The following is a 71108-nucleotide window of genomic DNA, read 5'->3' on the forward strand; positions in this document are numbered from 1 at the left end:
AGGTTGCAGTGAGCCAAGATTGTGCCACTGCACTCCAGCCTGGGTGACAGTGAGATTCCGTCTCAAAATAAGTAAATAAGTAAATAAATAAATAAAGTAGATTTAATCTAAATCATAAGGTACAAGCTACAGGATTCCCTTCAGTGTTGCAGAGACTGCCTGCATGTGGCTTCCACATTGTTTCTTGGAGCTTTGATGGTGGTGGCAGGAAGGGCAGGTGTTATGTTTCTTGATTTCTCACCTTCAAGTCTCCTTACCCATATTTCCTTTGTGGGAGTCATTGGCCTTGATGGAGGGAGCACTGGGTTACTGTGAGTTAGGAACCAAACTTGACTCTCCTGTGGTTTATATCCGCCTAGCTTAGTTTGTTATATACAGCCTTCACAAATAACCATATATCCAGCCCAAGGCAGTTCCCACTGAGTAGTCTCCAGTACTCTCCAGTTCCCAGTCATCCATCCCCCGCACCCCCACCAAACACACACACACTAAACACTGCCCACCTGGGAGACCCATTTTCCTTTTATCTTCATCCGTGAGTGACTGGAAGGCTGAACATTTGATCTTTTCAAACATTTTGCTCTCATCTGGCCTGTTAGAGCTCTTGAGCCTTTGAAAATGCCATTTCCTCTACATACTATTCTTCCTCAGAGCAGCCTTCCGTTTTTCCCAACCACCCTTTTCTCACAAAGTTCCGATCAAAATTCTTGTTTGTGTAAAGAGAAGTGGTATGCCATAGGGGTTACAAACAGGGCTTCAAGGTTAGCCCTGGGTTCAAATCCTGGTTTTGCAACTTAAGTTTCTTAAGTTGCTTCACCTCTAATTGCCTCAGTTTCTTATCTGTAAAATGGGCTGTAGAATGAGGGGCTCATTTATGCACGGGCTTAGTACCAGTTGGGTGCAAGTCAGTGCATGGCAGGCAACCCTATTAGGATGAGGCTTCTGTTGATGATCAGACTTGAACCCTGTGCTCATCCCCCCATCACTTTGTGGAACTAGATGTCCTACATTGCACATGGCTTGATTCATGGTTTGGAGTTGTTTTCTGGTTGTTTCCTGTGTGTAGGTGTAATCTCAACCTGTGATCCCTTGAAAGCTGCGATTGTATCCCTCCCCCCTCCTCCCTCACACCCAAGGCCAAGTTTAATGCAGTGCATTCTGAAATCTTGCAATGTTGTTGATGATGCAAAATAAATATTCTTTCCCATGTTTCTGAAGCATACTCAGAATCTCACTACTCTACTCTCTGTTAAAGAAAAAAATTATTCACTGACACTTGTCTAAAGCATGTAAAGGAAGACTTATTCATAACCACTGTGTTAGGTTTAGGGACTGAAGCAATGAGACTTTTGCAGTGGGGGAGGGAGATTGTGCTCAACTCTGACTACAGGATGGACCAGTGGGTATTTATAGCCAAGGAGTAGAGCGGAGATCAGTGGACTGAAAATCACTCAGAGGAAATGTTAGGGATCCTCTAACTGACCTAACAGGATTCTTGCTGAAGACTGGCCAGGATGATGAGACATCACCCGTGGGATGGCGGAGGACAAGGAACTTGATTAGATAGCAAGAGTGATCTGACGTTGACGTGGAGGAGTTCTTGCCAAACTAACTTAGCAGGGTTCTTTGCTAAAACAATTTTACAAGGACATACACAGATGAACCTAGGAGGAGGTTCGGGAGCCTGACTAAAGTTTGGTCAAGCAGAGAATCTTTGTCTCCTCTTGGAGCAGGTTATCTCTTTCCGAGGGTTAAAATGTGAGGGATTTGCAATGCCTGCAGGCCTGCCCGGTTACCAAGCAGCTTGGATGCTGAAAGGACACTAAAACACTCTGGTACCTTGCTGCACATGGACAGGATGCTTACACATGTGCTCCAGGGACAAAAACTTTGCGATACTCTGCCCTGCCATTTCCTCCCAAGGATCGCCCATGCCCACAAATCCCCTTGCAAACAGCAAGGTTCCTGGGCCTCCTTTGTCATTAGCAGACAGCCCCCTCCAGAGGGCGCAGTCGAGCAGCAACAGTCAGCTCCCTGCCATAGGAGCCAATATGAAGAGCCATTTCCAGTCCTGTACTGGGGTTGAGATGGACAAAGCAGTGAAGGTAGTGGTTGCTTAGTGATGATGCTGCCCCCAGGGAACCCTGAGTAGGGGTAGTCTCTGTCCCAGCATCACAGGACTGTGGCTGGGGAGTGGAAGGACGACTGTTAGCAGGAATAGCTGTTGCTAGATCTGGGCATACTATTCAGGTTATGCTCACAGGTGCTCTCAAAGTGTATGTGTGTGCACACGTGCCCACGTGCACGTGCAACACACGCATTCATGTGTTACATGTTTCTGTGCCTTTCTGCCATAAGAGGAGGGTATCTGGATGAAAAATAAGGAGCTGTATAAAAAATAAGGACAGGAAGTATTTTAAGTATTTCACTCTAAAATAAATGGTCATTGGCCATTTATTTGCTAAACAGAAGGACCCTCTTTGGGGACTTTATCTGAGACACTGTCCCAGATGATCCAATAGCAGCAGGGAGGTGGAGAGGTGGGGGACACACAGACATCCCAGGTACAGTGGCAGTAGGAGCTGCTTATCCTGAAAGCCAGTGTAAGAGTTAGCTGAGAAAACTCTGCAGGAAGCCCTAACTGGAAACTCGGGCTTCAGCCTTGGGTTGTGGAGGAGGGGCTGTGGGGTAGATTCAGAACAATAGTAAACCTTTCTGTTTACTGAGCACTTACTATATGCTAGGTACTTTATATATACTGCTAATACCTCCAAACCCTATGAAGTAAATACCAATGACTCCCATTTTACAGATCAGTAAACTGAGGCTTAGAGGTGGAGTCACTTACCCAGGTGTTGCCTAGCTAGAGATAAGCAGAGCTGGTGTTTGCTTGCAGGAGGCTGACTCCGGAGCCTGTGCCCTTAACCTCTGCCCTGCTCACCCTCCCCACTGCCAGCACTACCTGGCCTCCTGCCCTTGCTGCCTTCCTCTTCTGCTTTCCCTCCTGGACTGGGAGCTCTCTCAAAGTTACATTTGACTTTGTTTTCCTGGTGCTTGGCACACTGCCTTGTGTATAGTAGTGATGAATGACTGAGCGAATGGAAGGAAGGAAAGATGGATGGATAGATGGATGATGTAAAAACCCAGGCCCCTTCCAGGGAGCTCATCATGAGGCCACTATCACAGCTGTTTCCCCACTTCGCTGTCTAGAAGAGGTACCTGCTTCTCTGGAGCCACAGGGATGCCCACCTGGTACTCTCTCTGGCTCTGTTGTTGCTATGGCAACTGCAGGTCTAGGCTCTGGCCATCCTGCAGAGGGATGACAGCAGAGGGGTCAGAAGGGCAGAGGCAAGAGACCCTCTCTGTTCCCCTAAGCAGGGGGCAATGCCCCAGTCCCCTCCAGTGAGGTGCACAAACATTTCCTGAGTACGTGGCCTGTGTCTAGCCCTATGGGAGGTGTGTGAGGGAACCCCCAGGGCAGACAGACTCCCGTGTGGGAGGAAGCACTCCCATGTGGAGGGACTGCTCACACTGCGGAGGGAACCAGGCAGTAGGAGTTGGGCTGTAAGGAGCCCTCCTCACAGCAAGGGGAAGAATCTCCGCAGTTTTTGTTGTTGAGTTTGTCAGGCCCAAAGCTTAAGTGCATCACACAGGCCCTTTCACTTAGCCTTCTCAATGGTTCTATGAAATGGGCAGTATTGCCGGGCACGGTGGCTCAAGCCTGTAATCCCAGCACTTTGGGAGGCCAAGGCGGGTGGATCACGAGGTCAAGAGATCGAGACCATCCTGGTCAACATGGTGAAACCCCGTCTCTACTAAAAATACAAAACATTAGCTGGGCATGGTGGTGCGTGCCTGTAGTCCCAGCTACTCAGGAGGCTGAGGCAGGAGAATTGCCTGAACCCAGGAGGCGGAGGTTGCGGTGAGCCGAGAGATCGGGCCATTGCACTCCAGCCTGGGTAACAAGAGCGAAACTCCATCTCAAAAAAAAAAAGAAAAAAAAAAAAGAAATGGGCAGGCAGTATTATTCCTACTTTACAGTTGAAGAAACTGAGGCACACCCAAGGCTCTTAGAAATGGTGAGACTTGCTGAGCTAGGACATGGTACAGTGGAGATTTGAACACGGAGCTCATTCTGTTAGCCCCTGTGCTATTTATAATGAGGCTCTCAGTCTCCTTGGCCTTAGCACCAGCTTTGTCATGAAGGCTGGTGCCTCGTGGGCAGGATCTTGCATAGGTCCCCACCATATCGAGAGGCTACATGGAGAGAGGGCAGGTGGCTGCTCTTGCTTCTCTTTGGATTTAAACGTTCAGGCTGAGCAACCCTGCAGCCTAATGGGACATCTTGCGTTGCTCTGGATGCGTGATGCTTGTGCAGCTTCCCTGCCTGGCCAGAAGCCCTCTCCACAGAGTTGTTTCCTCTTTGTGGCATTTTGTCCCTATGGAGAGGGCTTCTTAGAAACTGCAGTGGGCAAAGCTGTGCATATCCGGAGGGCTGAACACCGCTGACTTCTCCCTGGCTCTGAATCTGGCCCTACGTACAGCACCTGCTGTAGTCTTGCTTGGTCCTGACTCCTGGGGTGGGAGTACATGGGGTATGTATGGGCTGACTCACTGTCTTTGGCTAGGAGAACCGGGGGCTGACCTACAGCTTCCAGACCCCTGGGGGCTGATTCAGCACTAGCCATGCCTTTTGGAAGAGATGCAAGGGCATCGTCAGTCCCTGGGGGTCCAGCCACCGTCCCAGGAAACCTTTAGTCTAACATAGCTCAGTTCATTCTTCAGGAAGGAAGCCTCCTTCATGGCAGTAAGGCTGTGGGGGCTGTGGGCGTTATCTCTGGCCAGTTGGGAAGACAGGCAAGGGCAGCTAATGAGAAGAAACAGGGCGTGGGTCTTTGCTATTTCTCCTTTAAATAAAGCTGCTCCAAGAGAAACCTAAAATATCACTGACCTGTGGGTTTGAAAGAAACAGATGGGACAAAACTCTTCCAAACTCCCTACCCCACCCCTGTGCTACGGCTCTCACTTCACACCTTTAAGACCCGCCTTTTCCCAGCAAGAAGAAATGTCTTTGAACATCTCTGAGGTTTCTGTGGTTCCCTCTTTCTGAGAGATAATTTGTTGTTGACACTTTTATTTTCTGGCTTCCTTGTGGGCTGTAGAGAAACATCAAAGGGTGGAAAATGCCATTTTCCCTGGTAAAGTAGGGCCCCACATTGTGCGGGAGGAAATAAACCAGACTCAGATGAATGGAGTGAATACAAGCATTTGAGAGCACTATTATGTAGATTTGATTTTCTTTGGGGAGGCTCTTCACATTTTTCTGTCGGTAAGGGAGCTAAAGACGTTACAGCTGAAACTCAAAGCAGGTCTGTTTCACATTCCTCTCAGGCAGGCCTCAGAGCCACACAATTTCACTTTCAATTACTTACCGCACTTCATTGATCTCTGACTTACTTTGCAGCCATTGGTAGTCTTCCTATTAGACCCAGTTCCTTGGGGACAGAGCCCCTGTCTTCCACTTTTGTTCCCCACATAGAGCCAGACCCAGGCAGACACATGCTGTTGCTCAGTACTTGGTCAAACGCCTTTTCCTCACTGTTGAGTCAAGATGATTGAATAAATCCCAGGCAATGGTTCTTTTTATAATGAGATGCTTGGTGGCGAATCCATATTACCAGGAGAGGAAGGATCATTTCAGAACAGGATTTGTGCACAGAGACGTTCACTAGAGTGTTGTTTATAATAGCAAAAAAAGTGGAGACAACTTCCCTCAATAGGGAAAGTTGGGTAAGTTTTGGTACCTACATACAGACAATGAGAGAGTAAGCAGCTATTTTAAGACAGGGTCTTACTCTTTCACCCGGGCTGGAGAGCAGTGGAGTGATCATGGCTCATTGCAGCCTCTGCATCCCAGGCTCAAGCAATCCTTCCGCCCCAGCCTCCCGAGTACCTGGGACTACAGGCGCACACCACTGTGCCTGGCTAATTTATGTATTTTTTTGTAGAGACGAGGTTTGCCATGTTGCCCAGACTTGTCTCAAACTCCTGAGCTCAAGCGATCTTCCTGCCTTGGCCTCCCAAAGTGCTGGGATTACAGGCGTGAGCTACTGTGTTTGGCCAGTAAGCAGCTATTTTAAAGAATAAGGTAGAGCCAAATGTTCAAAAAAAGGTAACCAAGAAGTGTTAGTTGGTATGATGCCATTTATGCAAAAAAGGACTAAAAAGATGCTTACACACACGCACGTGACACATACACAGAAAACTTCGTGTTGGTTATCTCTGGGTAGTAGACTAAGAAGTCAGAAATGGGACCTTTAGTCTGTTACTTAACTTTCCAGTTAGTACTTGAATTTTAAAGTTATGACTGTATTACTGTTTTTATTTTATTGTTTTAAATAACAAACTAGTTAAGCAAGCTATTTTTGGATGGCAATGAGAAAAGTTAACTCTAAGAAATGCCCCTCCCAGGGGCAGGGGTGGGGCAAGGCGGAATGGGGTGGAGAGGGAGGACCCAGCTGAAGGCACACATTGCCCTTCCCTTCACTCTGTGGCTTCTTGGCTCCCTCTGCTTTCGGTCACTGGCCAAACCAAACAGACTTCCAGCTTTGTCCCATGACGTGGAGACGAGATGGACCATGAGAATATTCTGAATCACAGCCTCGGAGTGAGTTAGGACTTTCTGGACATTCACTAACCACGTCAGCTGCCACCAACCCTGCTCTGGAAGCTGGCCACGTACCCCACAGCACCGGACGAGGATGGCGCTGATCACAAAGATATGGACTCCGTCGTTTGGGGATGAATCAAGTTACTGTCTTACTCAAAACCCACCAATGGCTCACCTCTGCTTGTTGTATGAAGTCCAAATTTACCTTGTGTTAGCATTCAAAGCTGTCCATGTTCAGCCCCGCTCTTATCTTTTCAACCTCATCTGCCAAGACTTCTCAGTATATGCCAACACCAGGACTGCCTGGGTTGGAATCTGGGCTGTGCTACTTACCACGCTGACCGCAGACAAGTCACCTGCTCCTTCAGTGCCTGTTTCCTTATCTGGAAAGTAGGGAGGATAAGAACAGCACCTGTATCCTAGGACTGACATGGAGTTGTGCACATTAACAAATGTGTGTGCGGAATGGTCTGGCATACAGTAGGTGCTGTCTCACCTGCCTCTATTAGGCCTTCCCACCCTCACTCCATGGTTCTGGCCGGAATCCCTTTCCTGGCCATAGTCCTGGTTATTTTTCAGAGGCTCTATCAGGGAGCGCTGCACCATGAGGCCTTCCCTAATCACCCCAGGTGTCCAGTGGTTCTTGGACATCCAAAATCACATGGGGAAGTTGGTGAAGTGCAGATTCCTTTTTGGATCCCACTGAAGTCTGCGACACGGCCCAGGAAGCTGCACCCAGGTGATACCCATAGGTGTAGTGTGGGGTGACACTCGGAGGAATAGGTCAGTACTTGGAAGGTCACCTTCTGCTGTTCTCTTCTAGGGAACAGGCTTGGTCCTACTCATTTTCCTATCTTCTGCCATGTCTTATGCACATTAGGCTCCTGATAAATGCTTGTGGACAATTAATGACCTGCTAAGAAGTGCTCACCATCTAGGGCGTCCCACCCTCTCTCTGATGCTGATGGTGCTAGTGTGAATGTGGGTGCCCTCATGAGAAGCTTGTGGTGTAGCTTAGACCATGCCACTTAGACCGCAGATTCCCAGCAGGCTCACTGGCTTTTCCCAGGTCTATCTATCTTCCAATAGGTCTGTAGGGAAAGTAGTCCACTTGGATTTTCTTTAACTTTCCATTAGGAAAGAAAGTGAGATGGCTTCCTCAACTAGGGGTGCCATCAGTCACTTGGGAGAAATCCTTAAAAATCAAGCCTAATCCAACCACTCGACTGGTTTCTGAGTACCATGTAGGTTCAAGGCGGGGTCTGGGTAATGGACCAGGTTCTCCAGGTGATTCGGATGACACCCTTGTTGAGGAACCAGAGAACCATCCCAGGTTCTCAATGGGGGCCGTGCTTCAGCAAGGCATGCAGAGGAGCTGGAGCTTCTGAGGACGTAAGGCCTTTCCCCAACCTAACCAACCTCTTGGCCTTGGGGCCAGCCCTATTCATTTCAACCTTGTTATTGTGCAAAGCAAGTGAGCAGATGCTGGGGAGAGTCAAGCATCCTTGGGAAGGAAAAGAGACTCTGGAGAAAGAGGGCGGGGTCATCCTTAGTGGAAAGGCCAAAGGGCCCTAAGAGGACTCAAAATCCTCCATTTAAAATACAATTTCCTTAAAAACCAAAAGCTTCCTGTTACTTGCAGCTCCTATATTTCTTAGCACACATCAGCTCTGCGAAATAAGGTCTTAGGCTGGAATCCACCCTACGGCCAGCTTTCAAAAGCCCTTTCTGGAACTCTGCAGGCAGCACACAAGTTGCCTCAAAGACAGGCTAGAAAGGTTCTGTTTTGTTATTTTTTTTAAAGTTTCCTGAAAGTCTAAGAATAAAAAGGGAGTGAAAGCTTCTGCTCTGTCAATAGGAAATCCACCCCCCTGTCCCCAGCTCTGCCCCGGGAGCCTCACAGATTTCCTAAAGTTAAAAACAAACACTGTGACCACTTCGACTCCTTGCAAGATTTAATTCTTCCTTTAATATAAATAAGGCAGCATGAAATACCAAGAGTCCCACTGCTTTCTGCTTTAGTAGCAGCTTTGGTACAGAAAAGATTCCCGTTTCCCCACCGAGGTCTGTTGTCTCCGTATAAACAAGAAGCCAGAAGGTATTTTTTCTGTGAACTTTCTCCTGGAAGCAAAGGAGAAGCTGTGGGAGATCCAGGCATGGTTTTGGCTTCTGGAGGCCGTTTTCCGGTTATTGGGGTCTCTTCAAAGCAAAACGGGATCAGGATGAAGAGGGGGAAAGGCATGGGCCATAAATAAATAAGGAAATTTGCCCCGATTCTGCAGATACATCTGATGGAATGAGGAAGGTCGGGTTGTGAGGGGTTGGGGGTAGTCTGGGCTGCTGTTAGGGACACACTTGAGCTGGTTCCTTTCCTGGTGTGCCCCGCAGCTGGGTCTAGGGAGAGGCAGGCCCAAGTGCGTGTTCAGTCTAACTCCAGCTCACACTGGAAGGCTTCCTATAGGTTTGGTTTTCCCTGATCACAGCTGAGCTGCTCCACCAGGAATTCACCCTAGTGGGCAAAGGGTCCCTCTTCTCGAGCTTTCTGAGGTTGGTTGAGAGCACTTCTGGGGAGTGGGGAAGGATCGTCTTCCTTCAGTTTATGGGGAAACCATGTCAAGTTGGTTATGCTCTCTGGAAGGCATGGCCGGCTTAAACCCTGGAGGGAGAGCACAGGTACATTCTCAACTCCCTGGCCCTCTGCAAGGGTAACTGAAGTGATGGTGAAATAGGAAATCTCAAAGGGCCAGTGAAGCCACAGGTGGAGAAGAGGCTTCCTGATCCGCCTGAACCACAGACCTGGAGATGAAGCCCAGCTCCAACCACAGAGACTCTGCCCGGCTCTTTGGGTCTGGGTCCTCTGTGTGGTCAGGCATGCCCACACAGGAGGGGTGGGTTCTTTGCAGTGAGGGAGCCCCGCTGGAGTGAGGAACTAGGGGCTCAGAGGCTGCAGACCGGAGCTGGGTTTCCACAGTAGCTCTTGCTTCCACACACCCTGCCCTAGGATTGGGACCCTGAGGACAACCCAGGGTTATGACATCCTGGCTCCTGATCTCTGCAACTTTCTGTGAACTGGGCCAGGCTGCAAGCCAGAACCCACCACACGAGTAGCATTCTTGAGCACCTCACAGAAGGAGTCCACTGTCTTACAGTAGAGACTTCACTGCAGGACGCAGGGCCAGAAGACATAGAGAGGTTTGACCCTGCACACACCCTCTGGGAATGCCATGACCTCAGGAGCCTTGCAGATGCCAATAAAGAAGTGACAGAGCTGCTTTTCCAGCTGTCCTTTGCCCCAGTCACCCTGTGTGTCTCCTTCTCCAGGTGAGCTTCCACCTTCAGCATCTGTCTTCCCCTTTGGAGAGAATCAAGAGAGATGTGGGGCCGCTGAGCTGACACCCAGCATGGCAAATGACACCCACCACGCTCAGGACCCAGTATGTTGGGGAAGGGACAGCAGAAGGGGGTGCACCTGAGAGAGCAGTGTAGCTGAAAAAGTGGCCGTGTTTCTCTATGCCACCAAGTACCCATTTCCATGTGACAGAGATGTTAGTCACTCGGGACCCGAATCTACACAAGGTCTTTTCTCCAAATAATATAAAAAAGTGGCAGCCATGGTGGGACCGCTGTCATGCAGGTTGTGTAGTAAAGATGGACATTCCCACATCTGTCCCTGTTAGTGCTCTGGCTGCAGACGGTCAGGCCAAGGGCTGGGAATACCGGTGCTGGGTCTTAACACAGTTCCCCGTCAGCCTTCTCATGGATCCTCTGCTGATACTCAAGTACAGACTGGATCTGGGATGCAAAAAGAATTAACACCAAATCCAACATCTGCACTGTTTCCAACTCAGGGTCCACTGCATGTTCTGCGGCCATCTTGGCCATTCATGATGATCCAGAAGTAAACTGCAGGGGATCAGTCCCTAAACCCAAATGACAGCTTTACCAACAGATCCCAATGGTACCAGCTTCCTGTTGAAATTCTGTTTCCTCTGCACTGTAGGGCCTGGCTTCCTGGCAGGCTGAGCACGGCTCCCACGAAAGCCCGCCTTGTCCCCAGGACAGCGCTGGCAGATGTCACCAGGAGTGTGACTGTGAGGAATGCCCTCATCCTAGCTTACAGAGTCCCACATGCTCTACAGGACGTTGGCTTTTTGGGGCAGGCTGGCATGGTCCAAGGGGACATGTAGGGAATACTCACTAATGAGTGCAGGGGCATTCTTGAGCATCTCATAGAAGGAGTCCAGTGTCTTACGGTAGAGACTTCGCTGCAGGACAAAGGGTCGGAAGAGGTTGAGGGGCTCCGCCTTGAGCACTGCCTGCGGGAGGCCCATAGCGTCGGGCACCTTGCGGTTGCCGATGAAAAAGTGGTGGAGCTTCTTCTCCAGCAAGCTCTTCTCCAGGAAGCAGAGCAACTCATGCAGTCGAGCGTCCAGCTGCCCCGCCTTCCAGTCGGCCGCCCGCCGGCGGAGCAGGAGGTGCAGCAGGGCGGTCTTCAGGTGGTAGCTGCTGAGCCCGCTGGGGCCGGTCAGGCGGCTCTGCTTGGAGAGCAGGAAGGAGGCGATCTGCAGGCAGCTGAGGTGGCAGGCGCCTTCGGGCAGCGCCTTCAGTGTTGTCTTGAGGAAGCGGCGCTCGTAGACAGCAAAGGACAGGAGCCAGTCTGTGCTGGAGGCCAGGGTGCCCTCGGATGGCTCCCTGGGAAGGTCGGAGATGAAGTACAGGTCCGAGTCATCACACTGGATCACAGGAATCAGGTTGAAGGGCATGAACTTCCCTGAGCGGAACCTGATCTTCAGGGAGCCCGGGCTGTCCAGCTGGCCAAAGGCCAGGTCAAACTCGTACTTGTGGGCAATGCCGTGCCAGGCTCTGGTGAGGGCCGTCTGGAACCACTTCATGACCTGCATCGTGTCCAGGTACATGGAATCCGTGGCACACAGCAGGTTCTCCATGTCGCCGCAGGGGGGCACCGTGCTGTTCCTGCCGTGCAGGAGACACAGCATATCTTCCCCGAGCTTGGTCTTGCCGCAGATGCAGCTCAGGGTGTCCCCGTCGGCACGGACCACCTTGATCTGGCCGTAGCCCTGGCGATCCAGGGGCACTGAACGGCTGGAGCACCAGAGCTCTGGGTGGAAGCGGTAGGGCTCGGGGGGTGTGAAGGGCACAAAAAGGTGGCACAGAAGCGGCCTGTCCACCTGCCAGTTCTCGTACATGCTGTCCACGCCAATGAAGTCCTCCACCTCCATGTCGGTGTCACGATTGCAGAGGCTCCTCAGGGCTTCCAGCAAGTCATCCACGAAGCCTTCCAGGAACTCCCGGGTACGGGCAGCGTCGGCTGTGGCCCCCCGGATGCAGTGCTCATAAAAGTGGCCAAGCGTGGCCTTGTTGGGCAGGGTGAGGCCCTGCAAGGGGGCGCCCCCCAGCCCAGGCAGCTCATCCTCCTCACCGCCCAGGCACTCAGGGGAGGGCCCCTCCTGGTGGTCCTGCCGCCACACCTCGATCATCAGGAAGAGGATCATGCAGAGGGTGCTCCAGAGGTCCCAGGCCGCGCGTGTCTCATTCTGCTGCCTGCCCTCCTCTGCCACATGTTTCAGCACCTCCTTCTCAGCTGCCAGCCGCGCCACTTCCTCCTCCAGGCGCAGCTGCTCCAGCTGCAGCTTCTCCTGGTGTGCCTGCATCTTGCGGATGATCTCCTCCTCATTCTCGGGCACTGTGGCGTTCTCCCGCGGGAACAGCAGCGGGTGGTTGATGATGGCCGTCACCACCACCAGACACACGCGGAAGAGCCCCATGGCCATGGTCTGAGCTTTCCTGGGAACAGAGAGAGACTGATGGTCACATCAAGCTTCCCTCAATGCCACCTCAGCCCCGGACCCCGCACCAACCTCAGCCCCTCGGGGCTGGTGAAGGTCTTAGTTCTCCCACTCAACCCATCGAGGCTCACTGCAGCTGCCTCAGGAGCTTCAGTCTAGCCACAGAAGAGCCCCAAAGGTCTACCCTGGGGTGGGCATCTGTTTCTGTCCTACCCAGACATTTCTGGATGGCAGCAGCACCCCACTGTCCCTGGGAACCAACTCTTTTCTCCTACCAGTCCTTATGGCCAGGGCAAGGATACACCCACCTCCAAGCTCCTGGGTGGGCTCAAAACCCAGGCCCAGGACAATCAGACATTCTGCCCCCCAGCTACAGCCACAGCAATTGGTTCTGGGATGAGCATTTGATCCAATTTGGGCCAATGAGAGACAGATGTAGGGTGTGTTGGGCCCAATGGGGAGAAAAACTCATCTTGTTGCTAGCTTGGTTACTAGGTTGCCGAGGGAACAGGATTACACCTGCAGTGGGCTCTCAGGAAGGGAGCCCACCTGAGAAAGGCACCAACACAGAGGAAAACAGAAACCCCCTCCCCGTACTCAGCTCTGCTTGAAGGGATTGCTGTCTTCAAGCAGACAGGTAGGTGAGCTCTTTTGTCATACAAGTCAATAAAAAAACTCCTTTTAAGTCAGTTTGAGTGGCCTTTCCACCACTTGAAATCAAAATAGTCCTGAATAAAACATCCCCTTCTCTCCCAAGTGAATGCCATCTTCCTGCAATATAGTAAAGCCTAGTGGTTAAGGGAGAAAGGGCTACGTTCCAAGCCAGCACTGTCATAGCTGTGTAACCCTGGGCAAGTTAACACACCTCTCTGAGCCCTGGCTTCCTTGCTGCACAAGAGGAAAGCAATAGTATCCCACAGGGTCATGGTATTGATAGATGCAATGATCCCTGCAAACTGCACGGCCCAGTGACCAGGGCACAGCACATATTCACCAAACAGTAACTGTTTCTGAAGTAGATCTGAGCCCTTATCCTCCTCTTCTGTAAACGTCTCCTTCCGATCTGGCAGACCTTACCTCAAATTCAGACACACTCTCCTGGCTTTTGTCTTTCCCCAGGACAATCTTGGAGATGACCAGAGAGCAAAGAGTCACTGCCTTCTTGCCATGAGGCATCTGAACTTTAAATCTGACTTCTTAATTGTGAAGGGAGGCACTCTGTTCCCCTAGGATAAGTGGATTTTTAAGCTTCAGGTGAGTTTTGGGGAAAGGCTAATCCCTACAATCTTTGCAATTCAAAGCCTGATCCAAGGACCGGCAACCGCGGTATCTCCTGGGAGCTTGTTAGAAATGCAGAATCTCGGCCCCACCCACACTTTCTGGATCGGAATCCACATTTTAATACCATCCACATAAAAATCTGAGAAGCACTGTCTTACGCCAACTGCAAGCCTTACTTACCTCCTCTCTTCTCAGCAGGAACCTCGGGCTTAACAATCTGCTATTTGCACGCTGCGGCTACCCCCTCTCTGCTTGGGACCTTGGCGATGGGAGCAAATGGCCAAATGCAAATCAGCTGAGGTCCTGAGATAGTTGAGAGCACAGGGCTCCTTCCACCCCCTGGTGCGCGCCAATACTGGCTGATAGGAACTGCTGTGCCGGCCTGAGCCCCATTCCCTTTGGCTTGAGCCCCTGACCTGGAATTTGCACAATGAAATTCTTGTCCTAATGGTGCCTAGGAACCGGGATTTGTCCCCAGGTAAAGATATCTCTGCAGGTAGTCCCTGGCAAGACGCAGGATGGAGATGGCTGAGTTGGCTGCTGGTCTCGCCTAGACAAAGCTTGCTGCTCAGATGTGACTCAGACAGTTCCACCCCATACACAGCTGAACAGGTCTGCGGGACACAAAAGGGTTGAGGAGTGGAGAAGGTCCGTCCTTCACCTTGCGGATTCTCAGTGTGGGCCTCAGAGATGAGCTCTGAAGCGTTTCCACGGGAGGAAAGGCCCCAGGAGAAAGTGGAGGAAGCCACACTGCAAGGTGGGTGGGGTAAGGGAAAAGTGCAGGGGGCAGCAAGCCAGCTTTCCTTCCCCAAGCCAGGGAGCAGCTTGCTGGATAATGGCAGAAACAGGTCAGCCTGGTTTCTACATTAGAGAAACATCAATGGAAAGTTTTGCCGGGGAGGGTCCGACGCATAACTAACTGTGAGGCTGGGTGATTAACACGGGAGAGAGTGTTAACATAAATTTGTAGAGTACTCAGCAGAATATTAGGCAGCAGCCGGTTAGGAGATATTTTGGGGGTTCTGAGGTCCTTCAAGGTGCCTGGAGCACAGGCAGCCGCCTTTGGACACAATGGGCCTTGACCAGTCACAGTAATAGCCTGGGCAACCACCTACCTAGGTTCCGTGTCAACTCAGTGTAGGATGCCACAAAGAGGGGAGTGGGCCGTGGCCAAGCCCTGTGGCTGGGAACCCTCCCTGTGTCTACGCCACACTTCACGATGCTACTTGCTACATCTTCATTCCTGCCAGAGGAAGAGCTATGAGAGCTACTGATGCAGGCAAGGTTCAGAACTCCAAACCTACCAAAGGGACCAACTCTGTGTGCAAGGAGAGAAGAGGACAGATTCAAGAGGAGACACTGGGTCAGAACCCAGCATGTGCACCTACTGGAGGTGACTCCGGACAAGTCACTCTGCTTCTCAGAACCTCAGTTTCTTAGTCTGTAAAACGAGAAAAATCATATCTGCTGTTGTAAAGTTTGAATAAGATAATGCATTTAAAGCACTCAGCAACATGCTTGCCTCTGAGCATGTTTTCTTAGAAAAGAAACTGTGATGGGATGGAAATCCGCAGATGACCCTGCCTGGAGGAGTTCAGGATGGAGCGTGCGCAGACGCCCCTACAAGGAACTCTGGCAGGATGCGGGCAGCGCATAGTAGCACTGGCAATTGTAGGGTTACAGACAAGACTCAGCAGAAGCACCAGGGAAACAGGGCACCTGCGCAGGAAGAACTGCAAGGAAAGGGGGCCTGGGCTGTTGGCCCAGCAGACCTGGGCTCCAACCTTAGGTGACTGTGTGGGTGGATGGCGCAGCTTCTGCGCTCGCACACTTTCCCTGTGAGAAGGCGTTAATAACACGCCCTCCTTCACAGGGATGTTGGGAAGGGCAGGTGAGATCATATACCTTGGGTGCTTAGCACTGAGCAGGTTCCTCCTCCTCAGCATCCTCGGGATTCTGCTTTCTCACTTGCCCAGCACAGCAGCCCTGCCCAAGCCCCAGGCACAAGGAGTAAACACACGCTGGAAAGTGCTCTGAAAGCACAAGACGTTCCGCTGCTATTGCTCTTCCTTGGCACATTCCAGAGTCCGCCCTGGCCCCCAGCAAAGGGGAGAAGCCTTCGGAGCCTCGGATCCTCCTGTTGGTCAGGGGGTTCCTCTGACTCACTTTCTCATGTAAACCATCTTCCCACTTCTCAGCTTACTGCTTCCCCGATCGGATCCCAGCTGTCATTTGGCTCCTTGTTAAACCCTGCACAGGCTGGCTCAGTCTGCAGCATCCTACGGGATAGGACAGGGATGGACAGGCCCAGGCAGAGAATAGGGCTGTGGCTGCTCAGGGTGCCCACTAGATGGGGCTCAGTTTGAAGCTTTTGCTACTTCCCCTTCCCAAACCAAGTCATAGGGGACGCGGCCCTGAGGGCCCCAGGGGCCAGAAGAATCTCCTGTAGGCCAAGGGGATTCCAAAATAAACCTTACAAACTAGTTCAGGTCAAGACCGGAAGGAGGGGGTTGACAAACCCCATTATATCCTCCTTCCTTTGGAATTCAGGCACAACTGACCAACATTAACATGAAAACAGAGATCTTAAGAGTGACAAAACACACTCTCTAGCAATAAGATCCCCGAATTCCAATCCACTATAGCATCACATGACAGATAGAAAGCCCTGAAAGACATCAATTTTACCCCTTTGACATATTTTGAAACGGGCCTGAAAAGCTGTTTCTTGTCAGGAAAATCTACATTATGTACAGAATTTCCCTTCCTTTCCAGGTCTCTTCCTGGATTAACCAAGAGTCTGGCACCTTTATAGATCTAACAGACATTTACCATCTTCTCTCTCTGAAGCCCATTTCCTGGAACTTCATCTACATAGTAAGAACCGTGGTCTCCATAACCCCTTATCCCAGACACTCCTTTCTACTGATTCCAGGTCTTTAGATAATAACACAACTCTTTCAACCAATTGCCAGTCAGAAAAATCCTTGAATCCACCGATGACCAGGAAGCCGCTCTTTGCCCTCACTTCAAGCTGTCCCACCTTTCCAGACCAAACTAACATATACCTTACACATGCACTGATGGACGTCGGCCTGTAACTTCTGTTTTTTTTTTTTTAAGACTAAGTCTCACTCTGTTGCCCAGGCTGGAGTGCAGTGGCGTGAGCTCGATCTCAGCTTACTGCAACCTCTGCCTCCCAGGTTCAAGCAATTCTCCTGCCTCAGCCTCCTGAGTAGCTGGGACGACAGGCATGCCCCACCATGCCCAGCTAACTGTTGTATTACCAGTAGAGACGGATTTTCCCCAAGTTGGCCAGGCTGGTCTCGAACTCCTGACCTCAAGTGACCTGCCTGCCTCGGCCTCCCAAAGAACTGGCATTACAGGCATGAGCGCCTGGCCGGCCTGTAACTTCTGTCCCCCCTAAAACATATAACATCAAGCTGTAACCCAACTGCCTGGGGCACATGTTTTTAGGATCTCTTGAGACTGTGCCTCAGGCCTTGGTCACTCAGATGGGTTCTGAATAAATCCCTTCAAATATTTTATAGAGTTGACTTGTCCACAAAAGGGAGGGAAGCAGGGCATTCTGACATTCTGAGACAGGATGGGTGGCAAGGAGCCTTTCCCGAACCACGGATGTGTGTATATGTGTGGATGTACTTGCACACACATGCATACGCCTCCTCAAAGAGTCCCCCCTACTCCCAATTCAAGGATGTCCACCTCTGCCTTGGCCCAAAGTTCTCACCTCTACCAGGCTCTCCCACACCTGTGGTCTGAGACATCAGCCAGTAGGTTTGGCTTTGAGAATAAACCTGGGTCACTTGGCGGGCTTTTTTCTGTCTACTTGCCAGGAAGCCGGCAGGAAGCCTGCTGAATTCCTCTCCACCTCCGCCTTTGTCCAGAGAGGGGTGGCCCATGCTGTTCACAGCTAAACTTAGCCTGACAACGCCGGGGTCACGGGGCAACAGGGGTTGAGGGAAGGCGGAAGCTTCTGGGTGGCCTGGACAGAGGGCTGCAGGTGGCTGGCCAGGACCGGTGGTTTACTCAGACCCTTACTCTGAGGCTGGCCAGAAGCCAAGACTCCGGGGGAAATCCAAGATGGCTTCCTTCCTTCACTGGGGTCCCTCACTCCTGGGTCCCCCAGAGCCTGTAGCACTCCCCACCATAGCTTAATCCAATAAACACCACAAAGCATTGTCCAATAGCCATAGCTCCCATTTCTCAAGCCCTCACTAGGATGTGTTGGGCACTGCACACACTGACCACTGTAGCCTTCTAAGACGTGGGTGCCATCCCTGTTGCAGATGGGTTAACCAAAAACCCAAGAGACTAAGTCATTTTCTAGCCACAGGACTAGAAAAGCCATAGCTGGGCTGAGATTCAAGCTCATTCTGTCTTTGCCAGCAAAGCTCACGTTTTCCCACTGTGCTGCATGTACGGAGCACATACTGAGCTCGAGGAACATGCTACATGCTTCAAGGCCTGTGATGATGAGTATGGCCTGGCCCCTGGTAGCAAAAGCATTACAATCCACGTGGGAAGGTAGACAGCCACTACGTACGGGGTCCCCAGGCACAATGAGGTGTGGGGCATGAAAGGCACACGAGCTCTAGGCTGCAAAAACGCAGAGGAGGGAGGGAGTTTCCTTCCCGTTCTCTGAGGGCTTCTCCTTGTCTGGAGCTTCCCTGCCCTCACCTGTTGGGGAGATGTCGGTGTGTAACCCCTTGGCTCCACCATCACGTCCTCCTCTCCTTCCAGACAGAATTCCTTCCACCAACCAGGAACAGTAGGAGCCTGTGTCCGGCCCCACAACCTGTTCATCACACCGCTTTTGCCCACTGCCCATCTACTCCCACCATGGGTTGGCTGACCATAGCCTTAAGCAGCAGGGGTGCCCAGGACCCATTTCTTGGTCGCCCGATATTCCCTCTGGGACAGTGGTTCTCAACATGCTTAGCAGCAACAGTGCCACCTAGGAACTTGTTAGAAATGCAAATTTTCAGAGGCAACCTCAGACCTGCTGATCAGAAATTCCAGGGCTGGGGCCCAGCATCTGTGTCTTAACAAGCCCTCTAGGTCATTCTAATGCCTACTTATGTCTGAGAACCACTCCTTCCCAAACCAGGTGTCCTCTGGGTAGGTGGGTGGGGCTCCAGCAGGGTCACAGCAGCCCACATCCTGGAAATTGCCAAGGACCTGCCCAGCACCCAGCCCGACAGATGCAATTAGCTCTGCTAATTACAACAGCAAAAGAAGCCCTGGGCCCGGCATCACGTTCAGAGCCAAAATGAGCAGCTGATGGGTTTCCTTTACGAAATGGAATAAAGGACTGGCTGATGGCAGGGGAGGGCACTGTTAGCCCCGGCCCTCAGGGTGACTTGGGTCCTTTTCACGGTCTGGGTTCTGGGTCCTCCAGAAAGAAGGAGCCAAGGGAGAGTCACACCGCCATGAGTCTGGGCTGAACCCCTACTGTATCCTGGCCGCGTGCTGGAGTTTCTCAGTCCCAGCTTCTGAGGTATGCAGTTGTTGGGGGGAAATCAAGCCAAAAATGTAAGAAAGTCAGAATGTAGAGTTGAATTTAGGTTTCTTCATTTTACAGATGTAGAAACCAAGGCCCAAACAGGAGACATGCTAGACCTGGAGGGTGGGTGGGGCAGAAGAGGCAGGCTGGGGGTCATCCTATGGACCCTCCCAGGGAACACCCGGCAGCGATTCCAGCACGGAACAGGGGAGGGGTGGGGAAAGGTGAAGATGTTTTGATGAATAGCCATTTAGGAAGCAGGTGTCCAATTCCAGGCAGGATGCTAAGTACTCTGCATGGTTTTGTCATTCAGTTGTCACCACCTCATTCAGGTAGTCACATTAAACCTCTCTTACAGATGAAGAGACTGATGTTCTGGGGAGGCCACTGGGAGGGGTCCTGAGTCTGCAGTGCATGACCGAATTCCAACAGCACCTAGGCAGAGTATGCCCCTCCCTCTGTTCTCCTTCTATCCCTCAAGGGACTGATGGAAGACTGAGTGGAGTCCTGCCTCTTCCCCTGCCTGGGGGCACCTCCGCAGCATCACTGTCAGTAGTAACCACCAAAATTATCCAGGTTCACTGTCCCCTGAGCTTCCCAGGCCTTGCAGAAACAGGATTATGAGAAAGGCAAGCAGAGATTGAGTTTGAGTCTTCGTTTTAGAGTTTGGAACCCATGGGCACACAGTCTGAGCTGTTGTGACACTCTCCTTCCCTGGCTCAGCCGACTCATCTCACCCTCGATTTCATGCTTCTCTCTAGCAGGGCTCACGCCCCACACTGCAGTGACACCAGCTTCCCATAGCACAAGGCCAGCTCAGGGCCCCTTCTCCAGGAGCCTGCCCTGGACCTGGCCTATCTCGCCCTTCCTGGAACTCCTGCAGGTCAGGCCATCTTCCTGCTCGTTACTGTGTCATTCCCCAGTCCCTGCCTTCCTACCTACAGTTCCAGCATGGTCAAGAAGCTGAATGGTCTCCTGTAGCCCTGGGGGTACCATGCACGGGGATGGGCACACTGCAGGGTCCCAACATGTAACTGGGAGTCGACTTATTGCACATTGGGAGGAGGTGGCTGGAGGCAGATAGAGTTGTGGGGTGACGTGTCTCCACCAACTCCTTCCTTGTTGCCTAACTCAGGACAGAGGACACAGCACAAATGGCTCAGTAACGCTGGCTCTGAAGGAATCACTGCTCAGCCTGACTGGCTCCCATCCTCCCAGGACAGTGGGAGAGGAGAAGGGCCCTGCCCCAGCAAGTGCAAGGCCGCAGTGCTGCTCCCACCATGACATGTCTGGCTGGGTCCCTCTTCACTCGCACCCCAAATGGGGACAGGAGAGGGAATATGGGGGGAGGGCGGTTGAGCAGACTGAGGCTGGAGGGGAGGGATAGGCAAAGAAAAGAAGTGAGGAAAGAGGAAGGAAGAGGACCAACAAAAAATCATTGAGAAAGCAGGTGCAAAGGGTGTGGCTCTGGGTGCCCAGCACTTCCCCTTCTCCGCATCCCTGCAGCCCAACCCCGTCCAGGCACCTGGCCCCTCCCACTGGGCAGGACCATGGGAGGCCTCCACTAGCCCACCTTCCCTGGACCTGCCACCCTGTGGCCACGGGCTCCTTCCCTTCCTCTCTTCCAGCCACTTGTCTCGAGGCTACAGATTGTAAAATCAAGCGTCTGGGAGGGCCAGCCCGCAGGAAAAGTGGAGAGCCGAAGGGAGGGGACACTGGTCAACTGGACGGCACATGTTTCATCTGATGGGGCGAATCCCCACATCATACATTCTGTGCACCTGGAATGGCAAGATCTTTTTTTTCCCTAAGAAAAGCCGCTAATCTGGGTTTTATCAAAATCCCCCCTATTTTTAAATGTTGGCTGCTATTTCAACAAAATTCTTTAAAAACCATGTGAGCAACGCTGGGTGCCGTGGCTCACACCTGTAATCCCAGCACTTTCGGGGGCTGAGGCAGATGGATCACCGGAGCTCAGAAGTTTGCGGCCAGCCTGGGCAACATGGTGAAACCCTGTCTCTATCAAAAATGTAGACAGGTAGCTGGGCATGTTGGCACATGCCTGTGGTCCCAGCTACTCAGGAGGCTTAGGTGGGAAGATCGCTTGAGCCTGGGAGGCTGAGGTCGCAGTGAGCTGAAATGGTACCACTGCATTCCAACTTGGGTGACACAGTGAGATCCCATCTCAAAAATAAAATTAGTGGCCACCCAGAGCCTGTGGGCTCTGGTCTGCAACCCCCCCGTGAAGCGTTCCTCAAAGTTACCCCTAACCAGGGACTCTCCTTCCTCCTACCCCGTCAGCAACTACTCAGCAAACCCACTATTTCCTCTGAGTCCGTGACTCCCTGAAATACCGGCTCCACCTTTCTCCCCAAACCTAGGCCTGACTCTGCCCCAGTGCTTCCCGGTCAGTCCCAGCAGCCACACTGGGAATAATCCTAAACAGCACTTATGAGGGCTGACTCCGTGCCAGGCCTTGTAGGGGCTTACTGTAAATACCAGGGCAGATTTTCTTCCTTCCCCAAGGCCTCTGCAAGGACTAGAAGAGAAAGAGGCCTTGTTGGGTTTGGCATCTGGTGACTTTTTTGAGTCCCTCCCTCTTCTAAGATTGGGCTTTGAGGATGCTTAATGCTTCGGGTGGGTGGGAATGGGTACCCCTGAGTCCAGCCAGCATGTCCATATGCGGACAGCAGAGGCTCATCTGAGCAAAAAGTCCTGATGCTGCGGCACTTAGGAGCGCTTGGTATTATAGTAAGGCCTGTGGGCCCCAGGAGCCACAACTCTGCCTCCCTAACCCATGGGAGGGCCCAGATTGACTGAGTGGGATGCTGGGCTCAGAAGCACGCAGGGGTCAGTCTGGACCCTGGTGAGGTGGAGCAGCAGGACAGAGTAGAGAGGGAGAGCTCCACCCCAGTGCCTGCTTGAGGCAGCCATACCACTGAGCAGGTGGGAAGTACACATGGGGCAGGAGCTGCCTTTGGCTCCAGTGAGCCTCCATTGTGTGCACGTGAACGCGCTGGCTGGACTCACAGAGGTGCTGCTCACACCCGTCCGAAGCATTAAGTGCTCTCAGGGCCCACTGTCGGAAGAGGGAGCACTTTCAAAAAGTCACCAGGAGGCCAACCCTGTCCTCAGGACTGGGTCATGCGGTGGCCTGCCAGCCAGCAGAGGCACAGGAAGGACAGAGGGCTGGACTCTGCCGACTCTGGGTGGGCAAGCCACATCCTTCCTGTTCTCGCTCCTCCGCAGGCTGGTGCACGTCCCTCGGCGAGCAAATGGAGAAGGCAGGGAAGCCGTCCTCTCCCAGGAAGGACAGAGTATCCCTCCGGCCAGCTGCTCTGCCTGTGTCCCCCAGCAGGACATCACAGAAATCACAGCACCCTGGGACAGACAGACAGACCAAGGCCTGATGTCTAAGGCTGTGGAGAGGACAGTGAGGAGGCGACCAGGAGTAAAACAGTGTCAGAGGCAAGGACACGGCTCCCTGCAACCCTGAGCTCTGGCCCACACCTCCTTTTCCCCCTCCTGCCAATCCCCAACCACTATGATTGTGACCTAATTTGGGAAAAGGGTCTTTGCAGATGAGATTACTTTAAGGATCTTGAGATGAGATTATCCTGGATTACCTGAGAGGGCCTGAAATCCAATGACAAGTATCCTTACGAAGTGACAGAAATGAGAGACAGAAGAGAGGTGAGGGGAGACGGAGGCTGGGGTGGGAGTGACACTGCCATAGCCGAGGGTCATCTAAGCCAATAGGAGCTGGAAGAGGCAAAGAGGGACTCTCCTCTAGAGCATCCGGAGGGAGCGTGGCCCTGATACCTTGATCTTGACCTCTAAAATTGTGAGAAGAAATCCCGGTGTGTGGCAACTTGCTCTGGCCACCCCAAGAGACTACTGCAGTCTCCAAGCACGATGCTCCCTCCTCTCTCCCAGCCAGCTCCCCTCGCTGACCTTCCTCTTTGTTGGGGTATGTCTAGTGTCCCCAGCCACCTCTGACCTGGCCTTTGCTCTGTACCAAAGCCTAGCGATTTCATGTGAAATGGAATGTCTCTTACATGCTGGCCAGCGTAGGCCTTTGGGGTCAGCTCGTCTGAACTCTCTCTAACACTTGACAACCCCTAGTTAGCTCCCCAACACTGCACATCTGCCCTCCCTATTTCAATAGGGTCTGGTTTCCATGGGACACACGTCAGCGCTGTGAGAATGATGTTCAAGCCTGGCCCAACCAGCCTCAGAGGACGCCTTGGTTCCCTCTCTGCCTGGCCCTGCCACTTCAGATCATTTCCTTTCCCCCAAATACCTCCTGCACCCCCGACCCCAACACCATTCATGGAAACGTCCATGCTTCACCTCTCTGCTGGCCAAAACCCTACCCAACTGACCTCATAGCAAGCCTATCTCAGAAACCACTTCCAAGGAGCCTTTCTGGATCCTAAGGCAAAACCCTCTTTCTTCTAAGGGAGAGAAGAACAGGGGAGGGAGAGGGACAGAGGAATTAGGTCCCACTGAGTGCAGCCAGGCACCTTGTATAGTTCAGGTGGCTCTGCAGATGTACCTGGCACACCCAACCCAGGCGAGTCCCAAGTGTCTCTATCCTTAAGTCATCCTATTTAACCCTCGCAGCCACCCCAGGGGCCATCAGCCCCACGTTCTTGGCAGGAGGCACTGAGAGGTGGAGCAACATGCCCAAGGTCACACAACAGCCTGGCTCCAGGCCCCGTGTCACCCTGGTGTGCCCCGCATCTGCCTCTGTCCTTGTCCTGCCCTATCACCATCCTCACTGTGAGCTTCTCGAGGCAAGGGTGGGGTCCTGTTTATCTTTACATTCCCCAGAGCAACTGGCATAGATCTGTACTCGGTGCCAAGGACACACACTATCCTGGGGGCCCACAGCTCACACCACGCACTGGAGGCACCACTTTCACAAGAAAGCCCCCACAAATACCCACCACTCGCAGGAAGGATGCATCTCCCACAGTCAGCCTGTGCGGGGGGTCTCCCTCGGCCACCAGGCTCCCACCTCCGATTCCTCGGCCTGAATCACAGTTCCAGCAATGCCGCCCTCGCCACTTCCCGTTGTCCTCCATTGGCTTGGTCTGGGCTCATATTCCTCAGAATTTCCCCTAGCCCTGTGGCCGCCTCTCACCCACAAGCCCACAAGAGTGCTGGTTTGGAGAGAACACGAATAACGAACTTGGGGCAGGACATGCCAGAGTTCCCAAGCCTCATCCCCTTCCTCTCTCCACCCCCTGCTCTACACACCCCCTGCCTCCAGGCAGAGCTGCAAACGTTCAGACAAAACCACACTTTCTCAGTGGGGCAGGGAGGGGAGGCTGCACGCCCAGACACAGGCTCCACACAACAGCAGACACACTGACTCAATGGGAAGAGGAAGGGGCTGGAACAGAGCCTGGGAGTAAACACAAAGGAAAACAGGGAGGGAACAAAGCCCTCCCTTGGCCACTCCCCGCCCACTCCCACTTTCCCCCTTTCACTGAGGAACTGGGATGGGTGGAATTAAATAAGGGGCCAGCACCCAGCAGCCAGCTTCTTTTTGATCCCTGGATGGGAACAAGGAAAGCCCAGCTTAGAAAGACACCCTGCCTCTAGGAGATCGGGGAGGATGAACCCTCCAGGCCTTCTCATGGCTTGGACAGGCCAGATGCCCACGGCAGCCTCCCCACCCCACTGATCTCTTACCCACGTCCTGGCTTCCAGAGATTCTGGGCCCCACACAGCGAAAGAAATCCCAGACTGTGTTTCTACCCGGGTCCCCTGTGGCTTAGGCGGTACCTGACACAATGCCTGGGCCCCAGCTGGGCTGGGGAGAGCGGGGAGAGGAAGGGAAGCGCGTACACACACACACACGCACGCACGCACGCACATGCACACACTCTGCCTGCAAAGATCTAAAACCCCCTTTCATCTCAATAAAGGGGAACAGTTACTGACACAAAGACAAAGCTGTAAAAAAATTAAGAGCGTCTTTGGTTGCGCTCTGCTGCAGGGATCTGGGCTGAACAATAGAGCTGGGCCCCTGCCAGCCCTCCCACACCAGTCAGCGCAAACCAGTCCTCCTCTCCGGAGAGCAGAGGGCCCACATGGTAAGGCTAGGAACAGTTAGCAAAATTGCTCCCAGAAGTACCTGTACCTACTCGGAGTCATACTCCCTATGAATTGCACAAAACAACCCTACAGCGACATCGTCTTCTAGCCACAGGGACAGAGCAATAAGGTGTGATGCGGGTGCTCCACCGAGGCTGTGCTGGCATCCAGTAGGTGCCCAAATGCCTGCCAAATGCATGGACCCCTGACTCACATGTGTGTCAGACCGAGGTGCGCAGCAAGCAGCCACTGCTAGTGAAGAGTTCACACGGGCTCATTCCCACTCCTAGGGTCACCAAGAAAGAAACAGCCCATAGCTCATCAGCTGAGAAGAGCTTAACAGTTTGCAGAGGCTTAGAGAACCACAGCTAAGCAGTCAAACTCTGGAATCAGATGTCCTGGGTTTGAATCTTGGCTCTACTGCTTGCTATGGCAATATGTCCAATTTATGACATTGTGCACCACCTCACAATCCCTCAGCGGAGCTTGGCAAATGATACTGCTATCGGCACTGGTACTGGTGCCATGGTCAGGTCTCCCTTTTGATTTGTTAAATTGTCATGGTTGCAATGTTAAGGAGTCCTCTGGGAAGAGCAACATCCCTGCGGCTCCTCCAGAAGCCTGGAGAGTATGACTAAGTTGCTTCCTCCACCTCCTCGTCTTCTTCTAAAGGCCCCAGGGGCTGACACAGAGGAGGGTCAGCAGCACCCTTCCTCGCTCCCTCCAGCCTGGCATTATTGACACCGACAGCTCTTCCGTTAGGTTCTGCGTACCCAGCATGGGAAGAGGGTAGGTGCTGAATACATGAATGGAGTTAGGATTGGGAAAAGAACCTCACTGCCTTTACTCCCAGGAGCAGGAATATGAAATTCCTGGACTGAAGTGGGAAGCTGTACCTCCCAGGAAGAAAGAATGTAGAAGTTCTTCATTCTTTCTTCCCGGGAGGTACCCTGCAGTCAGAAAAGCAAAGCACTAACAGTGTAAGTGCCTTGGGAAATGTAAGCAAAATCCCTTCCAGACGTAGTCCTGGAGACAGAGATGGTTGCAGCCCCTTTTGGTCTGGACTGACCTTCATCTAACTGCAGGTGGACTCACTGCCAACATTATGGCCCAGGAATGAACCCCGACTCATTTATCTGACCCTCAGCTGCCTTGCCTTGGACACCTCCCTTCTTGTTCAAGCTTCTTGCAGAAATGGACGATAAACAGAGGATTACAGGGTAAGAGAAGGAGCAGAGAAGTAATTCTTTCAGGAGAAAAACAGGACAAGCCTCAGGGCCCTGACGCACCATGGGAGGGTTTAATAAATTACAACTACTGCATCCCATTTATTGTGCAATAATGCGTTACATGTATCATTCTCACATCAACCCTTGGAGGCAGGCACTTATCCCCATTTTACAGATAAGGAAACTGAGGCATAGAGGTGAGGCCACCCACCAACATCATAGAGCCAGCATTTCAATCCAAACCTATCTGACTTTCAAGTCTATGATCATCCCATGAAGCCATAAGCTATGCTGCTCGGTGACCTGGTATCTGTGCAAAATTAGACATGTACCTATGGACTTTCCTCCCCAGACTGTTTAGGCAAGGGTAGGTGACAACTTAGATGAAATGTGGGCATGAAACAGGGAGTTAGACTTAATGAACGCTTGAGAGTCCTTCTACCAAGATTTTGTGTGTGGCTTGGGCTATTTGAGATAAAAGGAATGGAAAGCCTGCCCTGCAAAGAAGGGAGTGAGGGCTTCTTGACCCTGGCAGGTAGGTATGTATTGGGGTGAAACATCAGGAAGTGGTATGGGTACATTAGGGACATTTTAAGGCGGCACACAGGGGTGGGACCCAGGCAGCCCCTGCTCTCCTGCCCTCCGGCCCAGGCATGCTGCACCCCTGCCTTCTTGGGAACTTTGGAACAAAGCCTCAGCAAACAAAGGACTCCTTCATAAACTTCAGGCGGATCCCCTGACTGCTGCTAAGAGGCTATTGAAGCTGGCTCCCATGAGAACAGTATGTTATGAGCACATGGTTTTGCACCAGTGGGCAGGGCCAAAATGATGACACCTCCCTGCTGCTTTGATATAGGAGGAGGAGTGAGGGTGAGGAGGACTCCTGCATCAGCTGAGGGAAATGACCTGGAAGGGAGAGAAAACAGTAGCAGCCCAGGACAGCTTCCAAGCCGAGCCCTCTTCCCGGGCAGTGAGCGCAGTGAGCGTCCCACTGTGTTATGCACCTGGAAGTGGGTCATTTGATAGCTGTGGGCCTTTGTATTTTGTATTTTTCCTAGGAACTTCCGTCAGAGGATTGCAGAGTGCTCTGAATATTATCAGGAACTGCCTGTAGCTGTGCCCATTAAACAGAAAAGAAAACTGAGTGCTGGAAGGGGAAGCCTTTCCTTCCTTTCATCCTCATATAGCCCAGGCTACACTCACAGCATCGCTTGGCAGAAGGAGTCCCCGAAGTTCATTAGGTCTGCTAATATCAGAGTGAATCACAGCAGGAAGGGACCAGAAGGCTCAGGCCTGGAGCTGGTGGTCTGCTTGCTGTCTTCTCAGTTTTGATTCTTAAATTTTGTGACATTCTTTATACCATCTGATACTTTCTGGGCTATGGTGTCCAGGCAGACGCCTGAGGTGGCAGAAAGAGTCTAAGGCCCTGGGAGAGAGCAAATCTAGGTTTGAATCTTGTCTCTGTTGTTTTCCGTTTGGGGCAAGTCACTCTGAGTCTTTCACCTGTAAAACTAGGATAATACTCACCTTGAAGGGTTGTTGTGAGGACGATAAATAAATATGTGTAAACCCCTAGAAAGAAGCTTTGCTTAGTAAATAACTACTTTTTTTTTTTTAACAAGGCCATTCTACTTATATGAACAATGTAATATCCACAACGATGGATTCGGGACCATATTTGTAAATAGAATCATAATCTGCAAATGGTCATCTCGGCTAATGATACTCTAATTTTCATTTATAAACCTGAAAAAGCCAGGTGCATACAAGAATTAGGGCAATGACTGTAGCCAGTGATATGCTGGACATCAGAAAAGCACCTGAAGTTATGCCTAGTTGTACAAAACAAAAACTTGAATCAGGTGCCTTCAAGTGGAAGGACAAGGCGATTCCTGAAACCTCCATAGACAGACCTACTGTATCATCTCGTTTTTCACCTTTCTTCAGGACAGGGAGTCCTCCCTCTCCTGCCTCTTTTGTCTCCTGTGCTGATGTGTGGCAGCCCTTGCTTAGGAGGAGCAGTAGGTATCACCTGATAAGATGTGGCAGAAACCACAGGTCGCCAAGTTAAGAGCATCGGAACTGCTGAGTGACCTCAGCCTTGTAAACAGTGCCATACCAGGTGGGACGAGGTGGACATCCATGGCCGCCCCCTCTGACTCCCCTCCCAAATTAGCAAGTGTATCTCAAGCACATCCAGCTGAAAGCATTCCATGAATTTAGTTTAACCCATCTAGAATTTCCCAGGGAATGCCAGAGCTGAGTGAAGTGAACTTTGAGACTGGATTCCTATCTCCAGCTGGTCCTGCCTCTTGGGGCAGTGGATTCCATACTCTCTTCCTCTCCATGTGCATTTCATCATAAGGCTCCCTGAGGCCACTGAATCCCTGGTATAGGGCCGAGCATAACATAGATGCACGATGACTGCTCCATCAATGAAGCCCCTGTAGTAAGGATGTGAGCCTCCTACTTCTCACTCTCTTTTCGTGGGGAGGCTGAAGAATAGAAAGCCACTTTTCCGATGGTCCCAACACTGCTCCGGCCTGCCCTTCCCCTAACCCTCCTTACAAATCCAGGTTGCAGGAGGCCCTCTAAGGAGTCCCACTCAGAGAAACAAAGGAGATGGCAGCTGTCAGCACTGGGTTCTCTGACCCATGGCCTAAAGACCCACCACCAACTGACACAGCCCAGATCTGAGACCACAGTGCCTCCCTCTCTTCACCTTCCCCCTACCCAGGCACATCCCCTCCCCAGCCTCTGAGAAACACACCTGTGAATGTGACACCTTCTATGTCCCTTCCCTTCAACATGCGTCTTACTATTGAGGCCACTTTTTCACCTCCTTGTCTGCCTTAGGGTGGAGGTGTTGCCCTGAGCAACAGTGATGTCACCTGCAGGGTGCTTCCATTCCATTGATGTCACGGGGTGGGCCTAATGGATAGAGGGGAAGGTGCTCTCCGTGGGAAACCTTCACAGGTCCTAAACTGTTGAGGAGGAGTCTACAGGCCTTTTGGGCACTCCCAAATGACCCCTTTCCTCTCCCAGAAGAGTTCTTCACCCTTCCTTCCTCTCTGGATGCCTGTTACAGTTCATGCCTTAAATCTGACTTTCCCTCTGCCAGAGTTGGTCAAAAGATCAGGACGAGCAGCTCCAAACAAACCACTGGAAAGAGCACTGAGAATAGATGTCCTCCCCATCTAGGACAGTCTGGGTCCCTACGGCCTTGTGTCCAGACCTCAGAGGAGGGAGCAGTGACCTGATGGGGAAGAAGTCGGCAGAGAACGCAGACCCTGGATTAACTCTGCTGTCCTGAAGAGTGCGGATTTCCAGTCTGCACCAGCCTCTGTGCTCAGTGCCTTCTGCGCGACGTCTGACTCAACCCTCCCCACAGCCCTGAGGGTCATCCTCATTTTACTGATGATGTTACCGGGGCTTGAAGAATCAAGGCACTTGCCGAACTCCTGGGAACGCCCAACCACTGAGTGGTGGAGCCAGGACTCAGCCCAAGTCTGCCCCACTTCAAAGCCCATGAGCTCACACCTCCTCGGCTCTGGACACCTCGAGATGTGGCTCACTAAAGATGGACCATGAAGGGCCTGGACAGAGACCAGAAAGAGCCCTTTAAATCCAAAGAGGCCAGTTGGGCAGGGCAGGTGGCCTGAGGCAGCAAAGGAAGGCACTGCTTTAGGAGGGCTTCGCCCCCTGCCCTACAGAGGATGCAATCAGTGGCCAGCCTTGGGCCGGCCTCCATGCTGATTAGGGACCATGTGTCTTTGCTCTATGCTTGACTTTCTACTGATTCATCCAGGTTACCTGATCATCCTCTTGATTTGCATATAGCATTATTTTCATGGCCTGGCCCTACAACCCTGAGATTATACAGTAGTTACTGAACTTACGCAAATACAAATCTTTTGTTTTTTTGAGACAGAGTCTCGCTTTGTCACCAGGCGCCAGGCTGGAGTGCAGTGGCGAAATCTTGGCTCACTGCAACCTCTGCCTCCAGGGTTCAAGCAATTCTCCTGCCTCAACCTCCTGAGTAGCTGGGACTACAGGCACATGCCACCATGCCCAGCTAATTTTTGTATTTTTAGTAGAGATGGGGTTTCACCATGTTGGCCAGGATGGTCTCAATCTCTTGACCTCATGATCCGCCTGCCTCGGCCTCCCAGAGTGCTGGGATCACAGGCGTGAGCCACCGCGCCCGACCCGCAAATGCAAATCTATGTTGCTGGGAGCTAATGCTTGCAAAGCATCAAACAAGTAAGTAAATAAAATAAAAAATTACTACATTATGAAAGAGGAAAGGGAGAAATTCTACCAGGATTTCTCAGGGAAATACTGCCCTTGAGGCACTGGCCAAGGAGATGCCCACAGCCAGGCTGACCTGAGTATCCAGTCTACCTGGCAGGTATCTTTCTGCTGGTGAGGGGGCCACAGAGGCAGACAGTGGATGTCCTGCGCTACTGGACATCACTGCCCCCTACCCCATGCTCCTCCTGCATGGTTCTGACTCCAGCTTTGCTAAGCACAGCTTTGGTTTTCCATATGGCTTGTCTAGGATGCAGGGAAGAGACGACATCCAGCCTGTGAGATGTTTGCAAAGTCTCCTTGCAAATTAATAAACCAGCATTCTGACTCGTACACCCACTTCCGGGAGCTTTCTCGGGGTGAATCAGCTTGAGTCCAAACCAATCTGAAAATTATGGAAATCAGGTTTTTGAGTGGGCACAGCTAAGAGCCATCTCCTAGGACAGGTGACATAATCCAGGTAAACACCACCCTCTGAGCAATCTGCTGGGCACCAGCTGTCACCTCCCAGGAGGCATCTTGACTTCCTCAATGATGAGAAGCCCCTTTTGTTTAAAGTGCCAATCGACAGTGCACAGTGAAATGCTTGGTTCCAGCTAATTAAGCTCAGCTGTATGGTGTGAAAACTCAGTGATCATGTATATGGAGCTGTGAAATGGAGTTTCAGGAAGGTTTCCTGAACGAACTTGGGAAGGGCATTTGTGGCTGAACAGGACTCCAACAAGGAAGCAAGGGACCACAGAGGGGGATTAGGGGTTTGGAAGGTCGGGACAGATGTCTCATCTCCTTCCACTGGCTCTCTGCCTAGGTCAGGACCCTGCACACAGCCACTGCCATTTCCCTCTGAGCCATACCTAGGGGCACTTACTCATCACCCTCATGCTAGGCCCCAAACTGGATCTGCCACCTCACACCACCCAGAGAAAGGCAAGTCACTTGCTTCTTGGGCCAGGCTCCCCATCAGCCATCAGGGCCGGGCTTGCCTCTTTCTTTCCTCTTCTTCCTCCTGCCAGATGAATTTCCCCTCCTTCCTCCACCTGGGCTGAGAACAGGTATTTCCTCCTTTGACAAAGAAAGAAAAAGGCAACTGTTCTTCCCTCTTTCCCACTAGGGTCCCCAATTAAACTAGCTTTTTAAGCTTAAGTTGCTTCTCGGTCTATGAATGCTCAGTGATTGAGACTCACCTTCCAGGCTCCTGAACACTTAACATCCCTGTGCCTCAGTTTCCTCATCTGTAAAATGGAGTTCACAATACCTAGCTCATAGGGCTACTGAGAGGATTAAATGAGTTAATACAGGCTAAGTGCTTTTGGAAAACAAAAAAAAGCCTGGCGAATGTTAAGCCTTCAACAGTGGCTGTTTATCAGGGCTGCTGTGAATGACGGAACAAGCCGTGTACTAATTAAGGGCACCTGGCTGAGGGGTGAGGACAAATCCAGCTCACATGCCATTTGCCCAGCTACATGGCTTGGCTATGTCCACTCAGGTAAGGCCAGTATTTCTAAGTGGCATCAAGTGGCATTGTCTTGCCAAGACAGAGCACTTTATTCTAATTCATTCGAAGGACTGAATAGGGTAGCAGCAGCCCTGGAGGTTATCATGAACAGTTCTCAGCATCCTTGTGGTTCTGTACTCCTCTCCTCTCGTACACCCACTTCTGGGAGCTTTCTCGGGGTGAATCAGTAGCTCAAGTCCAAACCGCTCTGAAAATTATGGAAACTGATTTCCATAAAACCCGATTTTTGAGTGGGCACAACTAAGAGCCATCCCCTGGGACAGGTGACATGATCCAGGTAAACACCACCCCTGGGTGCACCCAGGAAGACTGGAGGAGTGGAGGGTCCAGTATGGCCTGGTGTCATCCATAATAAAGTCCTGCTTCTCAGCTCCCAGCACGTTTGGAGCGCCTGCCCCACCCAAGTACATTCTCCATTAAGCCCCACAGGCTGCGCTGCCACCTCATCCCCACTGGAGCGGACTCTCAACTCCAAACTTGGGACCAGAGTCTTGGACTCTGAAGGCACCTTCTCCTGCTCAGTTATTTGAGGCGGGGGGTGCAGCGGGGTGTGGGGTAAGAGGGGAGGTTAGAGACAGGGTATCACTTTGTCACCCCGGATGGAGTACAGTAGCATGATCCTAGCTCCAAATGGATGATCCTGGCTCTAAGTCTTGAACTCCTGGGCTCAAGCAAGCCTCCCAAAGCTCTGGGAAGACAGGCAAGAACCACCCTGCCCAGCCTCTTTTCTGGCTTTGTTGATGGCCACCCCTCTCTGCTGACAGCTGTGAAAGGAAAATACAACCTCAGGACCCCAAGCTCAGGATGCCAAAGGGAAAAGTTAAGCTTGGGAACTGAGTCATGCAAAAAACAAAACCAAAACCAAAACTGCATTCCTTTTGTTCCCAAACAGCTATAATTTCACATGCTTACTTTACCTCATCTTATGTAAAATGTAGATCTCCTGAGCATGAGAAGAATGCACCCAGGGTGAGCAGAGTCAGTATAACTACTTCACGGTTACCCACAAGTGGAGAAAATCTGAAGGCAGAATGGCCTGGAGCAGCAGCAACACACAGGGAATCAGCAAACAATGAAAGCTACTTAGGCAAGTAGGCTGGAGGGAGGACTCAAAAACACAGCCTTTTCTGTTTTGTTTTCATATGGGAGAAAGGCGGTAATCTACTTTTCTAATACTCCATTTTCAGGGCTAACCTGGGCCTAAAACTGCCCCAACCACAGAAGAACTTTAGCTGGCAGTCAGACCCGGTTTATAAAAGGCAAGAGCCCTGGGTCATATCAAAAAAAAAAAAAAAAAAAAAAAAAAAAAGAACAAGAAAATAGACCGCGAACCCGATTTAGATCCAAAAGACCACAGTCCAGATTGCGACCAATATCTGGTACTCTACGAGCTGTGAACGGGTGCCTTTCTCACACCAGCAGAGGGCAAAGGCAAAATGACGCCCCTGCCTGGTTCTGCAAAATATCTTACCTTACTAGTCCGCGTCATTTTTTTTTTTAAGAGAAAGAGCGTTTTGGATGGGGAGTCCGGCCCTGGAACTCCTTGAGTCTTCACCTGGCAGCCAGAATGGCAAAGTCACAGGGAGGGGGTTGAGGGTGGGGTTAGGGGTGAAGTGGCAGAGAGTTATTTGCAGTCCCATGAGAAAGTCTGCAGAGTATGGGGTCTGGTCTACTAACAGACCCGAAAGAGGAAGCGGCGGGGACTTTATCCGGCCTGAAGCAGCCCCATAACTTCACTACCCTGAACCGAGAAAAAAACAACCTCACTCCTGTTCCTTTCTTACAGGAAAGGAGGGAAGAGGACAGGGAAAAGGGGGCGGCAAATATGAGCAGGGGAACCGGCTTTTCTTTCTGCGGTAGCGCTCTGCTCTGATGTGAGAAGTAACGGATTGCCCGGGCGCTAGGAACAAAAACGTGGTCCCGCTCTGGGCCCCGAGGCTCCCCGCGCAAGGAAAAGCCGCCCGCAGCCCTAGCTGCAGCGAGCGCCCTGGACGCACCCCCGTGCGGCCGGAGCAGGACGCGTGACCGCCAGGAGACAATGCGCCCGCCTGGGCAGGCGCGCTGTAAGAGGGTCTCCAAAGTCAGCCCCCACCCGAGGGCCGAGCAGGCGCCCCCGCTCGCGGCAGCCATCCCCGGCACAGCTCCTCCCAGCTCGCGGTCTCCATCGCGCCCTTCTTCCTTCAGCACAGTAGGCTGGCCCGGGACTTACGACTGGCCTGGGTCTCCGGTCCCTGGTCCCCCCCGCGGGAGAACCGCTCCAGCACAGGCTTTGCGCGCGGGTCGGGGGCCGGGGCGCCGCTGCTTGCAGGCGGCTGCGGCGGAGCATGCGGCCAGGCACTTAGAGGGGCGCGGGGGAAGATGCCCCGGCTGGCTCCCGCCTTCTGGCCTCCGTCGGCTGGCTCTACAGGACTTCAGTTACTCATTTCCTGGATGTCACAAAAACTTTTTCCTCCTTATAAGAACAAAACACCCGCCTCCAACCGCGGCTGCGGAAGCTCTTTAAGGAGGACCGCGTGGGTTTCGGTGGTTGGGCCCAGGATCCGCCGGGAAGATCTGTCCAGTGAGCTCCCAGAGACTCCAACGGCACGGCAGAACTGGAGAGTGGCTGGGAGAGACGGAAGCAGGCTACTGGAGTAAACTGGAGAGAGGGGACAGGGGCGCGGAGAGGACGCCCTTAAAAGTCGTTCTAAGCCACGGAGCGGAAGGGGTTAAGTTATTACAAGTCGGGAGTGTTTTCTGCGGCGCGTTTTACAAGTGGCAGAATTCCTGGGGCCGGTCTCTTGGAGGAAAATATAAATCGAGACATAACGCCAGCCTTTTTCCCTTTTGCAGCTTAAAAGGATTAAAATAACTCACTAACTTTTGTGATACACAAATGCCTGATTGCTTTTCTCTGGATTTAACCAGGCACAAAGGACAACGGTGACCGGATGCTCTCGGAAGCCGTCGTTTCTAAACCTGGTTACTGTTGTGACTAGATGAAGTGTTACTACCCCTATGTTAGAAACAGAGAACTGAGGCCTGGAGGAGCAGCAGCAGCATCCTGGTCGAGCTTAATAGTTTATAAAACCCTTAACTTCCTGTAATCCCAGCTACTCAGGAGGCTGAGGCAGGAGAATTGCCTGAACCCAGGAGGCGGAGGTTGCGGTGAGCCGAGATTGCGCCATTGCACTCCAGCCTGGGTAATAAGAGCGAAACTCCGACTCAAAAAAAAAAAAAAAAAAAAAAAAAAAAAAAAAAAAAACCCTTAACTTCCATGGTCTTCCCTTTGACGTGCCCAAATCCCGCAATCAGTAGAAAAGGCAGAGAAGGGTTTGAATGAATTCTACATTAAGCGGCTTTGGGGGCATCAAATGCCAGTGAAGGCACGTTGGGGAAATTGGAACCCACTGTCCAAAATGATCACCATTGCTATTGTTTTATGGTCTTAGGTAACCTTCTTTTCGTCTTTTCCTTTAACACTCGCCTGAGAGACTTCAGGCTGAGTCTGAAAGATAAACAGGCAATGAGAAAATTTTCTAAAAATAGACTCCCTGGCCCTTGGCCCAGGGTACTTTTATTTTCAAGTTTCTACTGCTGCTTAAATTCTTTCCTTGTATAAGAGGTTATGGCAGAGTTTTGGGGGCCAGTGTATGTGTTGGGAGTGGTGGGGGCGTCTGGGGAAACAGTCTTGAAAGAGCTGTGTATTTCCAAAATGTTTATAAGTTGGCCCATGGAGTACTCACACCCTCTCCAAAGCAAGCGGGGGAAATTTCTGGGAAGTGAGAGCACTGGACTGAGCTTTGTATTCCTTGGGCTAAGAGTTCAGGGTTATGCTGGAATGCCAAGGTTAGTGCTTGAATGCCCTCTGGGATCGTCATCCCGTCTGCAAAGTTGTTTCAGCAATTTCTAACCAGCTACGTTTATTTATATAAGGAATATTTATTATATTTGTTTTGCTTTTAAGATGATGATGTCACCTTCTGTGATCTGATTGGTTCCTGTCTGTTCTCAGGTCGCCCGTTCTAACCTGGCGTGTAAGTCGTTGGTCTTGTCAGAAGCAAATATAAAACAATTGTTTATTCTGGTCCCTAGCAGAATAGACAACTTCCATTGAAGTTACAATAAGAAATTAAAATGTTTTATGATAAATTAAACTATTCTTTATATCATTTATTTTAAATATATAATTTTAATTTCTTGAAATTAAGAATTATTGTTAATAATCATTAAGCTTATAATAAGAAATTAAAAACCAGACTAGGAAATGAACCACACGAGGATGTGAACTGGGAAATGTAATAAACAGGAAAGTTAGCCCCTTAAGTATCTGAGGCAATAGAACAATTTGAAAAAGACTATAAAATAGTTATGATCGAAATACAGAGATAAGGCCTGTCGCGGTGGCTCACGCCTGTAATCTCAGCACTTTGGGAGGCCGAGGCGGGTGGATCACAAGGTCAATAAATCGAGACCATCCTGGTCAACACGGTGAAACCCCATCTCTACTAAAAATACAAAATATCAGCTGGGCATGGTGGCGCGTGCCTGTAATCCCAGCTACTCAGGAGGCTGAGGCAGGAGAATTGCCTGAACCCAGGAGGCGGAGGTTGCGGTGAGCCGAGATCGCGCCATTGCACTCCAGCCTGGGTAACAAGAGTGAAACTCCGTCTCAAAAAAAAAAAAAAAAAAAACAGAGATAAAATGATAGGACATGGGACTATGAAAAAAGAACAGGTAAATTTGGAAAAGTACAGATATAATATGTAGAAATAAAAAGTTTAGAAATTTATATTTTAAAAACCTCAATGACTGAAATTCTTTTTTTTAAGGCAGTTATATCAGTCAAAAATCTAGTAAAAATAGCTTATTGAAAAGGGGAAAGAAAAGTAATGTATTAATCTCCTTTATGAATACTGTTTCAGAAATTTCAAATAATATATTAATAAATAGAATTCCAGCAGCACATCAAAGAATATCATTAATAGATTAAAAGAGAAACACTGCAAGATCATCACCCTATATGCTGAAAAAATTTGGCATCCAAATATAAACAAACTGTCTGTAACATGGTAAAAACAAAGGGTAAAGTTCAGCCCCCAAACCAGTGTTATGCTTAATGGGGAAATATTAGAAACCTTCATGTTAAAGTCAGTGCAAGATACGTATGTCTTCCTTCACGCCTATTCTTTTTAAAAATTATCAATTAGGAATATGTTTGGCTGCAAATAATGGAATACCAGACTGTAATTTTTATAAGTGTCTAAGCTATAAAAGGCTTAAACAAATAAGGATTTATTTTTCTCACATAAGAAGCTTGTATCTAGGTGGCTATTTTGGGTCAGTGCCTTGATAGTTTCAGGGCTGATCAAAGGATATGTGCATTTACTGTTTTGATATATGTTACAAAATTGCCCTCCAAAGAGATCTCAACCAATTTGAACTATTTCCCATAGTATGACGATTGCCTTTTTCTCCACATTGTTGTCAACACTGGGTATTTTCTATTATAACTTGAATCAGTTTGCTTCTTTTATAGATTGGAAAAAAAAAAACCCTAATCTGGGTGTTTTGGTTTGCATTTCTTTAATTATGAGGGAGGCTGAACAGAACATTGTTATTGGCCACCTTTATGTTTTTATGCGTGAAGATTCTTATGATGCCCCCTATTTTTCTACTGGCTTGTTTATGTATATATGTGTGTGTGTGAAAGTAGATGGAATTTTCTTCATGATCAGTTAAGTGCTAGATGAGGCTTCAAATTCCATAGTGAAAGGTGACTTGTCAGCTGGGTGCGGTGTCTCCTGCTGTAATCTCAGCACTTTGAAAGGCCAAGGTGGGCGGATCACTTGAGGTCAGTAGTTTTAGACCAACCTGACCAACATGGCGAAACCCCATCTATAAAAAAAAAAAATACAAAAATTAGCCAGGCATGGTGGCACTTGCCTATAATTCCAGCTACCCAGAAGGCTGAGGCACAAAAATTGCTGGCCCCTGGGAGGCAGAGGTTGCAGTGAGCCAAGATTGCACCACTGCACTCCAGCCTGGGTGAGAGTGTGAGACCCTGTCCTAGAATAAAAAAAAAAAAAGGTGACTTGTGACAAAGTGAATCAACTACAGGGCAGCTTCACAGCACATCTCACAGTCAGGAGCACTGGACATTAAAAAAAAAATTAAATACACAGGGACAGATTTCCTGTTCACCCCTATCTGTGGTTATTCCAGTATATGGAATAAAAGGCATGACAATGGGAGAGACAGGAAGCCTATGCTAGTCATGAAGCATCTGATGGAGGGAAAAAGGGCACTTCCCTTCATCTGGTCAATTTCCCACTACCCTGAATTCAACTGCACATGGAATTTCACAAGATAAATAGCAAGTTAGTTTACAGGATGTTTCACAGAACAGGATGCTTTGCTGAGACCTCAGAGGTGTCAGCTGAACAAGATGAATGATTTGCATTTGGCTTTCATTCCTCAAGGTCAGTGTTGGTGACATGCCTCCTCTGGGAATGTTGGAGCCCACAGGGCCTTTAGAGATTATTTACTGACAAAAATGAAGTTCAGAGAAGTTAGGTCACATACTCAAGGTCACATTGCTGGTGAGCGATAATAATAGTAGCTAAAACTTGTGCCATGTGCTAGATATTACTCATGCATTTTACACCTACCAACTCATTTAATCCTCATATCAACCCCATGTGGAAGGAATCATTAGATTCTACAGAATCTATGTTTTTCAAAGATTTTTGAAAATACATTGCCGGGAGCGGTGGCTCAAGCCTGTAATCCCAGCACTTTGGGAGGCCGAGGCGGGTGGATCACGAGGTCAAGAGATCGAGACCATCCTGGTCAACACGGTGAAACCCCGTCTCTACTAAAGCTACAAAAAATTAGCTGGGCATGGTGGTGCGTGCCTGTAATCCCAGCTGCTCAGGAGGCTGAGGCAGGAGAATTGCCTGAACCCAGGAGGCGGAGGTTGCGGTGAGCCGAGATTGCGCCATTGCACTCCGCCCGGGTTAACAAAAGCGAAAATCTTTTTAAAAAAAAAAAAAAAAAAGAAAATACATTTTATTTCACAACCCGGTATACTCACACATACAAGTACATTATAATTGAAAGACAGATTCCTTAAAAACAATTGTTAGGTTTACTAAATGTGACACAAACTGTTATGTCCCCTTTACTTTTAACTCTTCCAATATGTTACCCTCTTTTGAAAAAAATGCAAAACTTATTAAATGAGTCAAGATCCAAACTTTGAAGAAAATTCTTTTTTTTTGGAGATAGAGTCTCACTTTGTTGCTCAGGTGAGAGGGACAATCAGCTTCACTGCAGCCTCAACCTCCCAGGCTCAATCAATCCTGCCTCAACCTCCCGAGTAGCTGGGACTACAGGTGTGTGCCACCATACCTGGCTAATTTTCCTGTTTTTTTGCAGAGATGATATCTCACTATGTTGCCCAGGCTGGTCTCGAACTCCTGGGCTCAAGTGATCCTCCCACCTTGGCCTCCCAAAGCGCTGGGATTACAGGAGTGAGCCACCACACCTGACCCACTCTCATGTTTTTTTTTTTTTTGAGACGGAGTTTCGCTCTTGTTGCCCAGGCTGGAGTGCAGTGGCGCGATCTCGGCTCACCGCAACCTCCGCCTCCTGGGTTCAGGCAATTCTCCTGCCTCAGCCTCCTGAGTAGCTGGGATTACAGGCATGCGCCACCATGCCCAGCTGATTTTTTGTATTTTTAGTAGAGACGGGGTTTCACTATGTTGACCAGGATGGTCTCGATCTCTTGACCTCGTGATCCACCCGCCTGGGCCTTCCAAAGTGCTGGGATTACAGGCGTGAGCCACCGCGCCCGGCCCCCACTTAGGTTTTTTAACCAATCTGGTCCACCGGTTCGCTTGTGCGTGTCCTTACCAGACCTGGGTAGGACATCAAACTGCAAGCTTGGCGTCTTGGGCAAGAAGCAAATGATCTAGCCTAACCAGTCATACCTAGAAGTAATCTGTCTGGGAGAAGAGAGCAGTTGATTTTAAGCCAATAAAATTCAAGGCAGGTAAGATGACTGGGTAGTTATGATACTGCTGTCTCCTTCTCCTGGTAAAACTGCTTACCCGCTGTGGCTGCTCCCTCAGCACTTCCACCAGGTGCCTGACCTTTCAGTCTTCCTAATAAATCTCCCTGAGCTTCATTCCCTCCTCAGGTGTCACGAGGGGAGTTTGTCTGGAGACCCTTTGGGAGCTGATGTCAAATGCTCCACAAATGTGCTGTTAAGTTAGCGCTGCAGTAGGCTGGAAAAGGAGAAGATTAAAGGAATAAAATATGCCCCAAACAGTTTTGGAGAGCACTAGCCAGTGGGGACTCTGCTCTGTCATCCTAGGTGACCATAGGGTTGGCTGATAGATGATAACAGTTTTCTGTAACACGCAGGCTTTTAATCTTCCCAACAGTCTGGAGGAAAAATGTTAGATATGGTGCCAGGATCAGTTTTTACCATGTCGTTAGAGGCCCCAGATGTAGTTTTTAGATTCCATAGACGCTAAATCCAGCAATGCCACAAGAATGCCTGTGCAGACAGGATCTGTGTTGATGCAGGTTTTTGAAAATTTTTTTAGTTTTTGATATATACAAAGAAAACTCACTTTATCTAGCTTAAACAATAAGGTGATTTTGTTAGGAAGATACAAAGTATCTAGCAGAATCCAAGAGAACAGGTGTTGCTGGGTCTCTCAGGGGACTGCCTCCAGGTTCCCACAGGGCAACAGCCATCAAGGAAGATGGCCCCTTCCCCATCTTTCCCTTCCTCTTTTGGGTCTGTGGATTCCACTCATTTATTTGCCTTATTCTTCCCACCATACAGCCTGCCTTTCTCTGTCTCTCCTGAGCTTCACACGCTGAGTTCCAGACCTGAGCAATGTTTGACTTGCTCTTGGTCTCTGTTGTAAATTCCCAGGAAAAATAATAGAATTGGCTTCATGTGGGGCAGGTCTCCACCTTGACCCATCAGCTCTGGCCCTGGGAAGGTGGGTAGAGTGGCCTAGGGCATCATGGCTTCAGGGAGGCATGTACTTCTTGGTGGGAGTTAGTAATCTCAGAGGAGATTGTGGATGATACAGACACCCCCAAAATAGCCTCTGGGATCTCTCTGATCTATTAGAGAGGTAGATTTCTGTTAGGGTACAATGGCTTTGCATTACAGGCTAGGAATTTACATGTAGGCCTACCAGTCAGTGTTTCTGCTTTTTTTGGAGGTTTACTTCATATCTTCACTGGGGTACTATTGAAAAGGTGAACACTGGTATATAATACTGTTCTTATTACTGTGTTACAGCACACAGCTGAGAAGTTCTAAGCGGATTTTGAGAAGAGGCAATTATATCCAGGTTTAAATAAGGAGCTTTGCAGAAGTATTATAGTTCGTGATCATATATTTGAAATATCTGGCAGAACAAATGGGTATATTCTTCACTGTCCCTGGTCCTTGAGTTTGGAGGCACTTCTCTGCTATCCTTCCAAGGCTTTCTGCTGTTCACCCATGCCCTTTTATCAACTTTGGTGTCCACCGGTACCTTGATAGGGACCCCACCCCATGTATTGCAGGATTTTTGCATTCTTGCCCTTGTTTCTGCCGAGTGCTATTTCCCATAGTTGAGGTTCTTCTTGCTTTCTTTCACATCTGTAACTCATACCTGTCATTTAGGGTCAAGTTCAAGAGCCATGTCTACCATGTACCTTTCTCTAAGATGTCATGGTTCACTGGGCTTCCTTAAGTTAGAACTCATTCAATAGTGATTCACTGAACAGTTATTTATACATCAGAATGCTGGCTGGTTATAGTAGTTCACTAGTGCTGTTATAACAAAATACCATAGACTGGGTGGCTTAAAAAACAAAAATTGAGGCCAGGCGCAGTGGCTCATGCCTGTAATCCCAGCAATTTGGGAGGCAGAGGCGGAAGGATCACTTGAGGTCAGGAGTTTGAGACCAGCCTGGCTAACATGGTGAAACCTTGTTTCTACCAAAAACATAAAAAATTATCCGGGTATGGTGATGCTGTAGTCCCAGCTACTCGGGAGGCTGAGGCAGGAGAATCGCTTGAAACTGGGAGGCGGAAATTGCAGTGAGCCAAGATCGTGCCACTGCACTTCAGTCTGGGCAACAGAGTGAGACTTCTGTCTCAAACCATCTCCCCAAACCAAAAAATAAAACCTCAAAATTGATTTCCTCGCAGTTATGGAGGTTGGAAGACCAAGATCAAGGTATCAGCAGGTTTGAATTCTTCTGAAGCCCCTCTCTTTGTTGTGCAGATAGCCTCCTTTTCCCTGTCATTCCTCTGTGTGCACACGTCACACACTTGGTGTCTCTTTGTGTGACCAGTTTTCCTCTTCTTATAAGGATACCAGTCTTATTGGATTAGGGCCCACCCTAAAAGCCTTATTTTAGCTTACTCACCTCTTTAAAGGCTCTATCTCCAAATACTGTCCCATTCTGAAGTAGGGGGCATCAGGCCTTTAACATATGAATTTGGGAGGGATGCAATTCAGCCCCAACACCAAGGGAGGCAGGTCATTAGTTACCACTGTGGGATGATCCTAGAAGTAGAATACACAATACTGGAAAAGGCAGTCTGGTGAAGTGAGACTGAAGGTAATCTGAAGAAGTGACATCTGAAAGAAAGATGGATGGGAGCCAGCCAGAGAAGAGAGAGAGTCAAGTATTCCAGACAGGGAGATCAGCATTTGTGAATTCCAGTCAGTAAAGAGCTTGGCTATCCAGGGAATTGAAAGAACCAGTGTAACAAGGAGTGAGTGATGGGAGCTGGCACTAGAAAGTGGAAAAGGCCAGATTACACAGGACCTTCTTTACTGACATCCTCATTTCAGTGCTTACTATATCCTGTCTTGGACTGTTGTCAGAAAATCTCTCATGGGGGAGTGTTGGCGTGCACATTTTGCTTCTGCTTCTGCTCCTCAAGGAAGAAGATCCTGTCTTTAGCTCCTTTTGTATTCTCTTTCCATAGTATGCTGCATAGGGCTGGGCATATAGTAGCTGTTCGAGAAATAAATTAAGTGGGCATAATGAGAAACAAGATGAATAGAAGCACTCATTTGTCTAAATTAGGGGCTGACGCAATCTTGTTGGGTGTGTTTCTCCTAGAGACTATGAAAGGTGAGGACTTTTGGTACTATAATGCCACCTAGTGATTCTTCTTATTACAACAACACAGGGGAGCAGGGTGGTGACTAGTCTTCCGTAATCCAGAAAATTGGAAATCAAACATTTTGTTTCATCAGCATAAATTGATTTGTCCAACCACCCATCCTTTCATCCATTCATCCATCCATGTTGATGCCCCCTGCATCTCTTTCCTATGAGCTGAACACGTCATGTGCCTTTCTACCTTCTTGTGGTTCTCTGATTGCTCATACTTGGGACTTTTTGTCCTCCCATAAGTAAGGCTCTCAGATATCAGTATCTGGATTCCCTGAGCTCCCATTGTGCTTTCTGTTAAAATGTCATGTACTAAATGATACCATCATATTGTGTTAGAATTAACTATAGATGTTCCCTTCTGTCTTTCCCCCAATACAGATTGCGAATACAAAGGGCAGTGACTCTGCCACAGTCACCTTGGTGCTTCTTGTGGTCAGCCTTGTGCCTACCATGCAGTAGGTTATTTAAAAAATTGTTTACTGGATTGAATTGCTGTCACCTGTGCAGGCCACCTGCTTATGAAATCTATTTAGAAGATCCCCTGGAAATGGGAAGACACACAGCCCTGCACTTGACACCAGTGAGACATATGGGTGGCCAGGGCCCTCTAGGTCTTTATTTTTGTTATATACCTTCAGAAATGTTATGGAGTTTCTCTGAATCATGGCAATCCCAAAAGCCAATGGTCCTAATGTGTAACCAGGTTTCCTGTAAATACACAAAACAGCCTGAGCTGGGTTGCCTGTCCCATTTCAAGCTCATTTCTATTAGCTTGGTTTACGGTGTGGTTCAGCCTGCTTCTCTAGTTCATCCACCACCTCTTCAGCAACCTCCATGTACATTATGACTCAGCCACATTTCCCTCCTTTTGTCCACTAGATATACAATGTCAGGTCATGAATGAGATGTCACTGTACAGTTGTCAATTTTCCCTGAATTAATTCATCAATCCAACACAGTTCTCATAAACTTGACAAATTTATTCTAAAAATTATATAGGAGAATAAAGGTCCATGGACAGACAAAGCAATCTTGACACAGAAGAATTTGGAATGAGGAACTTGCCCTTCAACATTAATGACTAACTAAAAACTCACAGCAATCAAACCTTGTGGTACTGACATACAAACAAACTAGAGAGTTCAGAACATACTCATGTCTATTTGGAAACTTTCTCAAACCAATTTGGAAAGAATTAATTGTTTAACATGGGTTGTTGGAAAATTTGCTCACCCCGCAGAGAAAAATATAGTCAGATCCCTATCTCACACCATATGGGAAGGAGCACTCCAGACGGGTTAGATAACTGAATGTAAAAAAGTAAAACTATAAAGCTAATAGATAGAAAAAAATGATGGGAGAATACTTTTATGACCTTTGGGTTAAGGAGGTCTAAATCATATAAAAATATATAAAAAATAAAAGAAAGATGGAAAACAAAAGAGCTAAAGAGCCACAGTATCAAAATTAAGGACTGTTGTTCCCTTAAGGACATAAAGGCAGAGTTTCCAGTCTTCTAACTCAGATTGATGTCCAGGCTTCACAAAGATATCTGCAAATCAAAAAGAAAAAGAAAAAAGACCAACAGAAAAATAGGCAAAGACTACGAAAAGGCAGTTTACAGAAGGGACTCTCATGTAGCCTATGAATATATAAAGAAATGGTCAAAAAATTCATTAGTAGTTAGAGAAGTGAAAATGAAAGCAAAAAATGTGCTTAGACTACTTTCATCATATTGACAGAAATTAGAAAATTGGCTAATTAGATGAGTCAATATTTGCAAAGCACTTAGAATAGTATCTGGCATTTACCAAACACTTTATGAGTGTTTCATAAAAAAGACCTACCACGTTCTGGAAAGGATGGATGGACGTGTTGGCTGGAGACCCTTGTACAACACACTGGGGTGCAGCCTAGGGCAGTAACTCTAGTACACAATCTTACAGTAAAGTTCTTGATAAGTACCAGGGTTTCTACTAGGCTAATGGGCATCGTTGTGCTTTTGGAAAACTGTTCACTTCCGGCCAGATGAGTTTGAAAAAGGGACACCCTCTAGACAGGTACAGCCTTCCAGGTTCATGACTTGGCTGGGGTACAAAGATATTGTGAGAATAAAAAGTGCACACCTTCCTCCAGCAGGGCACATGCATGGGAAAGAAAGTAGAGGCTGTTTTTCAGCCTCCATTGCTCCATGACTGTATGTCTTTGTGCAGGATGCAGTTGCATAATCAAATGTACCCATGCATCGCTAATGACTTTAACAATCTTACTCCCTGGCATATATTTCAGTGGAATTTGCAGAGGTCCATAAGGAACTATGGACAAGGACGATCATGGCTGTATTACTTGATGTATTGGAGAATTAGAGGCAGCCTTGTTACCTAACACCTGGGAAATGGAAGTGAAATGTGGTGGATGCCCCTAATGAAACTCTGTGCAGCACTCAGAGGCAATGAAATAGGATATGCTTGCCAACTGCAACAAGGAGAGATCCTTAAAGAGAATGTTGAGTGAAAAAAGTAGAACATAAGATAATCTCTAAAGTCCAGTAGCATTATTTAGTTATTATTATTATTTTGAGATGGAGTCTGGCTCTGTTGCCAAGGCTGGAGTGCAGTGGCACGATCGTGGTTGACTGCAACCTTCGCCTCCCAGGTTCAAGCGATTCTCCTGCCTCAGCCTCCTCAGTAGCTGGGACTACAGGCACCCGCCACCACAGCCAGCTAATTTTTGTATTTTTAGTAGAGATGGGGTTTCACCATGTTGGCCAGGATGGTCTCAAACTCCCGACTTTGTGATCCACCCGCCTCGGCCTCCCAAAGTGCAGGGATTGCAGGCATGAGCCACAGTGCCCGGCCAGTAGCATTATTTAAACAATTAAAAAAACATACTGATAAAACTGCTATGCATTTTCCAAAAACACATATGGACGCACAGAAGCATGAATGCCTATGGGACTGAGGATAGGGTTGGGAGAAGGGATGGACAAAGGGGAAAAATAAAACCAGAGAGGAGTCTTGCACATTTCACGAACCAAGGAGTATAATTGCTTCAACTGTTTGTACCTGAAGTCCACAAAGGGTAGAGGCGAAGGGGAGAGAAGAGGGCAAAGAAATGGTTTGGGGAGAGGGGTCCCAGAAGAAAGGGATATTTTCGCGATGTGGTGCTACATACATTTTTCCACGGTGCCTTAAGCTCTGCACCCTATTTTTCTCACCCCTAATATTAGAATAAACACTTTGAAGGCAGCCTCTGTGCTTTCTCTACCTCAGCTTTCCCTCCGTGTCCTGCACACAGTGACTGTCTTACAAAGGTTGAACTGACTGAAGGAGAGATTATTCCACATTGTCTCAGAAGGCAGAGGGTAGCCGCCTGTCCTTCCCTCATCTGGAACCTTCTGGTCCACATTTCCTTCCAAGCGTTAGTCCTCGGTTCTCCATGCTTGGCTCCCTAGTGTCCCCCACCGTCCTTTTTGGGTGGCCTCTTTCCATTTCCCCTCATCTTTCTCCTCGGTGTCTCCATCTGCGCACACCGTGGGGATCCTCCCAGTCTGTCAGAGGCGCCGCCCCTTCATTTCATTGGCTCCGCCCCATTCGCGACATATTTGCATATTTCTCTGAGGAACCCTGCCCGGGTGCGGGCCTCAGAAGCTCCTCCCCTTTCGAATTCCAGCTGGCGCCCTTAGGGGGAGTGGCGGTTGCCAGGCGACGGGAGGACGCGCCGAGCGCCGGGTTTCGCCCGGGGCGGGCGATAGACAGCGTGTCGCGCTTTTAGCTCCTTCCCCAGACTCCGGCCCAGCTCCTGCGATCTCCACAGCAGCCTCTGAGGCCGCCCCCAGAAAGCATCAGGATGGCCGAGGTCAGGAGTCAGTGCCCCTCTGTCGCCTCTCCTTTGACCCCTCCCCATTGTCCTTCCCCTACTGACGATTGTCACAAACGGTAATTCCAATATTTCCCCCATCAACATCATATCCCCCTGCACCCTCACTCCCTTGCCTTTCACCTTTGGCTGTGGCCCCTTTACTTCCCGTTTCTCCTTCAATTGTGTGGACCTCCCCCCTCCCCATCCCCACTGCGGCATTGGCGCTGTGCTAAGTGCAGTAGGAAATTAATGAATTCTGAAATCCACACGTGAAATGCACCCAACCCTAGATTTTTAGTCATGAAGTGACACCATAAGGGAGGCTCACAGAGAAATATTGGAGATATCTTATCTCACAGGGGAAACCTGAAAGAAGGTTTCACAGATGCCTGCTGTTATCCCAATCAATGACCCTTGTCCACCTGTCACACCCTGATTTCCTAGCGTGATCACCTGTCGCATGTCTGCATTAAGCCTCTTCAGGCCATCACCACTGCCTTGTGTGTTCATTGACTCCTGTGTTAACATCTCGTATCACTCTACCACTCCCCCATATTACAATACATCCCATTTTCAGCCTTTCCAATGAGGGGTCATTTCTGCAACCCTTCAATGTCTCCCTGTCTGCCCCTTAGCCCTCTTATTTATAACCTCAAGAGCTTCGGGTCCCTGTCATTACTTGGCATTCACAGTCCCCATCCACTATGGCCCTACCCAAATCCTTCATGGCCCCATCAGAGGCCGGCCCCATCACCCACCTCATGGTCTCTTCCAGCCAGGACCAGCTACATGATTTGCAAGGCCTGATGCAAAGTGAAAACACAAAGCCTCTTCAAAAATTACAAAGAATTTAAAGACAAAACAGCAGAGGATTCAACCAAGAATGGGGACCTTCTGAGCAAGGCGCCCTGTGCACTTGACCAGTTTTCACTCCGATGAAGCCAGCCCAGACCCCATCTTCTTTCAGCACCAACATGCTCCACCCACCTCCTGCCCCATCACATTCTAGTTACTCCCTTGCTTTCTCTGCACCATTCACCTCCCCTCATCATTCCATTTCCTCCATCTCTAGTCTAGCTTTATAAACTCCATCTTCCTGTGGTCAACACCTCCTTCCTTTCCTTATCATACAATCTTTTTCATATCATCCTGCTTCCTCACTCCTGGATTCCATCATTCATCTCTCTCTGACATCCGTGCTGCTGTGGCCACATCACTCCTTCCCATTATCCATAGTCATTTGTATCTCTCTCTTTCCATTTCCTTTCTTGTTCCTTCTAGTTCTTTATTTTTCCATTATTAGTTTTGAGTGTTTTCTCCTCTTTTCTCCCTCTAGTCATCTTTGTTTATTTCATTCTTCATTTCATTCTGAGAGGCTCCAGCCTCTCAGAAGCACTGCCCGTCATTTCCTTGGCTCTGCCCTATTCAGTATATATTTGCATATTTCTCTGAGGAACCCTGCCCAGGTGCTGGCCTCAGAAGCTTCTCTACTTTATGGATTAGTTATTTCCATTTCCCTATTTCCATTACTCCTCTCATTTCTTCCTTTCTTCTACTTTTCTTCTTACTTGACCTCAGCCAACTTTCTTGCCTCTGCTTTCACAATTCTCTATTTTCCCTCTGACCTCATCTTATATTGCAGTTCTCTTTCCCTTCTCCCCACTAATTGGTATTCCCAGAACTTAGGACAGTGCCTGGCACATAGTAAGCACTCAATGAATAGGTGAAAGATAAAGAAATGCCACAATTCCTCTCTGATCAGTTCATGTTGATTTCATGCTTCAGAAACAGATACTGTTATATGCTATAATAGTGGAAATACCAACTGTTTATTGGCCACAGCTACGGGATTATTTTTGCTTTGCTTTTAAAAGTAATACACTTTTTAATGACAATATGAACAAATCTCTTTCGTTCCTAAAAGTTTCTTTAAAACTTTTCCTTCTTTGGTATTTTTCCATTCCTGTGCTAAACACCAGGTACATAGGGAAAACTTGGACTGCAAACAAATCATTAGGCTGGTGATCAAGCGTTGACATTAATACCATTTATAGGGATGGAACCGAGAACATTGTCGTGATAAATTTTTGTGTGTGCTTATGTTTAGCATCAACAGGGGAGAAGCATAGAGCAGCAGCGACACCATATTTCCTTAATATGGTTTTTCCACCTTTGTGGAACTACTTACTACATTGTGGTCTTTGCAATAATCTGCTTTTAGTTCAGGAAGAAAAGCCTCTGTGAATTTAAAATTAGTACTAAAGTTGTTTTACAAAATGCTATAGATATGCTTGTGACTCTACATTTATTTTAATTTCCAAAGACTGTGTTTTGCTTGCATGCCATCGTTAGAGATTTAATTAATAGTACAAGTGTTTTTGAAAATCAAATATATGTAGACTTTCACCATATTGGGCAAGACAGGCTTGTCAAAACAGAAGGTAAACTAGACTCCTTAAAATCTTCAGGGTGAATTGAAATTATACTTTATTACTGGGACTAGAGGTTGTTTGAGTTGATTTCTTTGATTAGCAGGAGTGTTGATGCCAGGGCCCTTTGTAGAGTAGAATATTAAAACATAATGTCGCAAACATAAATAAGGCTTTCTAAACCTTATCAGTCCTTTGCTTAAAAGTCTTGCGTGGTTCCCTGTGGCCTGGAGAATAATGCAATCCATACTCCTTTGAATGTAATTCAGTGTCTCCACTGTGTGTTCCTAACTCCCTAGCTAGTGTTTTCCTTTCTTCTCCCTGTCATACCTCTTACTCTTTTCTAAAATGTGTACAGATTTTTTTTTTTTTTTTTGAGACGGAGTTTCACTCTTGTTACCCAGGCTGGAGTGCAATGGCGCGATCTCGGCTCACCGCAACCTCCGTGTCCTGGGTTCAGGCAATTCTCCTGCCTCAGCCTCCTGAGTAGCTGGGATTACAGGCATGCGCCACCATGCCCAGCTGATATTTTGTATTTTTAGTAGAGACGGGGTTTCACCGTGTTGACCAGGATGGTCTCGATCTCTTGACCTCGTGATCCACCCGCCTCGGCCTCCCAAAGTACTGGGATTATAGGCGTGAGCCACCGCGCCCGGCCCCAGATTTTTTTTTTAACTTTTATTTTAGGTTCAGGGATAAATGTGCAGGTTTGTTATGTAGGTTAATTGCATGTAACAAGGATTTGGTGTACAGAGTATTTTGTCACTCAGGTAATAAGCACAGTACCTGATAGGTAATTCTTCAGTTCTGTACCCCCTCCTACCTTCCACCTTCAAGTAGGCCCCACTAGCTATTGTTCCCTTCTTTGTGTCCATGTGTACTCAGTGTTTAGCTCCCAGTTGTAAGTGAGAACATGTGGTATTTAGTATTCTATTCCTGCATTAGTTAGTATAATGGCCTCCAACTCCATCTGTGTTGCTGCAAAGGACATGATCTCACTCTTTTTTATGGCTGAGTAGTATTTCATGGTGTATATGCACCACATTTTCCCTTTTGTTTGGAGATGGAGTCTCACTCTGTTGCCTGAGCTGGAGTGCAGTGGCAGGATCTCAGCTCACTATAATTTCCACCTCCCTGGTTCAAGCGATTCTACTGCCTCAGCCTCCCGAGTAGTGGTGCCCACCATCACACCTGGCTAATTTTTGTATTTTTAGTAGAGACAGGGTTTCACCATGTTGGCCAGGCTGGTCTTGAACTCCCAACCTAAGGAGATCCATTTGCCTCCACCTCCCAAAGTGCTGGGATTACAGGTGTGACCCACTGCGCTCAGCCCATGTACCAGATTTTCTTTATCTAGTCTACTGTAGATAGCATTCAAGTTGATTCTGTCTTTGCTATTGTGAATAGTGCTGTGATGAACATATACATACATGTGTCTTTATAGTAGAATGATTTATATTCCTTTGGATATATATTCAATAATGAAATTGCTGGGTTAAGTGGTAATTCTAAGTTCTTTGAAAAATTGTCACACTGCTTTCCACAATGGCTGAACTAATTTGCATTCCTACCAGCAGAGTATGTTCCTTTTCTCCACAACCTTGCCAGTGTCTGTTATGTTTTTGTTTTTTAATGAAACCATTCTGACTGGTGTGAGATGGCATCTCATTGTGGTTTTGATTTGCATTTCTTTAATGATTAGCAATGTTGAGCATTTTTTTCATATGCTTGTTGTCTGCGTGTATGTCTTCTTTTGTAAAGTGTCTGTTCATATCCTTTGCCTACTTTTTAATGGGGTTGTTTTTTGCTTGTTATTTTGTTTAAGTTCCTTACAGAGTCAGAATATTAGACCTTTGTTGGATGCAGAGCTTGCAAATGTTTTCTCCCATTCTGTAGATTGTCTGTTTACTCTGGTCATCGTTTTTTTCCTTTCTTTTTTTTTTTTTTTTTTCCCTGTGCAGAAGCTCTTTAGTTTAATTAGGTCCCATTTGTCAATTTTTGTTTCTGTTGCAGTTGCTTTTAGCATCTTTGTCATGAAATCCTGGTCAGGGCCTATATCCAGAATGGTATTTCCTAGGTTATCTTCCAGGGTTTTTATAGTTTTAGGTTTTACATTTAAGTCTTTAATACATCTTGAATTAATTTTTGCACATGGCGTAAAGCAGAAGTCCAATTTCAATCTTCTGCATATGGCTAGCCTGTTATCCCAGCACTATTTATTGACTAGAGAATGCTTTTCCCATTGCTTTTTTGTTGACTTTGTTAAAGATCAGATGGTTATAGCTGTGCCGCGTTATTTCTGGACTCTCTGTTCTGTTCTGTTCATCCCTCTTCTTCAGGCAACTTTGATACTTGCATGGCCCTGAGCTTTGCTCAAGATTTGCTATCTGCTGGGAATGTCCCTTTTCTCCATATTCACCTATGAAAATTCCACGCTCCTTCTGGGCCTGCTCAAATGCCAATTCTTGTATGAGATTTTTTTTTTAAATTCTTGCTGCTGGGAATAATTCTCTTTCTGTGGGTTCATAGAGAACTTTATGATGGGGATCAAATTCTATGCTTTCATTAGCTGCATTCATACCCCACCAGCAACTAAGTATAATTGCCCTTGGATCAGCTGTTTATTTCTCATCTTGGTATCTCCTACAGGGTCCATCACAGAATTTATGCATAGAGATCTTCAATAAATACTTGCTCAATGAATGAATAAATATATTAACCATACCCATTCTTCTTCTTATGTTGTACTTAACAAGAAGTATTTGGATTTGTTTGCTAGAGCAGTCATAACAAAGTGCCACGAATTGGGTGGCTTACTCCAGTCTGAGCTCATCTTAACTTATTCAATAACTCTGATTCAAATAAGGTCAGATTAGCAGGGTTCAAAATACCTTTTTGGGAGACGCAATTCAATGCTTAAAAGTGGAGAAATAAGAATTCAGATATAACTCACTCTTGGGTTCTCATCTAAGTAATAACCATACTTGTTTGAATTATATCTATATGTCTGGGCTTATATTTTGAAAGAGTTTGTTGCCCAGCTACCATGAAAAGCAAAGGTGGAAAAGTCCCATGAGTATTGCGCAGGGGTATTTTAGTACACTGCGGGTCATGACCTAGCCTAAATTTCTTTCTTTTGTATATATATAATATATATTGTATTGCACTTTAGGTTCTGGGGTACATGTGCAGAACATGCAGGATTGTTGCATAGGTACATACATGGCAATATGGTTTGCTGCCTTCATCCCAGTCACCTATATCTGGCATTTCTCCCTAGGTTATTCCTCCCCAACTCCCTACCTGCTGCTGTCCCTCCCCTAGTCCCCCCCACCAACAGACCCCATTGTGTGATGCTCCCCTCCCTGTGTCCATGTGTTCTCATTGTTCAACACCTGCCTATGATTGAGAGCATATGGTGTTTGATTTTCTGTTTTTGTGTCAGTTTGCTGAGAATGATGGTTTCCAGATTCATCCATGTCCCTAAAAAGGACACAAACTCATCATTTTTTATGGCTGCATAGTATTCCATGGTGTAGATGTGCCACATTTTCCTTGTCCAGTCTACCATCTATGGGCACTTGGGTTGGTCCAGGTGTTTGCTATTGTAAACAGTGTCTCAATGAACATATGTGTGCATGTGTCTTTAAAATAGAACAATTTATAATCCTTTGGATATATACCCAGTAATGGTATTGCTGGGTCAAATGGAATTTCTATTTCTAGGTCCTTGAGGAATTGCCACACTGTCTTCCACAATGGTTGAACTAGTTTACACTCCCACCAACAGTGTAAAAGTGTTCCTATTTCTCCACATCCACTCTAGCATCTGTTGTCTCCATGTTTTTTTAATGATTGCCATTCTAACTGGCATGAGATAGTATCTCAATGTGGTTTTGATTTGCATTTCTCTAATGACCAGTGATGATGAGCATTTTTTCATATGTTTGTTGGCCTCATAGATGTCTTCTTTTGAAAAGTGTCTGTTCATGTCCTTCACCCACTTTTGAATGGGTTTGTTTTTTTCTTTTTTTTCTTTTCTTTTTTTTTTTTTTTTGAGATAGAATTTCGCTCTTGTTACCCAGGCTGGAGTGCAATGGCACGATCTCGGCTCACTGCAACCTCCGTGTCCTGGGTTCAGGCAATTCTCCTGCCTCAGCCTCCTGAGTAGCTGGGATTACAGGCACGTGCCACCATGCCCAGCTAATTTTTTGTATTTTTAGTAGAGACGGGGTTTCACCATGTTGACCAGGATGGTCTCGATCTCTTGACCTCGTGATCCACCCGCCTTGGCCTCCCAAAGTGCTGGGATTACAGGCTTGAGCCACCGCGCCTGGCCCGGGTTTGTTTTTTTCTTGTAAATCTGTTTTAGTTCTTTGTAGATTCTAGATATTAGCCCTTTGTCAGATGGGTAGATTGCAAAATTTTTTTCCCATTCTGCTGGTTTGCCAGTTCACTCTAATGATTGTTTCTTTTGCTGTGCAGAAGCTCTGGAGTTTAATTAGGTCCCATTTGTCTATTTTGGCTTTTGTTGCCAATGCTTTGGGTGTTTTAGCCATGAAGTCCTTGCCTATGCCTATGTCCTGGATGATTTTGCCTAGGTTTTCTTCTAGGGTTTTTATGTGTTAGGTCTTATGTTTAAGTCTTTGATCCATCTGGAGTTAATTTTAGTGTAAGGTGTCAGGAAGGGGTCCAGTTTCTGCTTTCTGCACATGGAAAGCCAGTTTTCCCAACAATGTTTATTAAACAGGGAATCCTTTCCCCATTGCTTGTTTTTGTCTGGTTTGTCAAAGATCAGATGGTTGTAGATGTGTGGCATTGCCTCCGAGGCCTCTGTTCTGTTCCATTGGTCTATATCTCGGAGATAGAACAGAGTAGTATAGTTTGAAGTCAGGTAGTGTGATGCCTCCATCTTTATTCTCTTTGCTTAGAATTTACTTGGATATGTGGGTTCTCTTTTGGTTCCATATGAAGTTTAAGGTGTTTTTTTCCAGGTCATTGAAGAGGGTCATAGGTAGCTTGATGGAGATAGCACTGAATCTACAAATTACTTTGGTCAGTATGACCATTTTCACAATATTGATTCTTCCTAACCATGAGCATGGGATGTTTTTCCATCTGTTTGTGTCCTCTATTCTTTCCATGAGCAGTGGTTTGTAGTTCTCCTTGAAGAGGTCCTTTACATACTTTGTTAGTTGTTCCTAGGTATTTTATTCTCTTTGTAGCAATTGTGAATGGCAGTTCATTCTTGACTTGGCTCTCTGTAAGTCTATTACTGGTGTATAGGAATACTTGTGATTTCTGCACATTGATTTTGTATCCTGAAACTTTGCTGAAGTTGCTTATTAGTTTCAGGAGATTTTGGGCTGAGAAGATGGGGTCTTCTAAATATACAATCATGTCATCTGCAAGTAGAGACAATTTGACTTCCTCCTTTCCTAATTGAATACTCTTTATTTCTTTTTCTTGCCTGCTTGCTCTGGCTAGAACTTCCGATACTGTATTGAATAGGAGTGGTGAGAGAGGGCATCCTTGTCTAGAGCCAGATTTCAAAGGGAATGCTTCCAGTTTTTGCCCATTTAGTATGATATTGGCTGTGGGTTTGTTGTAAATAGCTTTTATTATTTTGAGATACTTTCTGTCAATACTTAGTTTATTGAGAGTTTTTTTTAGCATAAAGGCTGTTGAATTTTGTCAAAGGCCTTCTCTGCATCTATTGAGATAATCATGTGTTTTTTGTCTTTGGTTCTGTTTAGGTGGTGAATTACGTTTATAGAGTTGTGTATGTTGAACCAGCCTTGCATCCCTGGAATGAAGCCTACTTGTTTGTGATGGATAAGCTTTTTGATGTGCTGTTGCAATCAGTTTGCCGGTATTTTATTGAAGATTTTTGCATCTATGTTCATCATGGATATTGGCCTGAAGTTTTCTTTTCTTGTTGAGTCTTTGCCAGGTTTTGGTATCAGGATGCTGTTGAACTCAAAATGATTTGGGAAGGATTCCCTCTTTTTGGATTGTTTGGAATTGTTTCAGAAGGAGTGGTACCAGCTCCTCTTTGTATGTCTGGTAGAATTCAGCTGTGAACTCATGTGGATCTGGGCTTTTTTTTGGTTGGCAGGCTATTAATTGCTGCCTCAACTTCATCCCTTGTTATTAGTCTAGTCAGGGTTTCAACTTCTTCCTGGTTTAGGCTTGGGAGGGTGCAAGTGTCCAGGAATTTATCCATTTCTTCCAGGTTTACCGATTTATGTGCATAGAGTTGTTTGTAATAATCTCTGATGGTAGTTTTATTTCTGTGGAATCGGTGGTGTTATCCCCATTATCGTTTTTTATTGCATCTCTTTGATTCTTCTCTCTTTTCTTTTTTATCAATCTGGCTAGCAGTCTGCCTATTTTGTTGATCTTTTCAAAAAACTAGCTCCTGGATTTATTGACTTTTTTGAAGGGTTTTTTGTGTCTCTATCTCCTTCAGTTCTGCTCTCATCTTAGTTATTTCTTGTCTTCTGCTAGTTTTTGAGTTTTTTTGATCTTGCTCCTCTAACTCTTTCAATTTTGATGATAGGGTGTCGATTTTAGATCTTTCCTTGCTTCTCATGTGGGCATTTATTGCTGTGAATTTTCCTCTAAATGCTGCTTTAAATGTGTCCCAGAGATTCTGGTACATTGTGTTTTCGTACTTGTCAGTTTTGAAGAACATCTTTATTTCTGCCTTCATTTCATTGTTTGTCCAGTCAACATTCAAAAGCCAGTTGTTCAGTTTCCATGAAGTTGTGCGGTCCTGAGTTAGTTTCTTAATCCTGAGTTCTAATTTGATTGCACTATGGTCTGAGAGATTGTTATGATTTCCATTCTTTTGCATTTGCTGAGGAGTGATTTACTTCTAATTATGTGGTTAGTTTTAGAGTAGGTGTGATGTGATGCTGAGAAGAATGTATGTTCTGTGGATTTGGGGTAGAGAGTTCTGTAAATGTCTATTAGGTTTGCTTGGTCCAGATTTGAGTTCAAGTCCTGGATAGGCTTGTTAATTTTCTGTCTCGTTGATCTGTCTAAAGATAGTGGCATGTTAAAGTGTCCCACTATTATTGTGTGGGAGTCTAAGTCTCTTTGTAGGTCATTAAGAACTTGCTTTATGTATGTGGGTGCTCCTGTATTGGGTGCATATATATTTAGCATAGTTAGCTCTTGTTGTTGCATTGATCCTTTTACCGTTATGTAAGGCCCTTCTTTGTCTCTTTTGATCTTTGTTGCTTTAAAGATCTCTGTATTTTATCAGAGACTAGGATTGCAACTCCTGCTCTTTTTTTGCTCTCCATTTGCTTGATGAATCTCCTCCATCCCTTTATTTTGAGCCTATGTGTGTCCTTCCACATGAGATGGGTTTCCTGAATACAGCACACCCATAGGTTTTGACTTTTTATCCAATTTACCAGTCTGTGTCTTTTGATTGTGGCAGTTAGCCCATTTGCATTTAAGGTTAATATTGTTATATGTGTGAATTTGATCCTGCCATTTTGATGCTAGCTGGTTGTTTTGACCATTAGTTGATGCAGTTTCTTCATTTTGTCAGTGGTCTTTACCATTTGGTACATTTTTGGAGGGGCTGGTAACTGATTGTTCCTTTCTATGTTTAGTGCTTCTTTCAGGAGTTCTTATAAGGCAGGCCTGGTGATGATAAAATCTCTGAGCAATTGTTTGTTCATTAAGGATTTTATTTCTCCTTCACTTATGAAGCTTAGTTTGGCTGGATATGAAATTCTAGGTTGAAAGTTCTTTTCTTTAAGGATGTTGAATATTGGCCCCCACTCTCTTCTGGCTTGTAGGGTTTCTGTTGAGAGATCCACTGTGAGTCTGATGGGCTTCCCTTTGTGAGTATCCCGAACTTTCTCTCTGGCTGCCCTTAGCATTTTTTCCTTCATTTTAACCCTGATGAATCTGACGATTATGTGCCTTGGGTTTGCTCTTCTTGAGGAATATCTTTGTGGTGTTCTCTGTATTTCCTGGACTTGAATATTTGCCTGCCTTGCTAGGTTGGGGAAGTTCTCCTGGATGATATCCTGAAGAATGTTTTCCAGCTTGGATTCATTCTGTCACATTCAGGTACACCTATCAAACATATATTAGGTCTTTTCACATAACCCCTATTTCTTGGAGGCTTTGTTCATTTCTTTTCACTCATTTTTCTCTAATCTTGCCTTCTTGTTTTATTTCATTGAGTTGATCTTCAATCTCTGATATCCTTTCTTCTGCTTGGTTGATTTGGCTATTGAAACTTGTGTATGCTTCGTGAAGTTCTCATGTTGTGTTTTTCAGCTCCATCAAGTCACTTATATTCTTCTCAAAGCTGTTTATTCTTGTTAGCATTTCGTCAAACCTTTTTTCAAGGTTCTTAGTTTCTTTGCATTGGTTAGAATATGTTCCTTTAGCTCAGAGAAGTTTATCACTTTCTGAAGCCTGTTTCTGTCAATTCATCAGACTCATTCTCCATCCAGCTTTGTTCCCTTGCTGGTGAGGAGTTGTGATCCCATGGAGGAGGAGATGAGTTCTGGTTTTTGCTGTTCTCATCCTTTTTGCACTAGTTTCTTCCCATCTTTCTGGATTTATCTACCTGTGGTCTTTGTAGTTGGTGACTTTCGGATGGGGTCTGAGTGGAAGTCCTTTTTGTTGATGATAGATTTATTTCTTTCTGTTTTTTCAGTTTTCCTTCTAACAGTCAGTCCCCTCTGCTGTAAGACTGCTGGAGGTCCACTACAGACCCTGCTTGCCTGGGGATCACCTGTGGTGGCTGCAGAACAGTAAGGGTTGCTGCCAGTTTCTTCTTCTGTTATCTTCATCCCAGAAGGATACCTGCCAGTTGTCAGCCTGAGCGTTCCTTTATGAGGTGTCTCTTTGGATATACAGGGGTAGGGGAGCTGCTTGAGGAGACAGTCTGTCCCTTATAGGAGCTCAAGTGCTGAGCTGTGAGCTCCGTTGTTCCATTCAGAGCTGCTGGCAGATACATTTAAGTCTGCTGCAGTGGAACTCATAAATGCCTTTTTTTCCCAGGTGCTCTGTCCTGGGAAGGTGGGGCTTTATTTATAAGTTCCTGATTTGCTGCTGCCTTTTTTCAGAGCTGCCCTACCCAGCGAGAAGGTAGCCTAGTCACAGTCTGCCAGCAGAGACATTGCTGAGCTGCTGTGGGCTCTGCCCAGCTGCTGTGTGAAATCCCTTGAAGTTTTGTTTATAGAGGTATAGTTAGAACTGCCTCGGTAATGGTGGTCTGCCTCAGTAATGGCAGACTGCCTTGGTAGTGGTGGACTGCCTTGGTAATGGTGGACACCCTTTCCCCACAGAACTGGACTGTCCCAGGACCAGCTGTGCTTGCTGTGAAACTCTCAGTCCAGAGCGTTTCAGATTGCTGGTCTTTGTGGGGGTGGGACCCTCCAAGCCAGATCACCTTACTCTTTGTTTCAGCCCCCTTTTCTTCAGTTGAATGGATGACTCTGTCTCTCAGGTGTTCCAGGCGCCAGTTGAAACGGCCGCCCAGATTTGTGTGAGTTTTTCTGTGGAGACCCACTGCGCCATGCTACAAACTCTTGGCGCTTTTATGCCTGGGAATCTCCTGGTCTGTGGGCAGTAAAAACTTGTTTGGAGATGTCGTGATCACTCACCCTCTGTGTTCTCACCAGGAGTTGCCCTCTAGAGCTGTTCTTATTCAGCCATCTTGGATCTCGACCTAGCCTAAATTTCTTAAGGGATAAAAATGATGGGGCCGGCGTGGTGGCTCACGCCTGTAATCCCAGCACTTTGGGACGCTGAGGTGGGTGGATCACGAGGTCAAGAGATGGAGACCATCCTGGCCAACATGGTGAAACCTTGTCTCTACTAAAAATACAAAAAAATTAGCTGGGTGTGGTGGCACTTTCCTGTAGTGCCAGCTACTCAGGAGCCTGAGGCAGGAGAATCATTTGAATCCAGGAGACAGAGGTTTCAGTGAGCTGAGATCATGCCACTACACTTTAACATGGTGACAGAGCAACAGAGCAAGACTCCATCTCAAAAAAAAAAAAAAAAAGGGAATCTCTTTTGGGAGACAATTCCATGCATATTTCAGGTGAGTTTCACTGTACATGTAATTTCATGATATCATGATATCTATGCCAAGATATTCCTATGTCTGGCCTCAACACACCATGGCCCCCAACTTTACAGTCTTAGGGGCAATAAGAAGCAGGATCGCATGAAAAGAGACCAGGGTTTGGAATAATCATAACAACTATGAAAATTCATTGAATCCCTACTATATGCCAGGCACTTGGCTAAGTGTTTAACATCAATGATCTCATTTAATCTAATCCTTAGCAACATCATGTGGTGGGAACTACTGTTATCTTAATGCATATATATTCTGCATATATATCCCAATGCATATAGATGTAATATGTATAAATATATAATGTATATGTGTGTGTATATATATATGTATACACACACACGTATATGTACATAGGCATCAGGGACTGTACAAGGACCTTTTCCATCATATAATCTTAATTTTTCTGTTTATCAGTGGCTTTAATTTTGCTTGTATGAAGGTGTTTCATTCAGGGATAATAGCAGTAATTCCTTGATAGTGATGATGTAAATGTTGCAATGCCCTTTCCCATCCCTGCTTTTTTATATAGGAAAAGGGTGAAAAGCAAGTCCTGGAAGAATCTGCATTTGAAGAAATCGAAAGAGATTTTCAGGAGGTTCTGTGTGAACTTTCAGGAGACAAAAGTCTGGAAAAATTTAGGATTGAATATGAGAAGCTTCATGCTATCATGAAAAAGTCTTATGACAATGAAAAGCGTCTGATGGCCAAATGCAGAGAACTAAATGCAGAGATCGTAGTGAATTCCGCAAAGGTCGCCACTGCCCTTAAGCTCTCTCAGGACGATCAGACCACCATTGCATCCCTAAAGAAGGTCAGTGATCTTCTAGAAATAGAATGAACCTGAACTTAAAACATCATTCTCTCATTATATTGACACCTCTAGGCTGGTAGTAAATGAGTTATTAGGTAAAAATTTACATGATTTTATATTCATAAAGCCTAAGGAATAATGTTCATTTTCAAAGAAAATGATTTTTTAGCCTGGGTGAATTGCATCATGCAGAAAATAATGGAGAATCTTACTGGCTTGGTTTCTGGGAAATAATGGGTTAGAAAAAGGATTTAGAGATAAGTAAATGCAATATTTGGAATCTCAATATGTCTTATTTGATGCATGATGAGTAATTTAATACCTCATGATAATAGCTTGTTAAAGATACTTTTGTATTTCTACTTTTTCTCCTGTTTTAGTAAAGATTGCCTTGAGAATTCCTAGACAGTAATTTTCATGACCTTTCTTTCTAGCACCCCTTTTCTTTCCTCTCAATCCTTCCAGTTCCTCATAATAGGAGAACAGAGATTCAGTGTGGGAATACTGAGGATGTATTCCTTTGTTTTACACTAGATATTTTTCATCTTTAAGTGTGTTGCATTATTTTGAAGGTAAAATATAAATGTTCCTTGTTGACTTATGGTGATAAGAGGTTGAAACAGAATTAAAACCCTAATTATGAGAAATAATTTATACAATTTTTAGACAATTGCCTTGATATCATGCAATTAGATGCCACCCAGTTCAAATTAATTTCCAAGACCAGTACAAAATATGGATTATCAATTCCGTTAGAAACTGCTCATTTTTAAGTGCCATTTAAAAATTTATTGTCATTTTCTTCTTCTTCTTGCTGAAAAACCAATATAAGAAGAGTTTAAGTCATTTTATAATGGAAAAAAACATTTTTCATTGTAAATTTAAAAACTGAAAATGGGCTGGGTGTTGTGGGTCATGCCTGTAATCCCCAGCACTTTGGGAGGCCGAGGTGGGTGGATCACCTGAGTTCAGGAGTTTGAGACCAGCCTGGCCAACATGGTGAAAACCCATCTCTACCAAAAATACAAAAATTAGCTAGGTGTGGTGGCATGTGCCTGTAGTCCCAGGTACCTGGGAGGCTGAGGCAGGAGAATCACTTGAATCAGGAGGTGGAGGTTGCAGTAAGTGGAGCTTGTGCCACTGCACTCCTGCCTAGACAACAGAGTGAGACTTCATCTCAGAAAAACAAACAAACAAAAAAACAAAATGGAGAAAATGGAGGTCATGAATGGATTAAAATCTGATTGGTAAAGTTGATTCAGATAAAACTTTTGTATTCATTTTTTAATGTAAATATCTTTCATTTGTTTTGTTAAAAATAGCATGTATGGTTGCTACATAAGAAATAATCCACAAACTGACATTTTGCTTTGAATCACCGAATTATGTGCTATAGTTACCTAAGAGCAATCTTTCTAATGTAGTAGTGACCATGAATTGTTACATTAAATACTCTCTTACACCCATTTTATTCCTTGTCAATATACAAGTAGAATATTTTCACCAAAAGCATATAGGTTCTTATCTGTATAAAGGACCCACATTCTACTTGACAGAATTTTGCAAGAAAGTTAAGTGGTGGCCTAAAACTCAAAGCTGTTGTGTATTAGTTGGTCATCACATTGCTATAAAGAAATACTTGAGACTGGGTAATTTATAAAGAAAAGAGATTTAATTGGCTCATGGTTCTGCAGGCTGTCCAGAAAGTATAACACTAACATCTGCTCAGCTTCTTGGGAGGCCTGAGGAAACTTACAGTCATGGCAGAAGGCAAAGTGGAGCAGACACTTCACATGGCCAGAGCAGGAGCAAGAGAGGGAACAGGGAGGTGCCATACAATTTTTTTTTTTAACTTTTGAGTGCAGGGGTACATGTGCAGGTTTGTTACATAGGTAAACGTATGTCATGGGGGTTTGTTGTGCAGGTTATTTAATCACCAGTTATTAAGTTAAGTATCCATTAGTTATTGTTTCCTTATCTTCTCCCTCCTCCTACCTTTCACCCTCTAAAAGACCCCAGTATGTTTTATTTCCCTCTATGTGTCCATGTGTTCTCACTTGTAGCTCCCCCTTGTAAGTGAGAACAAGTAGTATTCGGTTGTCTGTTCCTGTGTTAGTTTGCTAAGGATAATGGCCTCCAGCTCCATCCATGTCCTCCAACCAAAGGACATGATCTTATACATTTTTATCAATGCATAGTATTTCATGGTGTGTATGTACCACATTTTCTTTATCCAGTCTATCGCTGATGAGCATTTGAGTTGATTCCATGTCTTTGCTATTGTGAATAGCACTGTGATGAACATATGCTTGCATCACACACTTTTAAATGACCAGCTTTCGTGAGAACTCACTCACTTACTAGCACAAGGACAGTACCAAGAAGATGGTGCTAAACCATTCATGAGAAATCCACCCCCATGATTCAGTCACCTCCCACCAGGCCCCACCTCCAACTCTGGGGTTTACATTTCAATATGAGAGTTGGGCAGGGATACGTATCCAAACTATGTCATGTTGCAAAACTTACTGTGCTTTGCTTTTTTACTGTAACTGCTGTAATTCACTTTTAAGTATTTATGTCAATATTATACATTGCATTTTATAACACTAAGGAAGCCAAAGCTGCATGTGTCATTGCTTCCATTCCCTGTTAAGGGTTTTTTTTTTTCCCATATGAAAACATTTGATAAGAAGGCTTGAGCTTGAGTTTATGAAAAATGGGAATTACCAAGGTTGTTGGGTACAATTAGGTAACAGTAAAGAACAGCATTGCTGTGGGTTGTTCTAAAGCTCACATTGCCACTAGGAGGTCACTTGGGACCAGATGATGAAACATATTTTTTATTTACAAATCTATCAAGAGGTTTAATTCAGTCTGTCAATTTAGGGCTTGGATCTATGATCATTCCTCATGTGATAAAACTTATTTTTTTCCCTTTTAATATCTGGACTTGGAAAGCACATGAACTTTCATATCTAATTTTGCCAACCTTGCAGTAAGTGAGCCTTGTAGCCACACTCACCTACACAAGAAAAGATACCCTCTGCCAGTCCCCTACTTTATTTTATTTTATTTTTTTTGAGACAGGGTCTTGCCCTGTCATCCAGGCTGGTATGTAGTGGCACAATTGCAGCTCACTGCAGCCTCAAACTCCTGGGCTCATGAGGTCTTCTTGCCTTGGCCTCCTGAGTGGCTGGGACTATAGGCCTATAACACCATGTCCAGTCCAGTCCTCCCCTTTCAATGTGCTATTCACTATTGACTAGCTCATGTTAAACAATTCAGTCCATGCACATTTACACAACTGCACTGTGGTCATGGCGTTATCCTGTTTGCTAGTTTACGTTGCATCTAGAATCCAGTTTGGTCTTTCTCACTGATATCCTATGGCCCATCTAGGAAATTGAAAAAGCCTGGAAGATGGTGGACTCAGCCTATGACAAGGAGCAGAAGGCCAAGGAGACGATTCTTGCTCTGAAAGAGGAAATAGTGAACCTGACCAAACTAGTGGAGCAAGGGTCTGGACTATCAATGGACCAGGATAGCAAGTAGGTTATAGCCTTGTTGATGTACGTTGAACTCACTTTTGCAGAGGCCTCCTCCTTCAATAGGCAGCCTGGGGCTTGCCAGTGTCTTCTTGAACATTTGTGATACAGGACTCTTCTTTATTGGGTTCTCAGGGATTATTTTCTGTCTATTGCATTTTAAGTAACGTTCTTTTCTCCACACCTAAGAAAATTTGTGGTTATCTTAAACTTCTGCCTCCATGGGAATCAGTAGTATAGTTTCAAAATGAGTAAGATTTTATATTTATTTCTCTCCAACTTGTGTAGAATATAACTGTCTGCCTTTCTGCCCAGAGTCCCAGCTTCTTCTACCTACTCCCTATGATCAGTCTCATCATCATCTGTTCCACTCTTCAGATTCTAGGTCAGAAAACAGAGCTTCTTTTCACCTCTGCTGCCCCCCATCTCTTAAAGTCTCTGTCTTGTTGACTTGGTCTTCTAAGCATGGCCTTTTCCTCCTCCTGGTCACCAGTGCTACTGTCTTGGTTCAGACCTCCTATTCTTTGCCAGATTTGGCAGTAGCCTCCTAACTGATCTCCCTTCCTGTAGAAGACATGTCCTTCTTTATTCCATCATTGCTACCAAATTTAGGCTCCTGAAACACATGTGTACCTATCTTCAGCATAAACACTTTCAATAGCTACCCGTACCAGAAGGATAAAGCCCAGGCTCTTGACTGTGTCATCCAGAGCCCTTTGAAAAGCTGCCCCAGTCAGCCTCTCTAGCCTTGGGCCAGCCTACCAGGTTGCTCACACCTCCATGCCTTTCTTCATGCTGCTTTCCATGCTCAGAATGCCTTTGCTTCCATTCTCCCCCTGTTCAACTTTTATGCCACCTTTAAGACACACCTCAAACACTGTTTTAACTTCATCACCACCAGTATCACTGTTCCAACATCCTTTCCACATCCAGACTCCAATGACCACAAGAAAGTCGCTATGTTCTCTGTTTCCACAGGACCCAACATTTACCTCCAGTATGGTACTGATCAGATTGTATTGAAATTATTTCTTGACGTGCTTCTCTACCCATTAGGCTGTGAACTCAGTGAAGGAAGACATCTTTGTATCCCCTCCAGGAGCCCAGCACTCTGTGGGGCGTGCAAAACATGCCATTGATGAATGAATTAGGAATAAACATACACTTCCTTGAGCAGCCAAGGAAACTAACCAAATCTAATGTTGCTGTTTTGGTTTCTTATGCTTTTTTGATGTGTTGATCCTACATTGACACATAGTTCTAAGTACAGGTATTGGGAGAAGGAATAAGAAATACAAACAGAAAATGTGATGCCTGTAGTGTGGGCTTTATCTTACTGTTAAGGAAGTCAAGCATATTCAAAGCAACTACTGAAAAGGAATGTGAGGGAACTGATTCAGATACAAGTAGTTTTCTTTTCTTTTTTTTTTTTTCCCCATTTATTTATTTTATTGCATTTTAGGTTTTGGGGTACATGTGAAGAACATGCAAAATTGTTGCATAGGAACACACGTGGTAGTGTGATTTGCTGCCTTCCTCCCCATCACCTACATCTGGCATTTCTCCCCTTGCTATCTCTCCCCAGCTTCCCACCCCCCACCGTCCCTCCCCTATTTCCCCCCAACTGACCCCAGTGTGTAGTGCTCCCCTCCCTGTGTCCATGTGTTCTCATTGTTCAACACCCGCCTATGAGTGAGAACATGCGGTGTTTGATCTTCTGCTCTTCTGTCAGTTTGCTGAGAATGATGGTTTCCAGGTTCATCCATGTCCCTACAAAGGACCCAAACTCATCGTTTTTGATGGCTGCATAATATTCCATGGTGTATATGTGCCACATTTTCCCTATCCAGTCTATTGTCGATGGGCATTTGGGTTGGTTCCAGGTCTTTGCTATTGTAAACAGTGCTGCAATGAACATTCGTGTACACGTGTCCTTATAGTAGAACAATTTGTAATCCTTTGGATATATACCCAGTAATGGGATTGCTGGGTCAAATGGAATTTCTATTTCTATGTCCTTGAGGAATCGCCACACTGTCTTCCACAATGGTTGAACTAATTTACACTCCCACCAACAGTGCAAAAGTGTTCCTATTTCTCCACATCCTCTCCAGCATCTGTTGTCTCCAGATTTTTTAATGATTGCCATTCTAACCGGCGTGAGATGGTATCTCAATGTAGTTTTGATTTGCATTTCTCTGATGACCAGTGATGATGAGCATTTTTTCATATGTTTGTTGGCCTCACGTATGTCTTCTTTTGTAAAGTGTCTGTTCATATCCTTTGCCCAATTTTGAATGGGCTTGTTAGTTTTTTTCTTGTAGATCTGCTTTAGTTCTTTGTAAATTTTGGATATCAGCCCTTTGTCAGATGGGTAAACTGCAAAAATTTTTTCCCAATCTGTTGGTTGCCGATTCACTCTAATGATTGTTTCTTTTGCTGTGCAGAAGCTGTGGAGTTTGATTAGGTCCCATTTGTCTATTTTGGCTTTTGTTGTCAATGCTTTTGGTGTTTTGGTCAGGAAGTCCTTGCCTACACCTATGTCCTGAATGGTTTTGCCTAGATTTTCTTCTAGGGTTTTTATGGTGTTAGGTCTTATGTTTAAGCCTTTAATCCATCTGGAGTTAATTTTAGTGTAAGGTGTCAAGAAGGGGTCCAGTTTCTGCTTTCTGCACATTGCTAGCCAGTTTTCCCAACACCATTTATTAAACAGGGAATCCTTTCCCCATTGCTTGTTTTTGTCTGGTTTGTCAAAGATCAGATGGTTGTAGATATGTTGTGTTGCCTCCGAGACCTCTGTTCTGTTCCATTGGTCTATATCTCTGTTTTGGTACCAGTACCATGCTGTTTTGATTACTGTAGCCCTGTAGTATAGTTTGAAATCTGGTAGTGTGATGCCCCCCGCTTTGTTCTTTTTGCTTAGAACTGACTTGGCTATGCGGGCTCTCTTTTGGTTCCATATGAAGTTTAAGGTGGTTTTTTCCAGTTCTGCGAAGAAGGTCATTGGTAGCTTGATGGGGATAGCATTGAATCTGTAAATTACTTTGGGCAGTATGGCCGTTTTCACGATATTGATTCTTCCTAACCATGAACATGGAATGTTTCTCCATCTGTTTGTGTCCTCTCTTATTTCGTTGAGCAGTGGCTTGTAGTTCTCCTTGAAGAGGTCCTTTACATTCCTTGTTAGTTGTATTCCTAGGTATTTTATTCTCTTTGTGGCAATTGTGAATGCAAGTTTGTTCTTGATTTGGCTCTCTTTAAGTCTGTTATTGGTGTATAGGAATGCATGTGATTTTTGCACATTGATTTTGTATCCTGAGACTTTGCTGAACTTGCTTATCAGTTTCAGGAGGTTTGGGGCTGAGACGATGGGGTCTTCTAGATATACAATCATGTCGTCTGCAAATAGAGACAATTTGACTTCCTCCTTTCCTATTTGAATGCCCTTTATTTCTTTTTCTTGCCTGATTGCTCTGGCTAGAACTTCTAATACTATATTGAATAGCAGTGGTGAGAGCTGGCATCCTTGTCTGGTGCCACATTTCAAGGGGAATGCTTCCAGTTTTTGCCCATTCACTATGATATTGGCTGTTGGTTTGTCATAAATAGCTTTTATTATTTTGAGATACGTTCCATTGATACCTAGCTTATTGAGTGTTTTTAGCATAAAGGGCTGTTGAATTTTGTCAAAGGCCTTCTCTGCATCAATTGAGATAATCATGTGGTTTTTGTCTTTGGTTCTGTTTACGTGGTGAATTACGTTTATAGACTTGCGTATGTTGAACCAGCCTTGCATCCCCAGGATGAAGCCTACTTGATCATGGTGGATAAGCTTTTTGATGTGCTGTTGCAATCGGCTTGTCAGTATTTTATTGAAGATTTTTGCATCTATGTTCATCATGGATATTGGCCTGTAGTTTTCTTTTCTTGTTGAGTCTCTGCCGGGTTTTGGAATCAGGATGATGTTGGTGTCATAAAATGATTTGGGAAGAATTCCCTCTTTTTGTATTGTTTGGAATAGTTTCAGAAGAAATGGTACCAGCTCCTCTTTGTATGTCTGGTAGAATTCAGCTGTGAACTCATCTGGACCTGGGCTTTTTTTGGGTGGTAAGCTCTTAATTGCTGCCTCAACTTCAGACCTCGTTATGGGTCTGTTCAGGGTTTCGGCTTCTTCCTGGTTTAGGCTTGGCAGGAGGCAAGTGTCCAGGAATTTATCCATTTCTTCCAGGTTTATTAGTTTGTGTGCATAGAGTTGTTTGTAATAATCTCTGATGATGGTTTGAATTTCTGTGGAATCTGTGGTGATATCCCCTTTATCGTTTTTTATTGCATCAATTTGGTTATTCTCTCTTTTCTTTTTTATTAATCTGGCTAGTGGTCTGTCTATTTTGTTGATCTTTTCAAAAAACCAGCTCCTGGATTTATTGATTTTTTGAAGGGTTTTTTGTGTCTCTATCTCCTTCAGTTCTGCTCTGATCTTAGCCATTTCTTGTCTTCTGCTAGACTTTGAGTTTTTTTGATCTTGCTCCTCTAACTCTTTCAGTTTTGACGATAGGGTGTCAATTTTTGATCTCTCCTTACTTCTCATGTGGGCACTTATTGCTATATATTTTCCTCTAGAGACTGCTTTAAATGTGTCCCAGAGATTCTGGTATGTTGTGTCTTCATTCTCGTTGGTTTTGAAGAACATCTTTATTTCTGCCTTCATTTCATTGTTTATCCAGTCAACATTCAAGAGCAAGTTGTTCAGTTTCCATGAAGCTGTGCAGTTCTGAGTTAGTTTTTGAATCCTGAGTTCTAACTTGATTGCACTGTGGTCTGAGAGACTGTTTGTTACGATTTCCATTCTTTTGCATTTGCTGAGGAGTGATTTACTCCCAATTATGTGGTCAATTTTAGAGTAGGTGTGATGTGGTGCTGAGAAGAATGTATATTCTGTGGCTTTGGGTTGGAGAATTCTGTAAATGTCTATTAGGTTTGCTTGGTCCAGGTCTGAGTTCAAGTCCTGGATATCCTTGTTAATTTTCTGTCTGGTTGATCTGTCTAATGTTGACAATGGGGTGTTAAAGTCTCCCGCTATTATTGTGTGGGAGTCTATGTCTCTTTGTAAGTCATTAAGAACTTGCCTTATGTATCTGGGTGCTCCTGTATTGGGTGCATATATATTTAGGATCGTTAGCTCTTCTTGTTGCATTGATCCTTTTACAATTATGTAATGTCCCTCTTTGTCTTTTATGATCTTTGTTGCTTTAAAGTCTAATTTATCAGAGATGATAATTGCAACTCCTGCTTTTTTTTGCTCTCCATTTGCTTGGTAAATCTTCCTCCATCCCTTTATTTTGAGCCTTTGTGTATCCTTGCATGTGAGATGGGTTTCCTGGATACAGCACACCAATGGGTTTTGTCTTTTTATCCAATTTGCCTGTCTGTGTCTTTTGATTGGGGCATTTAGTCCATTTACATTTAGGGTTAATATTGTTATGTGTGAATTTGATACTGCCATTTTGGTGCTAGCTGGCTGTTTTGCCCTTTAGTTGAGCTGGTACTTGTTGTTCCTTTATATGTGTAGAGCCTCTTTCAGGAGCTCTTGTAGAGCTGGCCTGGTGGTGACGAAATCTCTGAGTACTTGCATGTTCCCAAAGGATTTTATTTTTCCTTCACTTATGAAGCTTAGTTTGGCTGGATAGGAGATTCTGGGTTGAAAGTTCTTTTCTTTAAGGATGTTGAATATTGGCCCCCACTCTCTTCTGGCTTGTAGGGTTTCTGCTGAGAGATCTGCTGTGAGTCTGATGGGCTTCCCTTTATGGGTAACCCAACCTTTCTCTCTGGCTACCCTCAGTATTTTCTCCTTCATTTCGACCCTGGTGAATCGGACGATTATGTGCCTTGGGGTTGCTCTTCTTGACGAATATCTTTGTGGTGTTCTCTGTATTTCCTGGACTTGAATGTTTGCCTGCCTTGCTAGGTTGGGGAAGTTTTCCTGGATAATATCCTGAAGGGTATTTTCCAGCTTGGATTCATTCTCTTCGTTGCATTCGGGTACACCTATCAAACGTAGATTAGGTCTTTTCACATAGTCCCACATTTCTTGGAGACTTTGTTCATTCCTTTTTACCCTTTTTTCTCTATTCTTGCCTTCCCGTTTTATTTCATTGAGTTTATCTTTGACCTCTGATATCCTTTCTTCTGCTTGGTCCATTCGGCTGTTGATACTTGTGCATGCTTCACGAAGTTCTCGTGTTGCGTTTTTCAGCTCCATCAATTCACTTATATTCCTTTCTATTTTGTCCATTCTTGTTAGCATTTCGTCAAATCTTTTTTCAAGGTTCTTAGTTTCTTTGCATTTGGTTAGAAGATGTTCTTTAAGTTCACAGAAGTTTCTTACTACCCACCTTCTGAAGTCTGATTCTGTCATTTCATCACACTCGTTCTCCATCCAACCTTGTTCCCTTGCTGGTGAGGAGTTGTGATCCCTTTTAGGAGGAGAGGTGTTCTGGTTTCGGGTGTTTTCATCCTTTTTGCGCTGGTTTCTTCCCATCTTTAAGGATTTATCCACCTGTCTACTTTATAGTTGCTGGCTTTCAGATTGGGTCTCAAATCTTTCAGATTGACGTTCTGTTTGTTGATGATGAGGTTATTTCTGTTTCTTGGTTTTCCTTCTGACAGTCTGGCCCCCCTGCTGTAG

General features: G+C 46.6%; 2 protein-coding genes across 4 annotated transcripts in view; one reads left to right on the forward strand and one right to left on the reverse strand.

The window, feature by feature from the left end:
* Positions 1-8611: 8611 nt before the first annotated feature.
* ITPRIP (inositol 1,4,5-trisphosphate receptor interacting protein) lies at positions 8612-35414 on the reverse strand. 3 transcript variants are annotated; one of them, XM_032281549.1, is made up of 2 exons: positions 34542-35414; positions 8612-12475 (listed from the first exon to the last, which is right to left on the reverse strand). In XM_032281549.1, the coding sequence occupies exons 1-2, from the start codon at positions 34577-34579 to the stop codon at positions 10804-10806; spliced, it is 1710 nt and encodes a 569-aa protein (XP_032137440.1). In that variant the 5' UTR covers positions 34580-35414; the 3' UTR covers positions 8612-10803. The 3 variants fall into 3 exon arrangements, with proteins under 3 accessions (XP_032137440.1, XP_032137443.1, XP_032137442.1); XM_032281552.1 differs by having other exon boundaries at positions 33921-35414; XM_032281551.1 differs by having other exon boundaries at positions 34659-35413.
* Positions 35415-47348: 11934 nt separating this feature from the next.
* CFAP58 (cilia and flagella associated protein 58) overlaps positions 47349-71108 on the forward strand; it is a 125332-nt gene continuing 101572 nt past the window's right edge. Inside the window, exons 1-3 of the mRNA XM_032281553.1 lie at positions 47349-47500; positions 60594-60875; positions 64278-64426. Coding sequence (XP_032137444.1) covers positions 47492-47500; positions 60594-60875; positions 64278-64426 — 440 coding nt within the window. The 5' untranslated portion in view covers positions 47349-47491. The remainder of the gene's footprint in view (positions 47501-60593; positions 60876-64277; positions 64427-71108) is intronic.

The sequence above is a fragment of the Sapajus apella genome, unplaced genomic scaffold (genome assembly GCF_009761245.1).
Source record: "Sapajus apella isolate SASKATOON/1434 unplaced genomic scaffold, GSC_monkey_1.0 scaffold13, whole genome shotgun sequence".
NCBI lineage: Eukaryota > Metazoa > Chordata > Mammalia > Primates > Cebidae > Sapajus > Sapajus apella.

Bases quoted from the DNA above. Each gene is read 5' to 3' on its own strand.
- ITPRIP (XM_032281549.1), bottom strand. From the start codon at position 34,579: ATGGCTGCCGCGAGCGGGGGCGCCTGCTCGGCCCTCGG. The intron at 12,476-34,541 runs GTGGGGGCTGAC...CTCTGTTCCCAG, and splicing joins GGCGCCTGCTCGGCCCTCGG to GAAAGCTCAGACCATGGCCA.